Here is a 68,050-nt window from a genome sequence, read left to right on the forward strand (position 1 = left end):
AGGGGAGGGGCAAGATGAAGTGGAATATTTCTGAAACTGTTCTTATCTAGAAGTCAGAAGGTGATTCCACAAATACTTCCTGAGGATCTTTCCACATGTGCTGAGCTGGAGAAACACACACACACACACACACACACACACACACACACACACACACACTCTCTCTCTCTCTCTCTCGTTTCATTTTCATTTCTTTTAGCCTGGAGAATCCTGGGAGAGGCTTAAGATGTGGGGCCTGATCCCAAAACTTCACTCTCTTTTGGTGGGAGTTCAAGATTTCTCAGGGGTACGCCCTCTGGGGTCCAAGGGGGAAAAGGGAGTGGGTGGTGGTCCCTGCTTGGCAACCAGAGGTGGGAGGAACAATGGAGGGGTCTTGGCCCAGACGCCCTGACCCTTGTCAGGATTGGGGGGGTCCCCCTGAGGGGAGGGTTAGCAGCAGTGGGGAGCTGTGTGGAGTCACTCTATGTCAGCCCCCTGCCCGGGTGGAGGAGGGGCCCAGGGACCCTCTGAGACGAAACGGAGGGTGGACTCCGAGGTGAGGACTAAGTACGGGAGGGAGGGGGACAACCCTTTAGGGAAGTTGAGGGACTGCCCGGAACCCCCAGAAACAGCCCCTCAGCCCCCAGGGTCCAGGCACCCGAGGGCGCATGTGCTTTTGAAATTCCATCCTTCCTCCTCTCCCTGTTGATATTTTGCACAAACATCTAAGACTCAGGTTCCCTAGGGGGGACCTTTCAGCCCCACCCCACCCTAAGCGGGCTCCCAAGGGAGCCCCCCCCCCGTTATCGAGGGTGCTAACAGCTCCTTACTTGGCAATCGGTCCAGGGCCCCCCGGTTTGGGGACCTGTCTTATGGCTTTTCCAGGGCACAGGGGGCCGCCCTGCCCGACACCCAGCACCCCCCACTCCCAGCCCTCCGACGCTGGGGCTCGGCCTCGAGCTGGGAGGGCGCCGCCCGCTCTCCTCCGCCCGGGCGGGCGCGGCCCCCCGAGGGGGCGGGGCTTCGTCCATTCCGAGTTCCCGAGAGCGGGAGGCCTCGCGCAGGCGCCCTGAGCAGTTCGGAGGTGCTCCCAGCGCGCAGGCGCAGTGCTGCCCGCCCTACTGTGCAGGCGCCGCACCGCCCTCCTCGGCCGAGCGTGTGTCAGACTTGAGCTTGACGAACTCCTTGGCCACCTCGTCGTTACTGCGCTGCGACAGGATGCGCAATACCGTGAGGCCCGTGTCGTCCATGTGGATGCGGCGGCCGAGAGGCAGCCAACAGGCAGCACTGCCACGCTGGACCAGCTCGCGCAGCTGCAGCACGGCCAGCCCCACCGTGCGGTCCTCACGTGCGAAGCAGTAGTCCTTGACGCACACCTGCAGCTCGTAGCACTCGGGACCCACGTCGGTGCTCAGCGTGCTGCAGGAGGGCGAGGCGTGAAGGCAAGGCCCCTATGCTACCTCAGCTGCCTTCCCGCCCAGGGCCACGCCCACCAACCGCAACCCGCCCAGAACCACGCCCACCAGCTGCCAGTCCCGCCCACGGGGCCCACCCATTGCGAGCCTTATTCTGATCCCGCCCACCACACTACCCACCAGCTGCTCTGCCCCGCCCACCCCAGCCCTGACTCCTCCCATGTTCCCGCCCACCTATTGCTCTGCCCCATTCGGCCTGCAAGTTGCTATTCCCGGCCCCACCCCGACTCCACCCAGTGGACCCCCTCCACACACAACTCCATTCCTCCTTTCATTAGCCCCTTCTTCGACTCCTTCCACCCTTGACTCTGCCCCTTTCTTGGCCCCAGCCTCAACCTAACTGTCGCCTTTACCCCCATGACTTCATCTCTGTGACCGTGTGTTGCCTGAGACTCCACCAACATGGACCTGCCCCTCCTGTAACACGCCCCTTCATGGATGCCCCCCCATTGGCTCTACCCCTCGCGTGATTTCGCCCTCATGTGTCTCTACCCCTCCACGAACTGTGCCCAGCACCTCTACTCTGTCTACCTGGGCCGTGATCCGCCCATCTCTCTGCGGGCACCAACTCTCAGGCATCCACCCTGTCCGACCCGTCTGCCACTCTATGTCTTCGCTGGCCATGCCCACGTGCTCAAGACCCCTCTGCCTCCACCCCTCTGTGGACCTAATCAAACTTTTTCATGGCCCTCTGCCTTGCCTTGCTATCTGTTCCTTCTGGCCCATGTACCTGATGGAAGCCCACAGAACTTAATGTAGGCAGGCAGGCAGATAGGGAAGGCCCCCTGCCCAGGCAATGGCAGAAAATTTCTTGGGAAGTAATAGCTCTGAAGTTGCAAAAGGCCAACCTTGCAGAAAACAGGAACTAAAACCTGATAAGACCCTCACCTGGCACCAGCATCAGATCCCGAGAAGATTGGATCCCTCCCCATGAAGGAAATTCCTCGAACACCTCGAAATGTTAGTACTATAGTCCAGAGAAGACTTCACAACATTCCAGACCAAGATATCCCAAGAAGATACTCTATAAAAGCCACCTTGAACAAAGGAAGGGCGCACATATGCTGCCCGAGCCCATGTGCTGCTTGTGGCCGAGCACATGTGGTGGCCAAGCACATGTGTCGCCCATGCACATGTGTCGCCCGCATCTCTCCTCTTGAGATGTGTACTTTTTTTTTTTTGCTTTTTGGGTCACACCTGGCGATGTTCAGGGGTTACTCCCAGCTCATGCACTCAGGTGTTACTCCTGGCAGTGCTCAGGGGACCATATGGGATGCTGGGAATCGAACCCAGGTCGGCCATGTGCAAGGCAAATGCCCTACCTGCTGTGCTATCGCTTCAGCCCGGAGATGTGTACTTTCATGCTTTCATGTCTAATGCTGGTATGTGTGGGGGCTCTCTCCGCCCTTGGATACATCTGCATTCTCTCTTGAGTGCGTTACTCTCCCTCACACTCCCTCTCTCCCCCTCCACACTTTCAAAAACCCTCCAAATAAAATCTATTTACTTCACTGCTTGTCTCTTGAAATTCCTTTCTGTGAGGCAAAACAAGAACCCAGTAACTCTGGGCCCCAGATGGCAGAGGCAGAAGGGGAGAAAGTGACTTTCTCCTCCCCGCTTCACATAAGTCACCTATGCGGCCCACTGACATCAAACTGACTTCCCATCCCACCCTCACCCCCACCCTCTCCGGCCCCATCCCTATAGATGCTACACTGCCTTCAACTCCCAAGCCCCTGGCCCTTACCGCATAGCCATGGCATGACCCTTCACTCCCTTGACCAGAGATAGGAGTCCCCAGCCCGTGAATCTTGCATTCACTTGCGTTCACCCTAGATCCTGCTTGCCCATGGCGTCCCTTCCAGCCCAGGGCCCCCTCACTCCCGGCCTCACTCCTCCCTGCACCCAGGGACCTCATCATTGCTTACGTGTCCCTGAGATTCACTGGGCACAGACCCCATGATATGCTCCCAGAAGAACCCCAGACTCACAACTGAAAGCTCTCGTTGTACTTGGGAGCCCAGCTGTTGTTCTTGGATTTTGTTGCAAACTTGCGTTTCTTGTCACTGAGCTGGGGCCCAATGATATTGACCTCGATGAACGGCCGGAAAATGCCAGAAGTCTGCCACTTGAGGTCATTGGCAGCCACCACTGTTGGGAGAAGTGAGTGATTCCCCCACTGACCCCTGGTGGGGAAGATGGCGAAGCCTGATTTCCATCACCAAAGACTACATTTCCCAGCAGGCTCTTCGAGTTTGCTCCAGCCAATAAAATGCGAGGACTCCTACTAGGGGCAAAAAGGCTGAGAGCACTCTAACTTTCTCCTTTTCCAGCTCGTGGGTGGAAGCTGAGTTCATGGGGGACCCTCCAGAGAACGAAAATGCAGTGGGGATAAAAGCGGGACAATGGGCGGCAGGGGCCTAGATCCCCAGCACTGAGTGTCCCTAGTATCACCAGTTTGAATCAACGCAGAGACTGTGTGGCTAGCCACTGTCACAGCAGGTCTGCATTCACACGGCCTGCTCTGTGCTGCAGCGATCAGAGGATAGAGCAGCAGGGCTGCAAGTCACGAAAGGCCGATAGACCTCAACAATGCTGTTTCCACCCCTGGATCTAGCTAAGCCTGAAAGTGTAGCACTGTCTTCCCATTGTTCATCCTTTTGCTCCAGCAGGCCCAGTAACGTCTCCATTGTGAGACTTGTTGTTACTGTGTTTGGCATGTTGAATACATCACAGGTAGCTTGCCGTGAGGGCAAGATACTCTCAGTAGCTTGCCGAATCTCCGAGAGGGGCAGAGGAATCGAACTCGGGTCGTCGGCCACATGGGCCACGTGTAAGGAAAACGCCCTACCCGCTGCGCTATCTCTTCTATTTTCCCATTTTTGGGAGAAAAACGTCCCATGCATGCAAAGGCTGAGCTTCACTGAGCATTTGCCTTGCACATGGCCGACCTGGGTTTGATTCCTGGCTGAAACCTTTTGCTTGTTTTAATTTAGGGGTAACAAAAACACCCCAAGGGGTACTTGGAAGCTTACTCCTTGTTCTGGCTCAGGGGTGATCTTGCAGGCTCAGGAGACTACAAGGTGAGGACCTCCTACTGCAAATCCTGTGCTCGGGTTCATTAGGCTATCACCTACGCCCCTGGGGTGAAAATATTCATCTTGTTTTCTGGATCCATACCCAACGGAGCAGGGGCTAGCCCTGCTATGTGCTCGGGTGACAGTCCCAGTGAGGCTTGGGCTGTAGGCGGTGCTAGGGAGAGGACTTGGGGCCTCCAGCACACAAAGCCTGGGGACTCAGCCCGGTGAACTCAGCCCGGTGAACTCGCTCGCCTCCTCCCTCACTTGTTTTCTCTGTTTGGCGGAGCTAAGGGGCGACTCCGGCTCTGTGCTCAGGAGTGAGCCCTGGAGGTTCTCAGGGAAGTAAACCCGGTTCCAGGTGCCAAACCAGCCTCATCTGCACACAAGGTTAGCCCCTTCAGGTCTGCCCGCCACCCTGCACCCCGCTCCCATCCCAGCGCGTCTCACCTTTTACCGTGACCTTGTGCTCCCCGGTTCCTGGGTGCGTGAAGAGCTCCACGTGGACGGAGACCTCCCCCACGGTGTCTTCCACACCCGAGCCTGGGCGGGGCGGGGAGGGTGTCCGATGAGCTCCCTTCCCAGCCGCCCACCGGAGGGCCATGCCCATCCCTACGCCCCTCCCCCACGGTGCTGGCAGCACCAGGTCACCACCCCCACCAGGCTAGCAGCGAGGGCACTGGAATAGTGGCCGCTTCCTGGGCAATGGCTGTGTGACCCGGTCACAGCACTGCACCTCTCTGAATCTGGCTCACGGGCTTCCCTTCTCCCCATTCCACTAGCCACTATGGAGTCGGGACGCAGCCTGCATGGTCCCGTGCCTCAGCTTCCCCTCTAGTTACAACGACACTGTCCAGGTTCTCGTCCTAACAGTAGCTCCCCCACCCTGGATCCTTCTCCCTCTTCTTTCTGATCCTCACACTGCGTGGGGGGCCCCGCACGCCCCTGGCACACGCGGTTGGCTCAGCCTAGGGACCCATCAGGGACCTGCACGCTGACTTCCAGGCTGACCTTATCAGAACCGCCTCCTCGGCTCAGGGCTGCAGATGACTGGCTCCGGAGAGTCACATGACCACCACTGGGCCAATGGGAGCCAGTCTTGTCTCTCCATCCAATAAGGGGAGAGCCCGCCCCACAGAGGGCCAATAAGCAACGACACTCACTGCCAGATACGCTCCATCTAACTCATCCTGTTTTGTTTTTACCCTTTTTTTTTGGGACGGGGATGTGTTTGCACACCTGGCAGTGCTCAGGACTTACTCTTGACTCTGTGCTCAGGAATCACTCCTGGTGGTGCTGGGGAAATCATAGCCATGCCAGGGATCAAAAGGGGGTCGGCCGCATGAAGGCAAACGCAATACCCATTGCACTATCACTCGGGCCCCTGCTTTGTTTCTTAAACGGGGACACAGCAGGGGGCACCAGGGCTCTAGCCAAGGGTGCTGATGACAGCCGGGACTGCTCCATGGTTCCGAGTGTGCCAACCCTCAAGGCTGTCTCCTGGCGTCCCCAGCTGTGCCCCCAGAGCCCTTACATCCCGGCTGCCTGCGCTGAGACCCCTGCTCTCGGTCCCGCTGTGCTGAGGAGGGTACAAGGATCACAGCTCCTGCTCCCGCCCCACCCTTGGTGGCCCTGGGACTGACATCCTGAGGGGCTTGGGAACCTGTGGCTGCCAGCACCCCATGGCCTTCCCTACACCCAAAGCTCCCCGTATCTGGAGCACCCCATGCATGAAGGAGGGAGAGGAGAAAGAATCAGGAAGGGGAGGAGAAAGGTTCAGTCCAATAGCGAATCCGGTGACCTTGTGCAGGGTGGGAAGTGACTGCGGTGCCAGAGACCCCCGTGACCCCGCTTCTGGGGCGTGCAACTGGGCAGCCCTCCCCAGGCCAAGTTCCTTTTCAACCCACGCTCCCACCCGCCCCCAAACCTGTCACATGCTCAGCCCCCGCCCCGTCCCTCCCCAGGCTGATGCAAGCTCCATCCGGGCCAGATTGGGGGTGCCGGGGGTGGGTGGGGTGGGACAGTGATGGGGGTGAGACCAAGGCCAAAGCTAGTAAGAAGGGGGAGGGGGGCAGGGCTGAGCGCCCCCTCCCGTGGTTTGCTGGCTCCAAGGGGGCGTCTGCAGGGTCCTTCTGCTCCCCCACCCTCATCCCCCACACTGGGTGCCTCAACAGGGACAGTCACTGGGCTCAGCGGCCTCATCACCGGACTTAGTGTCCTGACCTCAAGGTGCAACAAGGAGGATTCTGCAAGAGTCCTGGGCTAGTGCTTGGCCCGGAAACACGGGGTCGTGCACTTTCTTTGACAGAGCAAATTTCATTTGATTTTGGTAGTGGAGTGGCCAGCAGTGTGTGGGGGCCTTTCCTGGCCCTGCTCTGGGGTCTTGCGGGGCCAGGAACCGAGCTGGGTCCACCTGCTGTGCTGTCTCCCGCGCCTGGGCCCAGAACAGCAGTAGTGGCCACTGCAAACCAGAGCCGGATGGTCCCGGGAGAAAGCAGCGGCCCCCAGAGGTCACCCTACTCAGCAGAGCTGCACCCAGCGGGGCCCCTGCCCAGGGCCTCTGGCATCGGCCCCAACGGATGCCCCTGGAACGTTTCCCTTCCTTGCCCGCGTGGAACCAGCAAGCCGTCCTTCCCCCTCGGCCAGCGGGCGCCCAGGCGGAAGGACAGACGGGCCCTTCACTAGCCGGCGGGAGGGCGCAGGTGCCGGGCGGGGTGTGGGCGGCGGGGTGGAGGCACGTACCCTTCTCAGGATAAATGTCTTCACTAAGAGTGAACCTAGTCCCCTGGCCACCGTGGACTGATCAGGGGAGCAGGGAGAGGAGGGGGCGAGTGGAAGGGGATGGAGGGCGAGTGTGCGTGGCGGGGAGCGGGGCAGCGAGTGAGCGGGAAGAGAGACAAGAGAGAGAGAAACGTCAGCGGCACGCACGCACGCACGGACACATGGACACGGACAGCCTCCCGCAGGGGCCCGGAGGGGCGGGGAGGGGTGCGGAGGGGCCGTGGGGCGGGTCTCCCCCCTCCCCCGGCCCCGACCACTCCTCTGGGGTCAGCTCCCCCCTCCCGGGGAGCGGGGCTGCGGGAGGTCCGGAGACAAAGGCAAGAAGAGAGAAAGAGACAGACAGAGAGTGTGAGAACTCACCCTCCAGGTCTGGGTCCCTCCCAGGCCGCCCCAGGACCCGGAATTACAGACACCACCCAGCCCAGAGCCGTCCACCAAAGCCCTGGCCCAAGACGTCCAGGCCCCGCCCCAGAGCTGTCAATCTTCTCCTGGTCCCATGACGTCATGGACTTGCTCCAGAGAGGAGCATTACCTTCAGTCCCTACGCCTGTCAGTGAACCCCTCACTGTCTCCGAGAAATCACGGGGCTCACGAGGGCCCGCCTATGACATCACAGAGGTGGGGAGCCAATGGGCAGGACTTGGCATGACGTCACAGTGACTGGAGCCAGTGGGCGGGGCTCGGATATGGCGTCACAGAGACAGACAGGGTGCCAACGGGCGGGCTTGACTACGACGTCAACAAGGCAGGGAGTCAGCGGGCAGGGCCCAGATACGATGTCACAGAGGTGGGCAGACAATGGGCGGGGCCCGGAGGCGACGTCACAGAGGCAGGGAGCCAATGGGCAGCCAGCAGCGGTCAAGGGTGGGGCCTTACCCTGGGCCGACTGTGTCTGCACGAAAGTCTTGATGAGTAGGTCGGTGGCTTGGGTGTAGAGCGACAGGGCATAGCGCAGAGACTGCAGGTCGGGGCTTTTCTCCAGGAAGGTCTTCTTGAGGCCTACGCCGCCAGCGTGGAAGTATTGCTATGGGGGGAGGGGAGAGACAGCTAAAGGGTCCCCTGGCTCTTGCATGCCAGGCTGTGCGCCACACCCACATCCCAGCCCTGTTTATTTTGCCCTGTGAACTCCTATGCATTCCTCAGAACCCACTGCCCACATGCGCAGCTGCTTCCAGAAAACTGCTCTGCTTCCTTCTCTCCTCATCCTTCCCACTGCACCCCCACCCCCACCCCTCAGGGCCGGGATGAAGGTTACCAGGCTGTGCCAAGCAGCCCGGGGAGTGGCAGGGCCGACCCATCAGGCAGTCTGGCTCTGGCACTGGGGAGGGGTGAGTGCTCATCAGAGAGCATAGGTGCGCCTGTGTTCTCGTCCACACCAGCCCCACCCAATGGATGGTGCTTCTGACCTTGATGGTGTCCAGGGCCAGCTCCACCACGGCACACTGCTTTGGGGTTAAGCTCTTGGCTTCCTCTCGCACCATGTGGTCCTGATGATGGAGGAAGAGGCGGCTGAGCACGGCAGGGCTGGTCGCGGGTCTCTACTCTGCAGAGCTGGAGGTGTCTCCACCCCACATGTAACTGGCACGGGGCCTTATTTGATTTGTCTACTTTTATTTAAGAAAAAATTTTTTTCTTCTTTTTGGGTAACACCCGGCGACTCACAGGGGATACTCCTGGCTCATGCACTCAGGAATTACTTCTGGTGGTGCTCAGGGGACCATATGGAATGCTGGGAATCGAACCCTGGTCGGTTGCGCGCAAGGCAAACGCCCTAACGGCTGTGCTATCGCTCCAGCCCCTATTTTTTAAATATTTTGTTCGTAAAAGAACAAGATGTTTTATTTTTAAAAATAGCCTGTCCCCTTGATCATGCCGTACCTGAACACGAACCATGCAGCTCTTTCCAGCACACTAGAACAGCTAAACTGAGTTCAAGTTATTCTATTTTTTTTTCCTTTTTGGGTCACACCCGGAGATGCTCAGGGTTTACTCCTGGTTCATGCACTCAGGAATCACTCCTGGTGGTGCTCGGGGGACCATATGGGATGCTGGGAATCGAACCCTGGTCGGTGCAAGGCAAATCGCATGCAAGGCAAATGCCCTAATGGCTGTGCTATCGCTCCAGCCCCTATTTTTTAAATGTTTTGTTCATAAAAGAACAAGATGCTTTATTTTTAAAAATAGCCTGTCCCCTTGATCATGCCGTAACCTGAACACGAACCATGCAGCTCTTTCCAGCACACTAGAACAGCTAAACTGAGTTTAAGTTGTTCTATTTTTTTTCTTTTTGGGTCACACCCGGAGATGCTCAGGGGTTACTCCTGGTTCATGCACTCAGGAATCACTCCTGGCGGTGCTCGGGGGACCATATGGGATGCAAGGGATTGAACCCAGGTTGGCCACGTGCAAGGCAAATGCCCTCTCCACTGTGCTATTGCTCCAGCCCCTTAAGTCATTCTAAATTGAGTTTGCAAAAGCACATGCCCGTGCAGGACCCATGCCGTTGGGAGCCCACCTTGAGCTTCGACAGCTGCCCCAGTTCCTTGGCTGCATTGAAGATCATCTGGGTTCCCTGCAAGGAACAACAGACCCGCCCGGGGTGAGGGAGGGACTCGAGCCCAGGCCCGCGACCCCTGGACACCATGTGAATGCTGGCCACAGGCCTGGGGCGGGGCAGAGCCCCTCAAAGGGGGTGGTGAGATCTCCCCAGAAATCCCAGTGAAAGGGGTGCTGCCCTCCCAAACCCACCCCTCTATGCTCTCCCACAGGAGAGCAGGCTGCAATGGCAGTGTGAATGTGACAGTGTGACAGTGTGTATCTGTGTGTAACAGTGTGTGAGACTGTGACAGTGTGTACAAGCGTAGAAGTTTGCATGAGTGGGAGTGGGAGTGTGTATGAGTTTGAGTTTTTGTGCATGAGTGAGTGGGAGAGTGCATGAGTGTGTATAAAAATGTTCATTCATGTGTGTGTATGAGTGCAGTGTTTATATGAGTGTGTACATGAATGTGAGTGCGTATGAGTGTGTGTGTGCATGAGTGTATTGCCAGGAATGTGTGTGACGGTATATATGAGTTTGGTGTATGAGTACATAAGTGAGTGTGCATGAGTGTATGTGTGTGAGTGCTGAGTGCACGTGAATGTGCATGAGTACATGTGTGCGAGTGTGCATGAGTATTTGTGTGAATGTGCATGAGTGTATGTGAGTGTGAGTGCACGTGTGTGTGCATGTGTGTGTGCATGAGTTCATGTGTGTGTGCATGAGTGTGTGTGACTGTGTGCATGAGCGTGTGTGTGCCCCACATTGTGGCATGGTTTGGAGGTGCTCAGGGTATCTGGAGAGGACCATGTGATGGCTCCAATGCCCCCGGAGGGCCCCGTTTTCCGGAGGACGGTGTTCTTCATTCAGAAGAGCTGTGACTTGACTTTTCCAAGGCAGCAGAGTCCTACCCACAAAACACACCCCCAGGCTCCCCGCTTCCCCCAAGAGAGGTGCCACCAAGAGGGTATCCTGGCTGCGGCTGTGTGGCCCTGGGAGAGTCCTGCGCCCTCTCTGAAACTTCCCTCTTGCTGCAAAGTCACAGGCGTGCACTAAGGCCCTCACATGATGACGGCTGGTGGACGCGAATCCAGCAGGCGCCCTCACCCCCACCGTCCCTGAGTCCCACCCCGCTAATGAGGACAGGCGGGGGAGTCTGGGGGTCCGGCAGCGCAGAAGCAGATGATTCTCCTGAGTCACCACCAGGGCTGTGAATGGGCTCCTGCTTACTCTCCTTCCACCCCCTGCTGCCTGTGCCTCAGTTTCCCCTGCCATACCCTCCTCCCACCTGCTGTACCCAACACCTCCCGACGAACAAGACAGACAGAGGAAGATCCCCCAGACGGACGGACGGACGAACGGACGGAGCACAGGACACCCCAGCCCACTGCACAACCCACAGAGGCAGGGGAAGGGGGACAGACGGGGAGGGGACCGGGCTTACATCCGAGTGGGTCTGCGGTCTCCCCCGGCCCTGTGAAGAGAACCAGCAGGGTCAGCGTGGGCTGCGGGGATGTGAGCAGTGGGACTTCCCTGCCCGCGGCCCAGGGGACCCCAACCCCACTTCTTCCTTGGGGGCCTCAAAAGGGGGCTCAGATCTCTCCTCCAGTTCCCAGGACCGACCCCCAACCCCTGAGTCTAAAAAGTACCCTGGGGGGGGTCACAGTCCCCTCAACACAGGCAGGCTCCGGGCTTATCCAGGGCGCGCCAGGAGTTCACACACACGCGCGCACACACACACACACACACACACACACACACGCCTGCACACACCGCTGCACAGGTGCACAACGGGCAGCTGTGCATGGGCTGCTGCAGCACCCGTCTCCTTAGAATGTGAGAACAAAACCAGCTGCAGAGAAAAGCATGTTTCGGTCCAGGCTCCCACGCGGGCTGCCACAGAACCTTAGCCCAGCTGTGGTGGCCTCCGGGCACCCACACCCTACCCCAGCCGGCCTGCACGCACGCGCACACGCACCAGGGCTCTGGCCTTGGGGGGCGAGACCCGTTTTACCTTTTCTAATCCCTTGCCATGTTTTCTCAAGAGGGTGCCCTGCAGAGACAAGGCCACAGGGTCACAGACTGACTTGGAGGGGAGTGCCCGGGGGGTGGGGGGTGGGTAAGGGAGGGGCAGGGCGGGGAGGGTAGGGATACAGAACGGAAGTCAGAAGAAGAGAGTGAGGAGAGAAATGTAGAGACAAAGAGACAGAGAGAGAAAAGGAGGGAGAGATGGAGGGCGGAGGCAGGGGAGGGAGGGGGAGGGGGAGGAGAGGGGGAGGAGAGGCTGGGAAATAGGAAATAGCACCACTGGCGTTTACTGTACACGTGGAGGGAGGGGCGTCGGAGTCCCCTCTTAGGACTTTGCAGGCAGCTCCCACCCCTCCTCAGTCCCGCTCTGCCCCTCTGCAGGACTCAGCGCCCAGCCAGGAGGAGCCTGGTCTGGGCATTCAGCAGGCAAGTGAAGGTCTGAGTCTGGCCACTGCCAAAGTTGATCAAGATGGTCACTGCCAAAAGAGTCAGTTGTCACGGAGGCCTGAGTGTGCGGCCCTGTCCTAGCCACCCGGGATGGCCCTGCCTCTGTGCTACCTCAATCCCCTTCCTGCAGACAGGACTGGGGCTTGGAGGAGCAAGGACACCTCAAAGTCACGAGGTGGGGACGGGGAGAGGCTGAGGAGGCTGTGTGCCTTAGGAGGTACTGGACTGTGTGTACTGGGAGGCGGGCTGGGGAGGGTTGGGAGGGGTTCTTGGAGCAGCTGAGCAGGAAACCCACCCCTGTCAGGTGAGTCTGTATTTTGGGGGTGACGTCAAGAATTCAGAGCAAGGGGTTGGAGCGATAGTACAGTGGGTAGGGTGTTCGCCGGTCCGCGGCATCCTTTAAGGTCCCCCGAGCACCGCCAGGAGTAATTCCTGAGTGCAGAGCCAGGAGTAACCCCTGTATGTCGCTGGGTATGACTCCCCTCCAAAAAAAAAGAAAAAAAATACAAAGCAAAAGGGAGGCTGGATGGCTCTGATCCTCCTCCTAGCTGGTGGTGGGGTGGCCGTGGCCCGAGGGGGCAGGGCTCCCCGTGTGGGTGTAGTTCCTGGTGGGCGTGTCCCCGTGGCTGTGGTTTCCCGGTGGGCGTGGCTTCCGTGTGGGTGTGGATCTAGTGGGCGTGGCTTCCCTGTGGTGTGGTTCTCAGTGGGTGTGGCTTTCAGTATGACTTTCCACGTGGGTGCGGTTCCCGTGGGCGTGGCTTCCACCCATGCCCCGCCCCATGCCCCACCCCACAGACACAGGCACATCTAGGCAGGAGGTGGGACAGACAGAGTTGGGGTCCGCGGGGTGCCGAGGGCAGGGCGTTGGGTGGGGGTGGGGTGCAGCCACAGGATGGGCCGAGTCCAGACACAGAGCGGACGACAGACAGACGGACAGACGGAACTCTACTTACGATCATCTGTCAGCCGAGGTGGGGGTGAGCGGCGGGGAGGGTGGGGAGGGGAGATAAGTTACCGTGAGTCGTGGGGGCCAAGCAGGTGGCCGAGACTGCACGGAGGGGCCCAGCCTGGGGCTTCCAGGTGCCCGTGCCCTCTCGCACACCCCTGTAACCTCCCAGAAGTGCTCTTTGGTTTGCTGTGCTTGCCCCCTTCAAAACAACTCCCTAGGCCGTCCGGACCTCAGTAGCCTGGCAGGCACCACGATCCCAAGGATCACTGCCCCATGTATGCTCAGAGGGATCCCAGATACCTCACTGACCTCTGCCTACCTAACCTCTGGCCTTGACCTGTCCAACATACCTGTGACCTCTAACCCCTATGGCCTTGACCTTCGCCACACCCCATACGACGATGACCTCTCTGACCTTGACACCTTGACATATGCCTGATCCCATATGACCTTGACTTCTGCATGACCTCATGACTGACCTTTGACCGTGACCTTTCCAGACACTTTAGTCTGAACCTCTGCCTGGCCCCCATGACCTTGACCCTTGCCATATTGTCTCACCTACATGACCTCAAACTCCGCCTGACCCATGCAAACTTGACTTCTGACCTTTGACCTTGATCCCCGAATTCTTTGTCCCTTCTGAACGTCAAGGTCGATGCTGCCTTCCCTCTTTGAATCTGTGTGGACCCAGAAGCTCAGGAAGTCTGGAGTTCAAGTGCCCTGCCCCCACAGCTGAGCCCTCCATGTCCTGTGGCCCCCAGGGGTGCCCAGGGGCCTCACCGTCTGGTCGCTGAGCGGCGGCAGCACCACCGTCTTCTCCATGGTGTTCATCACCAGCTTCCAGAGCTCCTTCAGCACCCGCTTCAGCACCGTCTTCTCACAGATTTTGGCGAAGAGAGTCAGGCTGGGGGCGAGGGGCAGGCCTGAGAGGGCGTGGCGGGCGCAGGGCACCTCGAGGCGCACGTGCACACATGGGAGGGGCCACACGGGGTGCAGGGAGGCTCTGGGTGACCTAGGGGTCTCCCCTGAGGGGAAGGGGGACAGCCCACCAGGTGCGGTGGGGCCAGACTGAGTGGGGGAGGGGAAAGGAGGAGGAGGGAGGAGGGGGTTGGAGGGGGAGATAAATGCACAGGAATCCAGCTGGGGAGGGGCTGCGGGGGGGGACAAGCAGCCCTCCTGCAGCGGTGGAGTCCAGTGCTCTCCCCCCTCCCTCCCTCCTTCCCAACTCCCTTCCATCCACCATTCCTCTGCGCCCATCCACGCACCCTCCGTCCAACAGTCAGCCAACTGCCCACACCGCTGACTAGCTGTCCGTGCCTCAGACCGTGCTCCATCCTGTGCCCAACCCCCCCTCTGCCAGCCCGTGGCTGAGTCCCCGCCTTCCCTCACTGCCCCCAGCCTGCCTGTCCCTCTGCGCTCGCTGCTGACCTCTCCTCGGCCCCGTCCCCACCCCCAGCCAGCCGCCCGCAGAGTCCCTCTCTGGACTCACTTGCTGTCCAGCAGGTCCATGATGGGCTGGAGCACGTTGTCTGCGTCCTGGGCCACACTGCTGCAGGCGCTGGCGGGCACGTTCCCGGTGCCCTTCACCTGGCTCAGGATGTCGCCCATCTGCTTTACACACTCCTCTATGTGCGGCTGGAAGCTGGCACGGGGGTGCGCGTCACACAGTGGGGGACTGCAGGCTCTGAAGCCTTAGAGCTGGATCCCACCACACCTACCACCCCAGGGCCCACCTTCTCCCCCTTCCCAGGGCCCCTCCCCTGAACACTCCCTCAGGGCCTCTCCCCTAGGCCCTCAGGCCCCTCCCCCAGAGCCCTGCCCCTAGGCCCCGCCCCTAGGTCTTCCCCAGGCCCCTCCCCTAGGTCCCGCCCCTAGGCCCTCTCCCAGAGCCCCTCCCCCAAGCTCCTCCCCCAGGCCCCCCTCTAGGCCCGCCCCAGGCCCCTCCCCCAAACTCCTCCCCTAAGCCCTCCCCAGGCCCCTCCCCTAGGTCCTCCCCAGGCCCCTCCCCTAGGCCCCTCTCCAGGCCCCCAGGTCCCTCCCCTAAGTCCCGCCCCTAGGCCCTCCCCCAGGCCTCTCCCCATCCTTCCCCCAGAACCCCTCCAGGTCCTTCCTCCAGGATCCTTCATGGCCCCCCTCCCCAGTCCCTCCTCCAGGGCCTCTCCCCGTCCCTTCCCCGGCTCCTCCCTCAGACCCCTCCCCTAGACCCTCCCCCGGCCCCTCCCCCAGGGCCTCCCTCCCTCCCAGATGTGCCCCGGACCCTACTGCTGGGGGGCACACCTGGTGGCGAACACGCGGCTGAGCTCGTCCAGGACGTTGTTCAGCTTCACCTGCAGCCCCTTCAGGGTGTCGCTGGCCTCCGCGTCCAGCTGCAAGAGAGGGGGTGGCTGCAGGGTCCACCTCCTCCATCCCACGGCTCCCCGAGGGTCCACTCTCCTCCCCCGCCTTACCTCCTTCCCGCCCATGGCTTCAAACATCTTCTCCAGCTGCACCCGGAGCTGCTGCGTGTTGTTCATGAGGATGCAGGGCTGAGGGGAGAGTGAGGAGGGCGGTTAGGGCACAGGGCCCCTTCCCCTTGCTCCCCGCCCCGCGCCACGGCCAGGGGTCCGAGTTGGGGGTCCGCGGAGTGAGCTGAGGAATCAGTCTGGGGGGCAGGGAGGGGCTTTCCTCTGGGAACAGGGAGGCAGAAGGAAGATCACCCCCCACTGGGTCGACATGCAGGGGCCCGGGACACTCCCACAATCTCCTACTCCCACATAGGGGCGGGAAAGGCAGTTCCCTCATCTGCAGACCCCCCACCCAACCTCCAACACTCGGAGTCACAGACACATGCAGACTGGGGCCAGCATGCACAGGCAGTGGGGCCTGGGGGGCCTGGGGGTGTGGGCAGGGAGGCAGGGGAGCAGGGCGAGGGAGGGGGACACGATCACGGGCAGGTGGGGTTTGGTATGGGGGCAGGGCTTGGGTCAGGACAGGGATGTGTGCATGGCCGGATGATGGGATGGGGGCAGGGGTGGGGCTGGAGGGGATGTGGGGGCCAGGGCTGGGTCAGGACAGGGATGTATGTCGGGCTGGATGATTCAGTTGGGGCAGGGGTGGGTCTGGAGGGGCTGTTGGGGGCAGGGGTGAGGCTGAAGGGGCTGTGGGGGGCGGGGCTGGTCAGAAGGGGGTGTGTGCAGGGCTGGATGATGGGGTCAGGGCAGGGGTGGGTCAGGAGGGGCTGTGGGGGGCAGGGCTAGGTGAGGGGGGGGTTGTGCAGGGCTGGATGATGTGGTCAGGAGGGGCGTGGGGTGGAGGGGCCGCCGCAGGTCACCACTTTCTCCTTATCCTTGGAGCAGTAGGAGGCGTAGTCCTTGGACACGATGCTCGCGTACTGCAGGAGGACGTTGCTGATGGTCTGGGGGGCACAGGGGACTGTGAGGGGCGGTTCAGAGGCTCGTCACCGCTCTGGAGCCTCACTAGTGCCCTGGGCCTGAACCCCGCTCTGCTCCCAAGGAGGGCGGGGGGCCGGGGTGGCATCACGGTGGGGAGACAATTGGTTTCCGCGGCTCAGGGCCACCATCAGCAGTGCTCGGGGCTGTCCCTGGCCCTGTGCTCGGAGTGACCAATGCCCCCTGGGCCCTCGCTGCCTCCCAGAAGGGCCCTGATGGCTCTAGAAGAGACCCACATGGTTCCTCTGTCCCAGCTCCAAGCCAGCCTGGGCCAGGCCAGGGACCCCAGGCACGCAGGTCAGCTCAGGATCTGGGGGTAGGCCAGCCTCAGCACTGCCCAGGAACCCTCCCCCCACTGAGCGCCCCCACAACCCAGCCCGTCCTGTCCTGACCCACAAGGCCCCACCTTGGCAAAGCGCCTCATGTAGTGGCCCACGATCTGCGGGTCCGGACACTCGAGCTTCTTGATGATCTCGAAGCTCTGGTTGAGCTGGGAGAAGACGTCCACCACGGAGCAGGAGAACAGTGCGTGCTCCGAGGTCTGCTGGAACTGTGGGCAGGGGGAGGAGGGAGTGAGTGTCTGGGAAAACTCTCCAGACCCAGAGCAAGACCCACGGCGGCCCCCGCGTGCCCAGGCCCTGCTCCATGCGTCCAGTTCTGAGCGGAACTGAAGGCGCGTATGGGTGAGCTGATAATCTCCTGGGCGTGCGCATGCCTGCTGGCCCGAGCTCAGGGTCCGTCGGACACGGGCGAGCCCGAGGCCTGGAGCAGAGCGGGACAGGACCGGGCAGCAGGGCAGCGGCTCACCCCGTCCTTCTTGTCCCGCTCCAGTGCCCCATGCAGGAAGTCACGAGACACCTCCTCGTTCTCGTCCAGCCACTGGATGACGAAGGGCTCGAACCACCTAGAAAGGGCCGGGGTCAGCACAGGGCCAGGTGCGGGGTTGGGCTGGCAGACAGCCAACCCTGCCAGGAGTGATCCCTGAGCACCACCGGGTATGGCTCCAGCCCCCCAAAACCAAACACCCAAACCACTGGGCGGCGATCTGGGCTGGGGCGCTGCTTCCTGGGCCCCCGCCCCCACAGGACGCCCCCTCTCAGGCCTCGCCTGCCTCTACCCCTGAAACAAACCTGGGACCAGGCCCAGGGCCAGCTTGGCAGGAGGGTCCAGGAGCCCCACACGCCCGACTCGGATTCTCTCCACTGCTGCTCTGGTTTGGGGCCACACCTGGGGGTGCCCAGGACTCAATCCTGGTGGGGTGCTGGGGACCCTGCGAGGTCACTCACGCGGGGTACTCGGGCACACGGTCCTTGAAGGCGGGCAGCTCAGCCACATACTCGTTGTACAGCCACTTGACCTTGAAGTGCAGGTTCATGTAGTCGGCACTCTTGCACAGTCGGTGCTTGTCGTGCTCTGCGGGGGGGGGGGGGGGTGGCGGGGGGGCAGGAACGTAGGGGAGAGAGTTCAGGGCTCTGTGCGTGCCCAGGACTGCGAAGGGGCTGAGGGGCCTGGCAGGCACTCACCCTCCATGGCGTACTTCATGTCCTGGGCAAACAGGCTCCACATAACCTCGGCGCTGATTTTGCCCACGTTCAGTTCCTGTGGAAACCTGGGCGGGGTAGGGGGGCACTGAGGATGGGGCTGGGCGCGTCCTCGCCATGGGCGGTGTGTGCAGGCGGGGGACTGCATGCAAGTGCCTGCATAGACGCTGACTGCCAGGTCCCATGGCACCCTGAGCCCCCACCCACTGTCCACCATTCCACCACCCCTCTACCCCCACCCCTCCGTCCTCCCTCCCTCCCCCTTCCATCCTTCCACCCTCCCATCCTCCCTCCCATCCTCCCTCTGCCCCTCCAAGCATTCGTCCACATCTCTGCCATGTCACCATCCATCCGTCCACCCCTCGGTTCACTCTTCATCCGTTCACTCACTCACGCATTCATCCTCCCATCCATCCATCCTTCCAGTCCACCCACCCACCTCTCATTCATCACCGACCATCGTCCTCCCCTCTCCTGCACCCACGCTTGATTTCACTGCCCAGAATTGGAAGCCCTTTAGCCTTCATCTCAGGAAGATAAAACACAACAGCTTATTGGCCAACACCGACAACTGCACAAATAATCCACAGACCAACACTGGACACAGCAGAGATGACTGCGAGACACACAACGCTCTTGATTGTCCTCAGTTACGTGGCTGAGCCTCAGACCATAGCGATACACAAAAGGACCCCCATCTACTAAGGGTATCTGGGCTGGAGGGACAGGACAGTGGGTGTTGTTTCAGATCCCCAACTGCGAACTCATCCAATGCAGTGGAATCTTGACAAGGACCCCGACTCCAACTCACAAGCAGTTTATATAGGGTTTAGTTGAGGAGCAGTTTATATACTGGTTTTGTTGTTGTTCTTGTTGTTTTGCGTTTTGGGTCACACCTGGCGATGCACAGGGGTCACTCCTGGCTCTGCACTCAGAAGTTACTCCTGGTGCTCAGGGGACCATATGGGGTGCTGGGAATCGAACCCGGGTCGGCTGCGTACAAGGCAAACACCCTACCCGCTATGCTATCTCTCCAGACCCTATACTGGTCTATTTTCAGCATTGCCCTATTACAATAGTGGTCAGCAATTAGACAGGAGGTACCAGTAATGGTCTGTGGTTCTTTTCAAGAAGGATGCAGTGACCCCTCATAACTGGTCAGATCTAACTGCCCAGTTTCTTATCTAGGTGAATTACTCAATTGGGAGTTTACCAGAAACTGCAGTTCCGCTCTGGGGAAACAGAAACTGAGGCCTAGGTGAGACTTAATGATAGCTGTAGCTTGTCATGGCTTCTGAGGAGCCTGCGTTTAGGCCTCACACAGAGAGGGCGCTGGCCTTGCACACACCTGACCCAGGTTTCATCCCTGGCACCCCTTATGGTTCCCTGAGCACCACCGGAAATTATCCCTGAGTACAGAGCCAGGAGTCAGCTCTGAGCACTGCTGCGTGTGGGCCCAAAACAAAAACAACAAAACCCTCCAACATACCTTGGGAATATAAGGCAATTTTCCTGTAAAACCACTCACATAGCACTGAGCACCAGTAAATACCTGCACACGATCTACTGTGACTCGTGGCTCTGAACATGTACAAAAGCACATGGCCACATACACAGCCACATGGGTCAACATGTATAAAATGCTCCAGTAACGGTGCACGTGTGCACTGTTTCATGCTTTTGGTTCTGTAGGGCAAATTCTCGACCCACTGGACTCTCTTGTCCCACATTTTCAAGTCTGCTTTTGCAAACGGTGCCTAGGTGACCCTATGAGACCACCTGTGGGACAGCTGCTCCACAGACCCAAAAGCTACAAAGCAACTGGACGCAGTCATCAAAGCACCAAATGATGTGAGTCTTCAGGCACATACACACAGTAACACACACATGCTCACACATGCGCACACACACATTCATACACATGCACACACACTCAAGCACACACATAGATACACAAATTCACACATACATACACTCACGCAGGCACACATGCATACACGCTCACACAGGCACAAGCATGCTTACACAGGCACACACATGCTCACACAGGAACGCATACGTACATACACATGAACATACGCATTCAGGCAGGCACAAACATGCATGTACTTACATATATACACACATCCACACATGCACACTCAAGCGGGCACACAAACATGCATACACACTCATGTAGGCACACACGAATGATCGCAGGCACACAAACATGCTCCCACAGGCACACATGCATGCACACACACACTCCTGCAGACATACACACATGCGGGCACACACATGCATGCTCCCGCAGGCACACACACACACAAGCACACTTGCACATGCACACACATGCTCCTGCAGGCACACACACACACACAAGCACACTCGCACAGGCACACACATGCTCCCGCAGGCACACACACATGCATGCACACACACGCATGCAATGCATGAGCATGCTCCCGCAGGCCTGGCCGCTGGCCCACTGGGGCGCCAGCGCAGACGCACTGGTTGAGGCACGGCGTGTACGAGTTCTTGTCCTCCTCAATGATGGACACGATGAGGGTGATGAGCTTGGACCAGAAGTCCAGGTTCTTGATGCTGGGGCCCTGCTCCTCCGGGGGAACCTCCCCCTTCTTCGCCTGCAAGGAGCAGGGGAGATGGGGCTCCTGGGGCTGGGGCAGGGGCGGTTCAGGGGGCGCGGCGGGGGGCTTGTGTGGAGGGACTGAACTCATGTGAGCCCACCCACAGAGGGCTTCCCGCACCCTGACAAAGCCCAAGGGAAGCGCAGAGCCTGAGCCCTCAGCCAAGGGATGGAGAGGACGGCAACGGGTCTCGGGACACACGGCCCCGACGAACTTGGCTCAGATGAGCCCCGGGAGCTTGAGATGAGGGGGCGCCTGACCCTGGTGGGCGGGTGGTGGGCTCTGCACCCCTGGGGTGAGGGTACCAGCCCACCCGCCGTGGGCAGCAGCGACCCCCATGTGGGCAGCTGGGAACTCAGACCCAGTTCAGCTCTGCTCTGCTCGTGGGAGGGCAGGATCGGGTGCTACTGAGTCGGGCCACAGGACTGAATGGGAGCCGGGTCTGGGCGGGGGTGGAGGGCCAAGCGGCTCTTTATTCACTCCTGAGCCCAAGTCAGCAGGGAGAGGGGATCTCAGCTCACTTGGCTCCAAGCCAGACTGACTCCACCCAAAGTGCTCCCACCTAGCAGAAGGGGGGCTAAGGGGACGGTCAGCCCTGGAGGTCAGATTGATGGGACAGCAGGGAGGGTGCTGGAGTCCCGCAGGGCCCCCTGAGCATCACTAGGAGTGATCCCCGAGTGCAAAGCCATGACTCAGCCCCAGCACCCGGGGGTGTGGCCCCAAAGCCAAACAAAACAGAAACCCAGGATCCCCCCGCCCCAGGACAGGGCTAATGACCCAGCTCAGGAGCATCCTGTGGACTTTCCGATCTGAAGCACGAATGGGGTGATCTCAGTAAACTGAGTCAGAGAAGCCGAGATCAGGAACGCCGCTGTCTCCCGCAGGCCCCCCCAGAGCCAAGCGAGGCCGCAGAGGGGCAGAGCAGTGTCCAGCACCGAGGGCCGGCGGCCTGTGGGTGCCTCAGCCGTGGCCCCCGCCTGCTCACCGGGTCAGCCTGGTACTCGCGGCTGTAGAGCTCATGGCAGTTGTTGAAGATGTACTCGTAGGTGGAGTTCAGGCACGCCTTCACGCAGTCCTTCACCACCTGGCTGGCACGCGGCGGGCTCTGCAGCTCCTGAACCTGGAGGGACGGAGGCATGGCCGGGCATCAGGGAGGGCGGGGCGGGGAGGGGTCACAGCTGGGCTGGGGTGGGGGTTGAGGCACAGCGGGGCGGGGCGGAGCGGGGCACAGCAAGTCGAGCGGGGGGGGGGGGGGGGCGCGGCACGTTGGGGTGGGGTGGACCGCGGCGAGGAGTGGGGGCTGGACCTTCATGCGGAAGAAGGTGATGCTGGTGAGCAGGTCCACGGTGGACTTCAGGTCCTGCAGCCGCTCCGGGCTGCTAGCAGGGAAGTTGTTCTGTTGGGTGATGGGGGGGTCAGTGTTTTAGGGGAGACGCGGGGCCCGGTCACTGCAGCTCGCAGGTCTCAGGGGTGGCCACACGTCTTACCCGGTACATGGACAGGTCGATGCGCAGGGAGTTGTGGAGCTGGTCCAGGAGTTTCACGAAGCGCTCTTTCTGGGGACGGCAGGGACATGGCCGCTGGCCAGCATGCCCCAAGCCACCAGCACAGTCCCCAGCATGGGCAAGGCCAGCAGAGGGCAAGGACTTAGCAGACACACAAGTCAGGGCCCCCATCCCTCACCCAGCCCCATCCCCACGGGAACTGATCCCAGGCCCCCATCCCCGGGACTGACCCCAAAGTTGGAGGCAGCGAAGCGGTCGGAGGCGGACACGTTGGTGGAGGCAGCCGTGTGCGCATAGTAGGCATTGATGTTGGCCAGCAGCGTGCTCATGACGGCCGGCACCCCCGGGCACATGTACTTGGAGGACAGGCAGGCGAAGTGCCTGGGGGAACAGGGGCGCTGGGCCTGACACCCCCGGGCAGACAGCCTGACCCCAGCAGCCCCTGCTCCTGCCTTTTTCTGCTTGGGGGAGATTTAGGGAGAGAAGCCACACCCAGCAATACTCAGGAGTCACTCCTGGCAGGCTGGGATCATCAGCTGGCAAGGTCAGCGCCCTTCCTGCTATGCTCTCACTCCAGCCTCCTCCCTAGGTCCCTCCTGTGCCCCCTGGCACACCTCTGCTCCTCACCCTGGCTCTCATCTGCCTGGACCGCCCTGGACCCCAGGGGGCCACCCACGCCCACCCGCGCCTCACGTCATGGCCTGGTAGATGGACTCAACACCGTAGCGCATGGCGAACTCGTCCACCACCTCCTGCGCCGTCTCGTCGTAATAAACCTTCCATGCGTCATCCCCCTTGGCGTCTGGGATCTTCACCACCCCATTGTTCTGCACATCCGTCACGAAGTGGAACAGGTTCTGTGGCCGCAGGAGGAGCCAGTGAGTGCTGGGAAGCACGGCAGGGCCAGGCCCAGGCGGAGGTGTGTCGAGTCTCCCTGCAGCCTCGCGGGTTCCCTCACCCACTCACGACCCACCCAGCGGCCAACGTCCAGCGTTTCAGGTCCCATCTGCCATCACCCATCCATCTGCCCACCCCCGATCCATCACCCATCCATCTTCCCACCCCCCCATCACCCATCCATCCTCCCACCCCCCGATCCATCACCCATCCATCCTCCCACCCCCCGATCCATCACCCATCCATCCTCCCACCCCTCAATCCATCACCCATCCATCCTCCCACTCCCCGATCCATCACCCATCCATCCGCCCACCCCCCCTGATCCATCACCCATCCATCCTCCCACTCCCCGATTCATCACCCATCCATCCGCCCACCCCCCCGATCCATCACCCATCCATCCTCCCACCCCTCGATCCATCACCCATCCATCCTCCCACTCCCCGATCCATCACCCATCCATCCGCCCACCCCCCCGATCCATCACCCATCCATCCTCCCACCCCCCGATCCATCACCCATCCATCCTCCCACCCCTCGATCCATCACCCATCCATCCTCCCACTCCCCGATCCATCACCCATCCATCCGCCCACCCCCCCCGATCCATCACCCATCCATCCGCCCACCCCCCCTGATCCATCACCCATCCATCCGCCCACCCCCCCTGATCCATCACCCATCCATCCGCCCACCCCCCCTGATCCATCACCCATCCATCCGCCCACCCCCCCGATCCATCACCCATCCATCCGCCCACCCCCCCTGATCCATCACCCATCCATCCTCCCACCCCCCGATCCATCACCCATCCATCTTCCCACCCAACTACCCTCAAACCCACCTTCCAACTCATCTGTTAATGGACCCACACGTCCACCCATCTATCTCCCTTACCCCCCATCTTTCCAAGCTCTACGGACCCATCGTCTAAGTACTCCCTAGTCCCCCTGACCCTGTCAACTCATTGGAACTCCAAGGGCCCAACCATACACCCACCTGACTGGCCCTCCATGTATCCCTCCCTCCTTTTGCCTAGTCACTCAGTATCATTTATTCATTCAATAAGGGGGTTCTGTCCAGGAGCACCCAGGTGAAGAGCTGAATAGCTCTCCCTTGTCGGGGTTGGGACAGATGGAGGCACCCAGTGCTGAGATCCTGGCAAGTTTCCCAGGGGAGGGGGCAGGGCACTGGGCCATGATGGGTGAGGAGGAATTTTGCTGTCAGGTGCTGGGAGGGCAAGCCTCACCTCGTGCAGGCAGGTGTACTGCACATGGTAGGGAGCCACCTTCTCCTCGCCTTTGATCTCCACACTGATGTGCAGCCGGATGGCGCCTGACACGGCTGACTTGTCTGTGCGCTTGTCTGCGGGAGCGAAAGGAGGGAGGTGGCATGCAGCACTGCTTGCTGACCCTGGCCCTGACCTCCGGAGAGGCCCCGGCTACTGCCTCGGGCCTGCTTTTCCATCCACCTCTGCTTCCTAGCAGAGTGCGCTGGGAAGTTCCAGGGTGCGCCTTCCTCTTCAGGTGAGAGGCCCTGGGCCCTGCCTTCCCCAGCAGACCAAGCGTCGCAGGATGGACTCTGAGCGCTACTGGGCAGTGCCTCTCTTCTCAGACTAGGAGCTCCAAGTCTTGCTTCCTGCCTCCCCCATCAGGAAGGAGCCTATATATTTTTTCTCAGCAAGCCACAGCTCCTGGGCCTTGCGGCGTCCCTCAGACTGTTTTTCTTTTTCTGTCCCCTCAGCTTAGACTCATTGGCCCCACCCCCTCTGTTAGGTAAGGATCCATACAGCCTACTCTGACATCAGATTGGGGCCCAGGCCTGACCTGGCCTCCTCCATCAGATTGGGACTCTCAGACCTTGCCTCCCTCATTAGATCGGAGTCCACAGATCCTGCCTCCCTCACTCATCAAATTTGGGTTCCATGGATCCTGCCTCCTGAGCTGACTGGACTTCCTCCAGCAGATTGGGAAAGGCAGACTCTGCTCCCTCATCAGATTGGGAATGACAGACCCTGCCTCCCTCAACAGATTGGGCTTCCCCATCAGGCTGGGAATGGTAGACCCTGCCTCTTTCATCAGATCGGCCCCTCTGCCCCCTCTTCCCCAAACTGTGCATCCCCGCGGGCTCACCCAGGTTGTACCACACGTCCATCTCGCCGCTCAGCGTCCGCACCTCGATGATGGTCTGCCCTAGGAAGTCATCAGACTCCCTCTTGAAGCGCTGCTTCACCCGGGACTTGATGTCATCATCCTCATCCCAGACACGCACCTTGATGCGGTCGGAGGAGTTGTGGCACTCGCTGTGGGCGAGAGGGGTCAGGGGCTGTAGGGGCTCTGCTGACCCCCTCTGCTGACTCCCCACTAGTGCGAGAGCCACTCACAAGTGGAAGTTCTCTTCCCACACGGGGTTCAGGTTCCCATAGATGGTCTTTGTTCGTTTCTTGGTCTTCCCAACCTGGACGGTGACGTATGGGTCACTGGATCCCGTCTTGTCCTTCGCCTGCAAGCCCTGGGCACAGACCACTGCAGACACACAGGACAGACACAGGCGGCTGAAGCGTCAGCAGAGTCCTGGGGAAGTCCGAGGCCAGCGTGGCTGCCTGGCCAGCATGAGACTCTGCTGAATCCCAGGAGTTGCCCACGTGCCACACGCTTATTCCTGCTGCCCCTGTGGTCTGGAAGCCTCCGGGTCACAACACTGTGGGGACCTGGATGGCACGAGCACCTGTGGCCAGTGAGTGGGGAGCACCAGCACCAGAGTAGGCACAAGCACCATGAAGCAAGTGCCCTAGCTTATCCTGCCCACCAAGCAGGTGTGGGCTTCCCTGGCAATCCTGGGGGGATGGGTGGATAAGGAAACCACAGACACCCACTGGCCACTTGGCAGAGGTGTCTCCTGGCCACCGCCGCCTCTGGGTACCCAAGCCGGCCAGTGGCCTCCCAGAGAGCCCTCAGCCAGTGAAGGATGGGAAGGGGCCAGGTTAGCCCTGGGTGGATACTGGCAGGTGTGTGCTCCATGCTGCCATCTGCAGGCCTACAGTGGAAACTGCAGGTGTCCTGTCCTTGAGACCATGTCCCTTGTGCCTGGTTCCCATCTCCCGGACAGACGGATCGCCCAGAACTTTCTCTGGGTCTGCACACCTCCACGTCCCCCATAGCATGATGGAGGGGCCTGGCCCGCCTCACCTGTGATGCTGATCTTAGCTGACCACTTGGACGTGCCGTCCAGCACGCTCTGCTTGACGGCCTTCATCTGCTGTGTGTGTGCTGACTTGGTCACGGCAAAGATCTCCTGGATGAGCTCGAAGATCTCGGGTTTGTTGCGCTCCCGGATCTTCATGCGGTCCTTGAGCACCATGATGATGTTCTGCGTGCGGTCCTCAGCGCCATGCTTGGAGCTCTTCTCCGCCGCCCCTGCAAGGGCACCGCTGAGTTGGGCTGGCACCCATCCCACGCCAGTGCCCGCTCCCCTGCATGGCACTGCTGTGCGTGGCTGACACCTGCCCCTCTGCACCGCACCACCATCGCAGGCCTGCACCCGCCCCGCACCAGCACCCTACCCCTCCACAGACTCTGAAAGTGAGGGCTGCAGCTCCCTGCCGGGCTAGAGGCCCCGCTGGCTCCCGATCCCTTCAAACCTCATCCCAGCTACTCCCTCACTGAGCTGGGCCACACCTGGTGACGCTCAAGATTTACTCCTGGCCCCGCCCTCAGGAATCACTCCTGGCAGGCTCACTGTGGGGTGCCGGGGATGGGACTTGGATTGACTGTTTGCAAAGCAAATGTCCTGCCCACTGTACTACCCCTATGGCCCCTATCTGAGCCCCCTGCCCCTCTCTGAGATAACCCTAACCCTCACCCCCAAGTTTTCTCCTGGGGAAACCACTGCCCCTCTTTAGGATCCCTCCTTTTTGCTTTTTGGGTCACACCAAGTGATGCTCAGGGGTTTCTCCTGGCTCGGCACTCAAGAATTACTCCTGGCACTGCTCAGGGGACCATATGGAACGCTGGAGATCGAACCCAGGTCGGCCGCGTGCAAGGCAAACGCCCTCCCTGCTGTACTATCGCTCCAGCCCTCTTTAGGGTCCCCTTGGCAATGACCTCAACCCTGTACCACACCTCATGCCTCCCCCGTCTGGCCCTCCTGTTCCTCTGTTCCACTTTTCCCACCCTCTAACTTTTGGTTTTGGTTTTGGGGCCACACCCAGGGATGCTCAGGGGTTCCTCTTCGTTCTGCGCTCAGGGATCACTCCCGGTGTGCTCAGGGGACCATATGGGATGTCAGAGACAGAACCTGGGTCAGCTGCGTACAACCTTCTCATGCCCTAATCTGACCCTCATACAGGAAGGGATTTGGGTCTGGCCGGACCGGCCCCCAGCCCTTGGCTCATGCCTGTTCCACCTCAGAGAGCTCCACTCATCCACTGACGAAGTGCAGCCACCCTGCCTCTGGCTCGGCCCTGTATCCCGGGAGACCAGACCTTTCTTGCTCAACCCCTTCTCTGGCCACACCCATTCTCACCATAGTTCTGCCTCTTCCCTAGAAGAGCACACCTGACCCCTTCCCCCGCCCCCCCTCCCGCGCTGACCCCGCCCCTCCCGCCCCTGCCTGCCTATTGGATCCCGCCCATTTAGGCTCAACCCCTTTAGCTGCCCATTGGGTCCCGCCCCCTCAGCCTTCCCATAGGTCCTGCCCTCTAGGCCCCGCCCCTTGACCTGCCCATTGAGTCCCGCCCTTTCTGACTCCGCCCCCTGCAGCTGTCCAAGGCCCTCTCCACTGTCCGGCAATCCCCACTCACGCTGCAGGCAGTCGGCGTTGAGAAGGTCCTGGCACTTCTCGTGGCACTTCACACCACACTCAGTGCAGCGCATGCCCTGGCGCGCGATGCCCCACAGCAACCCCTCGCACTCGTAGCAGTAGGTGGGCGTGGTGGCCGTCCACACCTCGAAGTTGTGGGGGGTCGTGCACGAGATGGGGTAGATTAAGGCTTGCAGGGTCTTCTTGTAAACGTGGTTTTTCTGCGGGGAAGGAGGGAGTAGGTCAGTGGATGCAGAACCCGTCCCTCCCCAACCCCCGTGCTGGAATCAGCGGCTCTGAGCACAGGAACTGCCTGGCACTGTGCTTTGGGGCTCTGGAAGCCAAGGGACCCTTAGCCCACTGCCTCCCCCATCTGCAAGTAGTGCCGCACATACCAGTTCCTCGTTGTTCAAAGTGCTGGAGGCCAAGGCAGAGGTGATGCCGGCTTTCCTGGACTGCACCAGAGACTGGGGGCCCCAGGGCGCCACCGCCACCGCATCCACAGCAGAACCCGCAAAGGATTGGAAAGCGACAGAGGGTCCGGATGAGAAGGAACCCCAGATTGTGAGCACCCATCCCACTGCCAGGCCCAAACTCAGTCACAAAACCAGCTCTCCCCCCCTGCCTGCCCACCAAGAACCATGGCGGTGTCACTTGTTCTTCCCCCACCTGTGAATCGTGCAATATGGCTCCCAAAAGCCACGGACCTTGGGGTAAGTGGAAGATCACATGTGGGGGAGAGTGCTGGGGAGGACTTGGGGACCCCCACCCTTACTCACCATGGCCTAAAGCGTCCACGCAGCATGCAGGGCAGAAACCAGACTGTTAGTTCTAGAGTGCCTCATCAGCCCCTCACCCAGGTCTGCCCGGGATAGCTGCACGAGTCAGGCACTGCCCCAGGTCTGCTGGGAAAGTTGCACAGGTGGGACATTACCGTGGACCTGCATGGGACAGTGGCCCAGGCCGCGGTGCGGAGGGGCAGCGCTCACCAGGTCGCTGACGAGGGGGATGGGTTTCCGCTTGCGGATGTCAGGCATGCTGTCGATGATGATAAGTCCGCCACCCGGCCTGCAGCCACAGGAGGAAGATGAGTCAGCTGGGCAGGGGCTCCTCTCCCCAGCCACTGAGGTGGTACTCCCCCCAAAGTGCTCTCCCTTAAGATCTCCAAAGGGGATCTCACTGGAAGACTGGGTATTGGCAGCTAGCGGGGTTAAAACAGGGCAGGGAGACCGGAGTGACCCACATCTCACTCGGTGGCTTCATTTAAGGGGGGAGGAACATGGCTGTGAGAAGGGACAGGAATCCTCAGGCCGACAGTGCCGGGACAGGTCGCGACTTCCAGTAACGAGCCAGGGCAGACAAAAGTTTTCCCTGCCGGTCCAGAGGAGCGTGAACCTGGCAGCGGGATCCGGGGTGCCCAGATGTGGGGTGTCTGGTGTTTTAGGTCAGAGAGCAGCTGACAGCACTCCTGACCCAGGCCTCACTGGGTGACTCAGCGGCTCAGAGAGCAGATGTGCAGGGAAATAAAGTTAAGCATCCAGGGAAACTGAGGCTTAAAGCTGGAAATGCAGACCGGGGAGGTGCTCAGCGTGCTGAGAGCAGAGGCCTGGGCTCCATCCCCAGCACTACACGGTCCCCTGAGCACTGAGTTAGGAGTAGCCCTTGAGTATCACTGAGTATGACCCCCAAACAATACCCAAACCCCTTTTTTTGTTTTTTGTTTGCTTTTGGTTTGGGGGCCACACCCAGCGATGCTCAGGGGTTATTCTTGGCTCTGTGCTTAGGAAATTACTCATGGCAGTGCTCGGGGACCATATGGGATGCCAGGGATGGAACCTGGGCCAGGCATGGTGAAGGCGAGTGCCATCTCCACTGTACTATCTCTCTGCCCCCCCTTTCTTTAAAGCCATACCGGTCAGTGCTCAGGGACTATTCCTGGCTCCGCACTCTGAGATCACTCTTTGGGGGGCTGGGAGTGTTGAACCCAGGTCAGTTGCATGCAAGGCAAGTGCCCTCCACACTGTATTACCTTTCTGAGACAAAACTTTGGCATCCTCAAACCTAACTATCTAAAAGTTGAACACAACCCATGAAAAATAGTCCTTAACATAAGAATTCAAGGCACAAAGCGCAGAGACAGGAGTAAGCCCTGAGCATGCGGCTGCAGGAGAGCGGATTCCTACAGGTTTTCTGTTCAAGGCCTCCCAGGAGCGCCCCTGAGTCGAGAGCCAAGCAGGGGTTTGAGGCAGCCGGGAGGGTTGGGAAACGGTCCCCCCCACCTCCTGTGGGCGCCCGGTGTGACCTCCTGCAGCTGCCTGAGGCTCGAGCTCTCCAGGGTCACCCCCGCACCTCTCGGCCGGACTCACCCGCCTTTGAACCAAAGGGACTTGGATATGTCTCCTTCCCCGCGGGCCTGTGGGACAGAGGGACAGATGCGGTTAGTGGGCAGGGCCCCCGTACACACCATGCTTCAGGCTGAGACTTGGGTGACCCTGTCCTAGTCCTTCCTGACTCCTTGACTAGTCACTGGCCTTCAATTCCTTGAGCCAGAGGGGGACAGAAAAGGACAGAGACCAGGGTCTGAGGAGTGGGGATTCTCGCATTATCAGTGGGTGTGACCACGTGATCTGTAGATGAGGCCAGAAAAGCACCAGAATATAGGGAAGCCAGGTCATTTCCGCAGGTGGGCGTGGCCAGGAAAGACTGGCATGGGCGTGCCATCCAGGAGCAGGTCAAGGAAGAAACGGGAGAGTGGACACATGGGCGTGCCGGTTTGGGGGGGGGGGGGGGCAGGGCAGTATGGGCGTGGCGTTCAGATGTGGGCGGGGCCCTGGAAGACCAGGGTGTGGGCGTGGCCGCAGAAGAGATGTGGTGGGCGTGGCCCTGGGCGTGGCCAGGCCCTGCCCTCGCTCACCTCCTGGAGCTGCATCCGCACCTTGTTGAAGGCTCGCAGCCAGTTGGCCTTGGCCCTGGACATGGAGTCCTGACCCTCATGGCCTTCCTCATCCTCTCTCGGCCTGAAACTGCAATAAGGCAAGTCCGTGAGGCCTGGACTGGCTCTCCATTCACCCTCGCTGTCCTCCCCCTCGACCTTAGAGCCTGTAGGTCCCCCTTTCCACCTGCCACCCTGTTCCCTCTGACCCCTTGGTCCCTGGCGCCCGCTGCCACCTCCTGGCCCCCGTCTCTTTGCAGCTTGCTGTCCTTCCTGCCACAGACAGACCTCTGGCCCTGGGCGCCCTCAGCCCTGGCTGGGTCCACTGAGGGCTCCAGACTGTCTGAGGACTCCTGACTGAGCTCCTCCCGTGAACCACCCCTTGCCACAGCCACTCCTGCTTCCAAGGGCAGCTGACTCCCGGCACACCCCCATGGCCACCCTCTTACCTCTCCTCATCCTTGGGGGGCTCACTGTCGGCCGGTCGCTCAGCTGCTGGCACTTCTTCTGGTACAGGGGGCCCAGGAACCACCTGGGCCACATCGGGGGTTTCAGGGGGCACAGCCGGGGCTTTGTCTTTCTCTGGGGAAGCTGGCGGAAGGCTGATGCGCTTGAAGTCCTTGGGCTCATCCACGGTCACCTCCTGGGCATAGGCCCTGATGTCATCTGGCACCTCCTCCTCCTCCTCCAGCTCCTCTTCCAACTCCTCCTCCTCCTCCTCTTCCAGTTCTTCCTCCTCCTCCAGTTCCTCCTCCTCCTCCAGCTCCTCCTCCAGCTCCTCCTCCAACTCCTCCAGCTCCTCCTCCAGGTAGTCATCCAGCTCCTCATCCAGCTCCTCGTCTTGGTCCCAGTGGGGTGAGTCCTTGTGGCAGCTCACGGAGCTGTGGCAGGAGTGGTAGGAGTCCCGGTCCCTCTCGTCGTCCAGCTCGGAGCCCTGCAGGCTCTGCTCGTCGGGGTCGAAGTCCTCACTCAGCTGGGAGCTGCCCTGGCTCAGCTCCCCTGAAGAGGCGTAGCGGCTGCTGCCTGTGGGGCTGTGGGACAGCGAGGACTCGGGTGAGGACACGGCCTACTCCACGTGCCCTCGGGCCCTCCCCAAATCCTGGACCTAAGAACTAGACTCGCACAGTGGGGAGGGTGTTCATCTTGCATGTGGCGACCCAGGTACGATCCCCAGCACCTCATAAAGTCCCCGGATCCCTACCAGGAATAATCCCAGAGCTTAAAGTCAAGACAGATCTTTTATGTTAAGCTCATGGCATTTTCTTGCGAGATGTTTCGTTTATTTTATCTCTTTTGGTTTGCAGGCCACCCACTGTGGTGCTCAGGGGTTACTCCTGGTTCTGCATCAGGAATTACTCATGGTGGTACTCAGGGGACACGATGGGATGCCAGAAACCGAACCTGCTGCACTATTGCGCCAGCTCCAAAGAGATGTTTTGTTTAAACAAACAAGATTTTTGGTTTTAAAAAAAGAAAAAAGAGGGGCTGGAGAGATAGCACAGCAGGTAGGGCGTTTGCCTTGCATGCGGCCGACCCGGGTTTGATTCCTAGCATCCCATATGGTCCCCTGAGCTCCGCCCGGAGTAACTCCTGAGTGCAGAGCCAGGTGTAACTCCTGTGCATCGCCGGGTGTAACCCAAAAAGCAAAAACAAACAAACAAAAAATAATAAAAAAAGAAAAAAGAAAGAAGGCCAGAAAGATAGTACAGTGGGAGGGCATTTGCCTTGCATGCAGCTGACCCGGATTCGATCGCTGGTACCTCACAGGGTCCCCCGATCACCACCAGGAGTAACTCCTGAGAGCAGAGCAGGAGTAAGCCCTGCGCATTGCTGGATGTGGTCCCAAAACAAAAAGGATGTGATTGTGATGCCTATGAGAAAAGCTGGGTGTCAATTCCCTAAATCTACCTTCCTCCCCCTACACCTACACACAAACACATGCACACACGCATGGACGCACATGCATACATGTGTGCACACACATGTGCATCCAGGTGTACACACATAAACACACACGTGCACAAACACACATGCACGAGCATGCACGAACATATACACGGGCATATGTGTGCACAGTGCACTCACATGTACAGACATACACACGTGTCCATGCACACACACAAACTCACACACATGCACACATGGTCCCTGTTCCACTGGCTACCTGAGGGCCCTTGGCTCAGAGAAGTCCTCGTAGCTGTGCATGGAGTCACTGTAGGACTCCCGGGAGCCCAGGGGTGGCGGCCGCACTGAGTACTGGTGCACGGAGGCGTTGGGCTGTGATGTGGTGTAGTAGGGTGGAGGGATGCTGTTGCTGGTCTCACTGCGGTAGTCACTGTCACGGTCATCCACAGCACTGTCTGGGTCGTCATCTGAGAGCGGGGAGGTGAGAGAGGACAGCCAAGGGGGAGGGGCCTCTCAGACCCCACCTGCGAACTCCTGGAGCCATGCTACAGAGATCCAGCTTTCAGGATTAGGGAGGGAAAAGCCAGACGCAGATCTCTTCCTGCTGGATTCAATCTCGTTTTCTGACTAATTATTTGTTCCCACTAAAGTCCACCACCTTCCATCACTCAGGGTCTGCTTTGGACATGTGTGTGCATGTGTGTATGTGCACTCACAGGTGTATGTACGTGTGTATGTGCGTGTACAGGTGTATGTATGTCCGTATGTGCATGCAAGGCATGTGTGTGCATGTGTGCATGCACAGTACACACATATGTATGTGTGTGCACAGGCATGTGTGCATGTGTATATGTGCATGCACAAACCTATGTATGTAGGTGTGCATGCACAGGTGTGTATGTGTAGCACAGGCATGTGTGCATGTGTGTATGTGCACACACGGGGGGGTGTGCATGCGTGTGTGTGTGTGTGTGTGTGTGTGTGTGTGTGTGTGTGTGGTAGGCTAGTCACTCTAGGGCCTTCTCAGCCACCCATTGCCTATTTGGGTCAAATCTGTTTCTGCCTCTTGTCTTTGACAAAGAGCTTTACATTGGGGTCTCAGGAAACTCCCCCCTGCACCATCTTCTTCCCCAGATGTGAGGACATGGAGGTCAAGGAGGGCGGGAGGCAGAAGTGAGAGGAGGAATAAGGGAAACAGCAGATTCCTTAGGCAGGAAAAGCGTTTGATTGGGGGCGCAGCTGTCTCCTTCCCAAGGGGCAAATCAGAGGAAAGCTATTGGTACTCAGGAAAGTTGAGGACCAGGGTGGGGGTCCTGCCTGGGGTCCCCCATTCCCTACCACAGGTCTCTGGCTTGGTTTCCAGGAAGGAAAGGAGGAAGGGGGAGACAAAAGTGAAAAGACGCAGGGGAGAGGGAATGAAGTTACAATGGGGCTGAGGCCGGGTAGGACCGATGGACACTCCCCAGGCGGGTCCCCTTGCGCATGCACCCCAGACACAGCAGGACCCCCCAAATACATCCATGTCGGGACAGGAGACCTTTCCCACCCTCTGGTCCCCACATGCCAACACAGACACTTGCAGGGTGTCTCGGGCTTCCTGGGCCCCCGCCCCCTCGGCCACCCCCAGTCAGTTTCACTTACTCTGCTGTTCACCCCAGCCAAAATAATTCCAGTTGCCTACGAAGAGAAGGGGCACAGGTGATGACAGGGTACAGAGATGATGATGGGGGGTGCAGGGGGGGGCTGGGGCAGGGTCCGCCTCCTCTTGCACCCCAGACCTGCTCCTCCTGTGGCCACCTGCCGCCCCCACAGGAATCCACCCTCCCTCTCCTCTTTATTGTTTGCTCGAGTCTCAGCTCACAAGCAGCAAAATGACCCAGGAGTTTTCCCACCCAAGGTCTGGGTCCTGCTGCCTGTGCATGGCCCCCCAGACCCTGCGGCTCATTCCTGGCCCACACAGACTTTCTTTTTTTTAAACTTTTTGGGTCACACCCAGCGATGCTCAGGTGTTACTCCTGGCTCTGCATTCAGGAATTACTCCTGGCTGGGGGGGACCATATGGGATGCCGGGTATCGAAGCCGGGTCAGCGGCGTGCAAGGCAAATGCCCTACCCATTGTGCTATTGCTCCGGCCGCTACACAGGCTTGGAATGTTTTTGCTGAAGCTGCACCAAGTCTGTGCTCAGAGTGGTGGAGCAGTCACACAGCCTGTGCCGATCAAGGAGGGCGAACCCCGAGTCTCCCCACTTGCCTGGCAGCTCAGGATGTAGCATCCTGAGAAAGGGGCCCTCACCTGACTCCAGATGTGTCACTGCAGTGAACGGTGAGGCCCTGAGCACACACATGCACACATACATGTGCATACATGCTCACATGTACACATGCACATACACACATACACAGATGCATGTGCACACACATGAAACAGGTGTGCCCATGCACACACACACAATAACTGAAAAAAGGGGGGGCTGAAATGTGGTTGAAGCAGCAGAGCACCTGTAGGCAAGCACAAAGCCCCAAGTCTGGCCCCTGAGCACCAGCAGGGCTAGCTCTGCTCAACCCGGAGCATGCTCCGCGTGTCTCCAAAAATACAAACTGGAGGGGCTGGAGAGATAGCACAGCGGGTAGGCCGTTTGCCTTGCATGCGGCCGACCCGGGTTCACTTCCCAGCATCCCATATGGTCCCCTGAGCACCGCCAGGCGTAATTCCTGAGTGCAGAGCCAGGAGGAACCGCTGTGCATCGCCAGGTATGACCCAAAAAGAAAAAAAAATACAAATTGGAAAAATAAGAGAACCTGGAATGGGGCAGAGACAAGTGCTCCAGGTAAAACCTGCTGGTGCTCCTGCGTCCACTGTGTTGTATGGGTGTGTGCATGTGTGGTGTATGCATGTGTGCATGCATCTGTGTGTGTATATGTGTATCCATGTGTGCACGTGCATATGTACACATCTTTGTGCATGAATGATGTGTGCATTGTATGTACATGCATAGTGTTTGTGTGCATGCATGTGAGCATGTATGTGAATGCGTGTTATGTGTGCTGGTGGGATGCTCACTGTGGGCCTGGCCTCTGCACTTCCTCTAGGGTCAGTGACAACCCTTGGTGTCTGCCCTGCATCTCCCAGGCCTCTGCCTGTCACTATGAGAGAAGCCCCCACTTCAAAGAGGGGCCTCCATGGGGCGTGTGGCCGGGAGCAAGGGGACTCGCACTCATACCCCAAAGATTCCTGTTTCTGTGGACACGGGTCTATAGGGGCAAGTGGGGGTACAGGGCAGTGGGGGTCTGTGAGGGGAGGGTGGGGTCACAAGGGCAGGCAGGTCCACGGACACCACACTGCAGGCAGATACTTACAGCACTGGTTGCTGGGGACGGGGAGGGGCTTGTCCGGCTCGTCATGGAACGAATACTGAGGGGAGGGGGAGAGGGTGTCAGAGTCTCTGTCCTGCCTCCTCCCCGCGGCCTCCCAGATCCTCTCTCAGCAGACACGGTGGGGGGAGGGGGGGCACGGCACGCCAGGAGAAAACAGACGGGGGGTGATGCATGCTGTGAGCGCTGTGCACCGGCCTGTGGCCACGAGGGCCCGGCTCACCTCGTCCTGGTCCCGCATGGCGTTCAGCTGCTCCAGCTTCTTGGCCCAGTAGCGTGCCTCCTCCTCAGGAATGTCTGCCAGGGACCCCTCCGTGAGTTTCCAGCCCCCGCCCTCACCCAGCACCCCACACCACAGAGGGGGCCCACTCCTGGCTGGGAGGCAGAGGGAGGTTGGGAGGGGCAGGGAGTCCACCGGGCCACAGGAGAGGCAGAGAGTTTCCAGGGAAGAGGCATGGACGTCTAGTGTGTCTGTCTCTTGGCTCTTCCTGTGTCTCTGTCTCGGTCTTTTCCCTTGCACCAGCCATCCCCTGTGGCCAGGGCTCCCCCAAACCACTCACACCCAGGTCTCTGAGTGGGGAAACCCACAGGCCCTGCCCACCTGTCTAACCACGCCCACTAGATGGACCACGCCCACCCAAGTCTTTGCCCAATTGCCAGCCCCCATTGTAAGTGCCTACCCACACACCAGGCCCCGCCCACCCTCCCAACAACGCCCACTACCCAGCCCCACCCATTCACCACCGGCCGCTCACCAGGCCCTGCTCAATCACCAGGCCTCATTCATAAGGCGACTCCCGTGGGACCCCCTCACCCAGTCCCTGCTCAAAGGGCACCCAGGAAACCCTAGCCAGGACACACTCACCCAGTGGCAGCTCAAAGCGTGTGTCCAGGAGGATGCGGTGGAAGGTGGGGCCCTTGGTGCCACAGATCTCACTGTCAGCCATGATGACCTGTGAGTCCAGGGTCAGCCACTCCCCTGGGCCCTCCTGAGGGGACAGACCAGAGCCCTCAGGCACCTCTGCACCTGGCCAGCAAAGGAAACCTATCCTGACACCCTCCTGCATCCCAGCTCTGGGAGGTGAGGGTGGTGAGGACCTGGAAGCTTCCTCACCTTTTTTTCACCAGCTGGAATGCAGATGGAATAGCAGTGCTCTGGCAGCCCTCCTGGGCCAGAGCAACCAGGTGGAGTCTGGCCTTACTGCTGCTGGCGGCACCCCAACAGCCCCCCAGATGTCTACATACCCACCGCTGTGAACGTCCCTCTTCTCCACACCCCGAGCCCAGCCCTCACCTCATTGGACTGGCGGATGGTCCGCAGCGGGATCCACACAATGCCCACCATCGTGTCCCAGATGAGGCCTTTGTTCCACACCTCCACCATCAGTCCCAAGTCCAGCCGGTTAATCTCGCTGTGTGGGGAGGAGAGGACGGTGACGGCGCCCTCACTGAGGCCCCAAGACATGCAACCAGATGGGGCTCAAACGCAGGCATGGCGGGTGAGGGGGAGCCCAGCGGGCCTGGGCAGGGAGGGCCGTGGGGGGCAGCGGGGTGTAACAGCCAGAGATGTGTTATTTTGTGATTCATAAGCCGCCCAGCCGGTTCCAAGCTCTCCCACACAGCACAGCAGGAAGGCTCTGCACCCAGACGGGCCTGGGGCCCAGGAGCACACAGGCACTGGGACCCGCTGTCCCATTTCTCCAGTCGTGCCCCCGCCCTGGCTTTCAAAACGCTTCCGGGGGGTGGGGTGGGGAAGAACCCCGTAGCTGCGTCGCCAGGCAGTGGGGCGAGCTGGCCTCCTGGCCAGTTCGAGAATGGCTTAATGGAGGAATGGAGATCCGGGCTAGGCGGGCAAGCTCCTGAGAAGGAGCCTCGGCCCGCTCGGAAGGTTTAAAAATACCCTGCGGCGGCCTGCGGGCAGATGGCGGTAGGGCGTGAAGATGGCGAGACTCACAACATGAAGTCCTGCTCCCAGCTGGGCTGGCTGCCGCGGACGGCCACGCTTGTGCTCTTCACATTCTGCACCTTTAGCGTCACGTACGTGTTGAATTTTTCTGCGTGGAGACTGGGGTTGGCCGGGGCTCGGGGACCCCCACGATCACGTCCCCTGGCCGGGGCTCGGGGACCCCCACGGTCACGTCCCCTGGTCTGGGCTCGGGGACCCCCACGGTCATGTCCCCTGGTCTGGGCTCGGGGACCCCCATGGTCATGTCCTCTGGCTGGGCCTCGGGGACTCCCACGGTCACATCCCCTGGCTGGGGCTCGGGTACCCCCACGGCCATGTCCCCTGGCCGGGTCTCGGGGACCCCCACGGTCACATCCCTAAACAGCACCCCACACCCCCCAAGTCCCTCTGAGCACTGTGGACACTGGGGCTGGGCTGAGGGCTCTGGTCCTGGCCCCTGAGGCTGGACTTCAGCCAAGGAGACGGAAGCCCAGACAAGAAGGCAGAGCCACTCTGAGGTGTCACTGGCATTTCCGGGGTCACAGCCACTCCCCAGGGTCCCATCCTGCCCTGTCAGTGGGAATTCGCCCCGCTGAGCGAGTCCCACCATCCCCAGCACAGGCCCCAGGGCTGGTTCAAAGAGCCCCGTCCCCACTGAGAGACAGACAGACAGACAGACAGGACAGACGGACAGAACAGACAGAGCCACTACTCACCTTGGGCACCATCAAACTTGGCTTTTTTGACTGTGGAGAGAGACAGAGAGAGGGAAAGGGGGGAGAGGCGGGGAGGGGACACGGACAGCAAAACGGGGAGCGGGGAGGAGAGAGGAGATAAAGACAGGTAGAAGAGACATAGGAGAGAGGCAGAGACAGAGATGGGGCAGGAGGAGGAGGAGGCAGGGAGAAGGGAGAGAGAGAGGCCATCAGACACAAAAGCACAGGCAAATCTCAGGCTGGAAGGAAATCTGGACAGGATTGGGAGCAGTTCTTACCCCCCTGCTCCCCATCAGACTCTCCCACAAACTCCCCAGCCTTTGCTCAAATCAAACAAGAGTCAAGATTCAACAGAAGGAGCTGGGGGGTAGAGACACCTCCTACAGGAAGCCCTCCAGGACTGCTGCAGAGGGCGGGGAGGAAAAGAAGGGAGGTTACAGGAGAAAGACCATCTCCAAAGCCTCTCAGGCCCTTCCTAGTTAGGCCAGTGAGACGCCTGCCCCACTTACCCAGCACATCTCTCCTGGGCGGGGTAGTGGGGGGTCCATATTTAAAGGGTCTGGGCCACCATGGAGCTTGGACGCATAGACCTGCAGCCCCAGAGCATGAGGCAGGTGTACCCCGATTCCACGGGGGGTTGCCATGTGGCCCCCACCAGCAGACCACCCTCTGGGCCACACGGGGGCAGGAGGGGGTCCTCAGGATTGTTGGTTTGTTTTTTGATTTGGGGCCACGGCCGGCAGTGGACAGGACGGCTCCTGGCTCTGCTCAGGGACACTCCCGTTGTGCGGGGCAGGGCCCTCCCCACGGTGCTGTCTCCCTGCCCCTCCATACTCCTGCCCGGGGCTGATGGAAAGCAGCCGAAACATCTCCACAGAGCCCGAATCTGCTCCCGGGCCTGGCCCTCTCCAACGCCGGTCTCTGTCCTGCACGGTGACGCGTGGGCGCCTCTGTCCTGCCTGCCCTGCCCTGAGCTCCGCACAGTCTGGGGGGAAACGCTGTTCCTTGGAGCAGCCGGCAGAGGCGAGGGGGGCACAGATGCCCTGAAGCACGGGGTAAAGTGCTCAGAGCTGTGGAAGCCGGGAATGCTCTCTCACGCCAACCTACCGGGTGTCAGGCCCACCATACCCACGGATGCCTCTGTGGGGGGCCCTCCGCTGGGAGGGGCTGTACCAAGTCCAGCTTACTGGGCTGTGTGACCCTGGGCCAGTGCGTCACCCTCTCTGAGCTCCTGCTGCTCTCTCAGTTCCACCCATGAGGTCTCAGTTCCTAGGTCCCGGGGCAGAGTGGGGCTGGGGCCACTGATGCCTGGGGCAGGGGTGTGCCTTAGCTTAAAAGGCCAAGGCTCCACCAGGCGAGGGGAAAAGAGAAGGCCAGTGAGACACTTTTGTACACGCCCACACACACGCACACGTGCACGCATGAACACACAACGTACACAGTCATGCATGCCCACACACACACGTACACAGGCATGCGTGCCCCCCACATGCACATGTGCACACACGAACACATGCACACAGGCATGCAAGCCCACATGCACAAATGCACACACATGCAAGCATGTACACACATGCACGTACGCAAGAGGTGGATGGAGAAAAGGAAGGGGACAGAGGCAGGGGGTGGAGCCAGTCCTGCGGGCAGCAGTATGGGAGGAATGGGGTGGGGTCCCTGGCCCTGGCCGGTGGGGAGGGGGGAGGTAGGGGGGCAGTTAGGGGGGGCCAGGTCTGAAGGGTTAGGGGGAGAAGGGGAGCCGAGCAGGGAAGCGGGGGTGGGGTTGCCAGGAGTCTCCCCCTCCCCTTCAGGCCAGCGCTCAGGCCACAGGGCTATTTATAAGGCTGCATCACGTGGTCGGCACCTCTGCACGGTGGGGGGCTCCCTGCGGCCAGCCTCGGGTCTGCGGCTGGAACTGGGGCGATTAGGAGAATTCTCCCTACCACCCCCCTCCTCTCCCTCCTTCTCTGCTTCATTCTGAGTGCTGGTTTCTTGTTATTTTTTGGTTTCGGGGCCACACCCAATGATGCTCAGGGCTGACTCCTGACACTGCACTCAGGGATCACTCCTGGCAGGGATCGGGGGACCCTATGGGGCGCCCGAGATCGAACCCCAGTTAGCCACGTGCAAGACAAGTGTGTCACGGCTATAGTGATTTCACCTCCACGCTGAATATTGGGGGTGGCCCCCCAGGTGGGTCCCGGGGGCTGGGGGCCGCTCTCCGCCACACTCAGCCAACCATTCCCGTAGTGGGTGGCAGTGGGGCCCCCCAACTCTGCTCAGGACACTAGGAGGTGTCCGTCCAGCACATCTCTGCTCTCCCAGCTCTCTGAGCTCACTCCCTGGGGGCTGCGGGAAGTGGACACTGGCCCTTCTGGTTTGGCATTTCAGGGAGTTTAGATGAAGTCCCCCAGGGGCCAGAAGGAAAGTCCAAGGTCCTTACGCCTGGCCTTGCCCAGAATTCCTGGGTCCCAGGACTGAGCCCTGAGCACAGAAACGGGAACCATCCCTGAGCACTGCCTTGGGAATCTGCCCCAAGCACAGCCTCATCTGGCTTCCTCACCTCCCCGAAAAAAATAACTAGGGGAGAGGTAGCACAGAGCGCCTTAAAAAGCATCTCACTGGCCCTGGGCGGCCAGCAGCCCCGGTTCTGGCGCTGCCCATGGTGCTAAAAAGCCGCCTGGCCCAGCGATCCTCTTGGCCGCTCTTGGCCCTCTCTGGGAACAGGGCGCTTCCCTGGCCTGCACCGGGGGCTCCTTCCAGAAAGCTTTTAGAGCCCATTAATAAAAACGCCACCATCGCCCCCTCCCCCATTGCTGGCGCAGGCTCACTGAGACTCATCCGCCCACTGGGCACACATGCCAAGGACAAGACGGCTCTGCTGCTGAGCCAAGGCGGCTGGCATGCCCAGCGCACCCATTCTACAGATGGGCACGTGGGGGACAGAAGACACACGGGGCTTGCCAGAAGGCTGCGTATGGGAGGTGTGTGGCACCCAGCTTGCGGGAGAATAGCTGAGCTCGGGGAGGGGCTTGCCCCCTGAATGTGGGGGGAGAGTGGGGACCTAGCTAGGCCACTGGCTGAGAGGGTGACCCTGCGGGCACCAGCCAGCTCCAGGGGCTCAGATGCCAATGAAGAGTGGAGAGTGCAGGGGTGAGGCGCACAGCTGGCCCAGGGTCATCCCAAGCTCAGGGCCTGGGGCTGGCCAGAGGGCATCAGGAAATGGGAAGGAACATCGCTATGGAGACGCTTGGTGGGAAATGGGGCTGTCCCGGGCATTTCACTATGTGTGAGAAGCAGGAGATGCCCCCCAGAGGGCGCTGGCGACCCTGGGGCTTAGGGTCTGAGGAGATGCACCCAGCCCTGGGCTGCAGACAGGCTCAGCAGGCACCTTGCTGAAGCTCCCAGCACCTCACGTTTTCTTGTCCAAGATGGGGTGGGTCAGAGCCGTAGCACCGCAGGGAGAACGTTTGCCTCGCATGCAGCCGACCCGGGTTCAATTCCCACATCTCACAGAATGTGAGCACTGCCAGGAGTAATTCCTGAGTGCAGAGCCAGGAGTAACCCCTGAACATCGCTGGGTGTGACCCTCCCCCCAAAAAAAGGGAACTGGTGGAAGCTATGGGCAGGAACCCCATCCTCGCCAGCCCCCCTCTGGGCTAAATGCAGGATTCCATCAGCCAGAATTTATGGAACTTTGAAAGCCACCAGGCCCTCTGCCTCTGGAGCGCCAGCTTCCTCCCGCTAAACACTAGGACCCCCTCGCCCCCACCTGCATGGGCTCTGCAGCCTAGGGACACGCGTGTGTGTCCCAGCACAGGCCAGAGCCAGGAGGGCTGTGCGGGGCTCACAGCAGCCTCGAGCGGGTGAAGGCTCACACACACGGACACACACATGGTCTCAAGCTGATGAGCAGGTGGCATGCAGGACATGCCTCCACACATGTGTGGCAGCACAAACCTGTTCATGTGTGTTCAGGGATAGCACTGCAAGCACAGGCATGCATGTCTGTGTGCAAGACAGTGAGGCCACAGGCACTGGAGTCCTGTGTGTGCAGACACAGACAGACATGCAAAGACCATATTTGCAGATATGCAGAGATCAGGTGTGGAGACACAGACACAGAGACCATGTGTGCAGACACAGACATGCAGAGACCAGGTGTGTGCAGACGGAGACATGCAGAGACTATGTGTGCAGACACAGACACACAGAGACCATGTGTGCTCATACGGAGACCACGTACTCCAGAGAAGGCAGTTGGGTTCCTATGTGTGTCCGTGGGCACAAGCGTGCGGCGGCCAGCTGTGTGCCGCGCCTCGACTGTGGGCATGCGTGTGATGCTAAGCCGGGTGAAGGAGCTCAGGGTCCGAGCACTTCCTGCCCGCATAGGTGTGCGCAGATGACCCCCGCAGGGCAGATATTTTCTTGCCAGTCCACTCCCGGCCCTGCCCGCACTCTCCGGGCTGGGCCCCTGTCCCCTGGTCGGCTTCACCCTTCTTTCTTGCTCCTCTCCCTGGACTCGTCAGAGCCTCCCCTCCCCCACGCACACGCTCAGCCGGCCCCGCGCGCAGGTGACTCCCGCCCCTCCCCCGCCCCCTCCAGGCCCCCCTCACACCGCCCCCGCACCAGCCTCCTGCTTGCGTCACAGCTGAGGGTGCAGTGACAACCCCCCCAGGCTGTGGGCAGGGCGGGCTGGGGTAGAGCTGGTGTCCCTCTCCCCGGCCTTCCCTCCCACTGCGTTGGGGGGCTGTCCTCACGGGCCAGGGGGTGGGTGGGCCGGCGAGGGGCTCCCGGGCGTGTCTCCCTCGCCCACCCGCGGCGCCCCGCGGGGTCGCGCTCCGGAAAGGAGGCGCCTGTCCCTTTAAGAGCGCCGCCCCCCACCCCCCCCCTGCGCCGGCCCCGCACAACGCGCTTCGCACCCGGGAGGGCGGCGCGGGCGGGGCGCGGGTTTGTGAATGGAGCGGCGGGCGGGGGAGGGGCGGCGGGGGCGGACCCGGGCCCGGGTCCAGCAGGCGGCCGGCCGGGGCTCGGAACACGCGCAGGGCCCCGCGGGGCGCGGGGGGCGCCCGCACCCAGCCTGCCCGCCCCGGCCCGGGCGTGGGCCCCGCGCAGATGGCGCCGCGCCCGAAATAGCTCGGGCCGGGGGGCTCGCGGGGACCCCGCCCGGACACCCGCGTCCCGGCTCGCCTCGAGGGGTCCGGCCGGGTTCCGAGCCAGGCGGGTCCGCGGCCCAGCTCGCAGCGCGGGGCTTCATCCCCACTACCCGGACCCTGCGAAAATAATCGGGGGCTGCCCCGGGCGGCGGTGTAGACGGACGCTGCAGCCCCGTAACCCCCGCGCCCCCCCAGCCGTGTCCGGCAGGACCCCCGCGGGCTCCGCGCCGCCTCCTACCTCCCACGCACAGCAGCGACATGTCTGCGGGCCTGGCCTGGCTGCCCGCTGCCCGCGCTCACGCCGCGGCCCGGCCCCTGGACATGCTTCAGCACCGGGGGGCGCGGACAGCTCCGGGCGCGGCGACGCGGCGGCGGCGGGCGGGGCCCAGGACGCCTGATGGGGCGGGGCGCCGCGGCCGAGGGGGGGGTGGGCCGTGAGGCCGGGGGCGGCCCGCAGCGCCCCGCACGCGCGCGCGCACGCACGGACGCTGGGCGCGGGGCCCGGACGCGCGCAGGCTCCTCTTCCCGGCGCTCCGGGGCAGTCTCGGGCTCCCGCACCCTGAGCCACTCGGGCTGGATCCCGCTTTTACACGTAGGCAGACACCCTTCAATGCCCAGTTTGAATGTCCCCATCTCCAGGAAGCCGACCTTGATCCCCCCCAATGCAAAAAACAAAAGCCCAAACCAACCGAAAAAACCGTAAGGGGCTGGATCTGCAGTCTAGCGGGGAGGGCGTTTGCCTTGCATACAGCTGACTCGGAGTCAATCCCCCGCCCACCACAGGGTCCCCAGAAATCGCCAGGAATACAGAGCCAGGAGTAAGCTCTAATCAAGCCAGGTGTGGTCCCCAAGCAAAACAAAAACATCTTTCTGGACACGTCTCACCCTCCTGCTCTGCTCCTGACCCCTACTCCTGCCTGCTCACCATCCCCCGCCCCCCACCATCTGCCTGTAGCTTCACAAAGAACATACAACACGGGCTTTTATTTGTCCAGTGTCCAACTCTGCCCCAGCTCTGACCTCCAGCACGGCCTTGGGTGAGCCATCTAACGGTCCCGTGCCTCAGTTTCTCTACCTCCAGAATGGAGACAGTACTAGGATTTGCCTCACGGTGTCCGTGAGGGGCATTGCAGAGATTAGTATCTAAAAGTGGCTGCCCGAGGACTAGGACAGCGGCTAACCTGGATTTGATCCCCGGCATCCCACAGGGTCCCCCAATTCTGCAAGGAGTGATCCCTGAGCATAGAGCCAGGAGTAAGCCCTGAGTATTGTTGGGTTTGGCCCAAAACAAAAACTAACCAAAAAGTGATGCCTAAGTGCAGAGTCAGGAGTAAGTCCTGAACACCAGCAGGTGTGGCCCCCCCCCCAAAAAAAAACCCCAAAATTCAGAAACAAGGCTATCAAAGCAGTGATGCAGGAATCCACCTGCGTCTGACCCTGCAGCTTGGATTCTGGCACTGCCTGTCAGAAGGAAGATGTGGCGGAGATGACATGCTTGGAGAGACTGTCACTCCAGGGTTGGACAGAGCGTAGGGTGGCCCCTGGCCGAGCAATGCTCTATCTGGCTCCCTGAGCACAGCCTCAAGGTGGGGGTCTGCTCTCACGGCTTCACTGTGGAAGAACGACCCCATTCCGTATTTCCCTTCCCAGGTCTTCTTCAGGGTTTCCACATCCATCCTGACAAACAATCCCAACTTGGTCTGTGCTCTTGGAACTTTGTGGAACTAGAACGAAAGGGTCTTGTTCTGCACTCAGTCGTCATGAGGAATACCTTTTTCATGGCAGTGTAGTATTTCCGGGAAGGAGCCTGCCATTAGCTGTCTGTTCTCTGGCCAGTGCACCTTAAGATTGTTCCCTCTTTGGGCTTACATCCAAGGAACTGACTAGGACCTTGCGCAGGCTGGTGTCTGAGGGAGGAATCCACCCATCATAGGACACACACACATGCTCAGCATCACGAGATCACGAATCCACAGTCATATGCCAGACATGCCCCCCTCTTTGTTCTCTCGCTCTTCTCTTGTGGGACTCTGAGGGGCGTGTTCAGTGCCATGATACGCGCTCTATCAGGGGATTCCACATCTATGGGAACCTGATCTGCAGAGCGAGGCCCCTCCTTTCCAGAGCCTCAGCCCTGCCCCACCACATGGGCAGGGGGCGTCACCTTACCACCAGCTCAACCCTGCTCAGGGACAGCAGCAACAGCCCTGCTCTGCCTGCTGGGAGGAAGCGAGACCGGGGCCAGGAAACCTTGTCAGAGATTTTGTTTTGGGGCTGTGCCCAGCAGTGCTCAGGGCTGATTCCTGGCTCTGTGCTCAGGGATCGCTCCTGGAAGGGCTCAGGGCATCATGCAGGCTGTTGAGATTAGGCCCTGTCAGCTGCTTCCCTTGAACGATCTCCTTGACGCCCTGAAGATCCCTCCCTTTTTTTCCCCCTTTTTTTTTTTTTTTTTTTTTGCTTTTTAGGTCACACCTGGCGATTCACAGGGGTTACTCCTGGCTCTGTACTCAGGAATTACCCCTGGCGGTATTCAGGGGACCATATGGGATGCTTGGAATCGAACCCGGGTTGGCCAAGTGCAAGGCAAACGCCCTACCCGCTGTGCTATTGCTCCAGCCCCCAAGATTCCTCCCTTTACACGGAGCAGAAGGCAGCTCCGACACAGGTTCCGACAAGTCCCCGTGCCCACAGAGAGACTGAGACGCCTTTCACCTTCACCTGGTGCCATCCTCTCGGCAGGCTCTGGACCCCGATTTGCTCTGTCCCCTCGTGGCATTGCATCTCCCTCCTTCCCCTCAAGACCCTTCTAGGATCCAGCTCATTTTGTTTTGTTTGGGAGCTCCGGCCTGACTTCAAGGCCCACCTGCAGCCCCTCCTCTGTTCCTTCCCTCCCTCCCTGACTCCCTTCCTCCCTCCCCACTCAAATGGGACCTCAGGGTGCCTGGGGGAGGTGTGATCTTGGCTCACTGAAAGGGGGGGAGGGGAGGTCTCCAGGAGGGGAGTCTTCTTCCCTGGCCCCCCAGGTGAGCATCCTACGTCTTGGATGGACTCACTGTCAGCCTGCTCCCTCCCCTTCTCTCCTTTGTGGCCTCCAAGCCCAGGGCATGTGAGTTCAGATCATGGGCACAGGGAGAGGACTCCATGGCCTAAAGCATTGCTTTGCATGTGAGGCCATGAGTCTGATCCCAAGTGCTACCTGCATGCATCAAACTTGGTCCAGCAGCTGCACACAGGCATGCCTCTCGAGGGCCTCAGATTTCCACCTGCAAAATGGGTTGGCTGAAGAGGGGCGTGCCACAGAGACAGTCCAGAGGAGAAGGCACTTGCCTTGCACATGGGGCCTACTGAGATTCTACCCCGAGCCCCAGCAGGAGTGATCCCTGAGCACAGTTGGGGAGAGCCCCCAAATAGAAACCAGTAACGACGATGACGATGGTGATGAAATAGGTTGGCTGCCCTGTGACGTGTGCTCACGCGGTAAAATGCCTGGAACTGGCTCATGGTGCTACGCCCATTTTTATTCACTCACTTGATTATCGGGGGGGCTCCCAAGCAGTGTTTGGAGAGTCCAGGGGCCCGTGTGGGCTATTTTCTGTCAGCTGGGCTGCTGGTTCAGCACGAGATTCCCTTTGTCTCCCAGAGTGCTCAGGGGACCACTCTGGCCTGCACTTGCCTGAGTGCTGCTCAGACCAGGTCTCGGGGCCTTGGGCCTGCAAAGCACTCGCCTCGGGACTTCTCTCTGCTCCCCAATATCAGCTGTTTCTTGTCTTTTCCTTTCTCTTCCTTTCTTCCTTTGTTTTTCTCTCTTGCTTTCTTCCTTTCTCTTCCTCTCTCTTCCTTTCTCTTTTCCTCTCTTCCTCTTGTTTTCGCTTTCTAGCATCCTTCCTCTCCCTGTTTCAGAATTAAAGCCAGACACTCACAGCACAAGGGGAGAGCCCAGGGCTGGGCCTGTTCTCGCCACACTCCTGTTCTTGGAAGGACCCATTTTCCACTTCGCTCTGCTCCTCCCCTGTGGGAACGCCTGGAGGGTCAGGGAGGCCTGGCCCCCTCCTGGACCCAGAGACCCTGCATGGCCGTCCCCGGCCCTTCCTGCTTTTCCCCTGTCCAGCTCCACTGTGGCCTTGTGGCCTTTCTGGCCCTGCTCACGAGGCTTCCCCCTCACCCTGCCTTGGGTCCTTCCTTCACCTGGGGAGGGGCCACTCCCGGCCACGCTCGGCCCAGAGCTGCAGGCCAGCTGGGAACTTGTAGGAGCTGCCAGGCTGTGTGGCGCTGAGTGTGTGCCGCACCCTTGAACATTTTCCCTGAACTCCTGCTGGGTTCTCCTGTGCGCTATCCTTCTTCTTCCTCAAGTCCTGCCTCAGGAGCTGCCTCCACCAGGAAGGTCTTCTAGGTCCCTCCAGCTCGCTGTCATTAACAAATTCCTGCTTGCCTCCAGTATGTGGGCTCCCACATGACAGTGGCAAATCGCAGCCTGACCCCTCGGTCCCAGGCCTGTGGAGGGGGCTGGTCGTCCTCCCCTCACCTCACCCAGGTTAGCGGCTGGAGCGCAGGCTAACCAGAGCAGTGAGTCCAGAGGCCAAAGCACTCAGCGGCAGTTTCATCTGCTCCGGGGGTGCCGCAGCCTCCCAGGAGGCCCTGACCGGCACCCCATATGCCCCCACATCCCGTGGTCAGCCTCCAGCCTTCCTTGAGCCTGTTTGTGACCCCTCGGGATGTCATGTCTGGCTCTGGCTCTCTGAGGCGATTGGGGACCAGCAAGGACCGGGTTTGCTGAGTTAAAGCCTGGCACTTCCCTGCACCCTTCAAAGCTCGGTGTCCCCCTCCCAGCTGCCTTCCCTGCCTCCCTCACGCCTGTCCCCACCGCACTAGGATGGGGGCATCTACGTCCACCTTCTCTTGGAGATGAGATGTCCTCCAGGGCCAGCGCTAAGACCCTTTGGAGGTGCTAGCAAGATACGAAGGGTGTGTATGTCTTGAACAGACAAACGTGCAGATGCAGGAGGGCCTGGAGGCCAGGGGCCTGCACCTGTCCCTGTCCCTTAAATCCCCCCTGACCTCACCCACCATACTTAATGTGTCTGTGGGGCCTGAGCGAGCGACAGGACAGTGGGGAGGCCACTGGCCTTGCATGCAGTGAACCTGGGTTCAGTCTCTGGCATCCCATAGGGTCCCTTGAGGACCGCCAAGAATAATTCCTGAGTGCAGAGCCAGGAGTGAGCCCTGAGCACCGCAGGGTGTGACCCAAAAACACACACACAGGGGCTGGAGCGATAGCTCAGCAGATAGGGCGTTTGCCTTGCACGCGGCCGACCTGGGTTCAATTCCCAGCATCCCATATGGTCCCCCGAGCACCGCCAGGAGTAATTCCTGAGTGAAGAGCCAGGAGTAACCCCTGTGCATTGCCGGGTGTGACCCAAAAAGAAAAAAAAAAAACAAAAACACACACACACACAGACAAATAAATGTGTTTGCTCAGAGCCTGTGCGTTCTGTGGCGCCAAGATGAGCTAACACACAGGACATGGGCGGGGCGGGGGTGGGGGCAGGAGCGGGGCGCACTTGTGCCACACCTATCCCAGATGGGTAAGGTTGCTCCAGAGGGCCTGCATCTGGGCAGAGACCACAGTCTGTGGTTACTGGGGCCCCTCAAGCATCTGCCTGAAGGTAAGTGAGCTGAGGGCTGGTCAGTCCCGTCCTGGGGGCAGGACACGGCCCAGACACACCCACCCCCTCAATGCTCACAGGCCTGGAGCAGGGGGAGGGGCTCAGGATGCAGGAAGGATACCCACTGGTAGAGGAAGTGAAGGTTGGATCGCTCAGAGGCAAGTGGGCAGCCACTGTTACACACCCGCAGGGGAGGAAGTCCTGCTCCACAGCCCAGGGTGGGGGGTGGGGCCTCCCGGACCTCTGCTCTGCTCAGTGGCCAGACCTCTGCATGACTCAGCGGCCGCTCCCTGTGGGCTTTTCATGCCCCCAAAGATGCGGAGCTAGCAGCCCACCCTTCTGGGGTCCCCTGTCAGGGACCTGGGGCTTGGCACCACCCTGGCTCGAGATGGCTGTGGAATCCTCCTGTGCTGAGCCTCTCCTTTGCCTCCTAGGGGCCCATTGACTTGGTTTCTCGGATCTTCTGAGCAGCTCAGCCATGTGTTGGCTAGTACATGTACCCCGTGCTTCATAGGCAGGTGCCCCCACGCACACCCTGCTCCAGGCCTGGGCTCGCCAGAGGATGCATCTCAAACACACTTGCATTTTCTTAGCTCCAAAAACCTGAATCTGTCACAAAAGCTCTTGCCCCACTGCACATACCTGGCAAACTCCTACCCACCTCTCAAAGCCCTCCCTGAAAGACACCTTTCTTTTGCTCTTCAGACTCTGCCCTCAGGAGCTGGGAAAGTCCAGTTCTGTTAGGATCCACCTGACTTTGAAGGGAGTTCCCACAGGGAGGGATTCAAATTGACGAGGGAGGCATAAGCACAAGGCTTGTTGAATGAATGAATGAGCAGACTGATGAGTGGATTAATGATTGGGTGAGTGAGTGAATTTGTGCATGAACAAATGAATGAGTGAGATTGATCCCACAAATGAAAGACCTAATGAAAACATAAATGTCTGGGTGAAGAAAGGCTGGATAAACAGGCGGGTGAGAGAATGATCACACCAGTGAATACATATGTGGGTGAATGAATGCACGAGTGTAGAAACGAATGTGCGAGAGGATGAGTGAACAAATGAACCAGTGGATGGATTAAGGATGGGTGCAGGCGTGAACTTGTGCATGGAGGAGTGAATGAAATAATGACTGAGTGAATTTGTGAATAAATGAATGCATGCGTGAACAAATGGAGAAGAAAGTGAGGGCTTCAGTGAGCGGACCAGTGAATGAGTGAACTGATGGATTAAGGATGGGTGCGGGAGCGAATTTGTGCTTGAGCAAATAAACAAGCGAATGAGAGGATGATGGACTCTGTGAACGAATGAATGCGTGAGGAAACCAATGAATGGGGAAGTGATTGGGTGCATCCCTGAGCAGACGAATGAATGAGTGGGCGGAGCACTGGATGGGAGAGCGCAAGGTCACTCGGGAGCGCCCCCGCCAGGCACCAGCAGCCCCTTCGCCTCCCCGCCGGGTGGGGGCCGGCGCGCCAAGGGCGGGGCTTCCGGGCGGGGTCTCGGCGCTTCCGGTGCGGCCCCTTTAAGGGGCGTGGCCTGCGGGCCGGTAGGGCGGGCGAAGATGGCGGCTGCGGGGCCGGCTCGGGCCGCGGCGCTGCTGCTGGTGGTGGGCGGCGAGTGTGGCTGCCCCGAGCTGCTGACCTACGTGCTGGAGGAGCTCGAGCGAGGTGGGCGGCGGGCCGGGGTCCCGGGCGCGTGCAGTGCAGGGTGGCCGGGCCGGCGGTGAGCGCGGCCGAGGCCCTGGGAGCCCCGGGGCGGGGTGCGGAGCCGCGGGCGGGCGGGGCGGGGCCGCGCGGGGTCCGGGCCGGGGCGAGGGGCGCCGCGGGGCCCCCTTTCTCCCCATTGCGGGTGCAGGCGCTAATTGGGGCGTGGGCGGCGCGGCCCGCCCGCGGGCTTTGGCAGCTCTCGAGGTGACTCACAGATGCACCTGTCAGCTCACCTGGCAGCGGCTGGGCATGGCGTGGGGGAGGCGGGGGGCGTGGTGCGCCTCGTGCGCGCGCGCGGCGGGGTTGGGGGCGCGCGGCCCGCGGCTGGCGCAGCGTCCTGGGGCGTGGGGGTGCCCCACCCCGTCTTGCAGGTGGGGAGGGTTGGCTGCGGTCCCCTGGAGGGGGGTGCCACAGGACCCATACCAAGTTGCGAGCTGCCCCGTGTCGGGACGTCCAGAGGGCCTGGCTGGAGAAGGGGCTGGCGGAGCGTCCCGAGTCTCTTCCCTGGCAGCACCACGAGGCCCAGACGCCGCGTTTGCGTGGGGAGCCTGCTGACCTCCTCACCCAGAACCACACCCCCCCCTCTCCCCCCACCCGCTGTCCCCAGGCATCCGGTCTTGGGAGCTAGACGCGGCTGTGTGCAGCCTGGACGAGCAGCTCCGAGCCTTCGCCGCGAGGCACTCAGCCACCTTCTCCAACATCGTCAGAGGTGAGCGCAGTGTCCTGGGCAGGGGGGTACTGGGTCTGGGGGTGATGAGAGGGGAGCCCGGAGCAGGGCCAGGCAGTCCCCAAGACCCCAACAGCTCTGAGTCATGTCCCGGCAGCCCAACCAGGGAAGGAAGCATCCGTCACCTCATTGTCCCCATGGCTCCCTCCGCTTCCTGCCTCCCTGCCTGTTGGGCTGGACGTCTCATCCACGTGACCCTAGTGACAGCTGAGCGGGGCGTCCACATCCCAGTCTGCGTCCAGCACCAGGGATGAGTGGCCAGAAGGGTGCTGGGTCCAGGTGCGGGCCCAGCTCAGCCCTGTGCTGTCCCCACCCCTGGCTTCATCCCACCCCTGTCCGTTATTCCCGGGACTCTAGCTGGGCTGGACACCCCTCACTCACCGTCCTCACATCCCCTAGGTCAGCGGAGTCTGCATCACCGCGGAGATACCCTAGAGACCCTGGTTCTCCTGAACCCGTCAGACAAGTCGCTGAGTGATGAGGTAGGGCACTGCTGCCCTCACTGTATCTGCTAGCATCTTAGCATGGCTCACCCCGACCTAGGATATTCGCATGAGGGGCACCAGTCTGAAATTCCCTCCCTGCCCTCTTGCATCTTGTGGCCTCAAGGTTGGGGTCCTGAGAGGTAGTTGCAGAGCCCAGAAAGGGCTCGGGGGGCTTCCAGGAGGAGGGGATACAGAGCTGGGTTTTGTAGGATGCACTGGAGTTTCCTGGAGGGATGTCCCAGGCTGCTCTCCCACTTCTAGGGATGGAGGGACAGGGAGGTGGGCTTAGATCCTCCTCCACGGGAGGATGCTGAGGATCTCTCCCTTCCCTGGCCGCAGCTCCGGACCCTGCTGCTGGACCCAGCTCCTCACAAGCTGCTGGTGCTGGCCGGGCCCTGCCTGGAGCAAACTGGGGAGCTGGTCCTGCAGTCGGGGTGCTTCTCGCCCCGCCACTTCCTGCAGGTCCTGGGAGACCAAGAGGTGAGCAGTGGTCCTCCATCCTGGCTGACTGCTGGGCACTCGGGAGGGTGTGGTAGAACCTTCCAGACCCTCCACGGGCCCCCTGCATGCATGGCCTTAGAGCATGTGCCCCGCCCTGCAGATCCAGGACCTCCTGACCTCCACCCCGCTGCCTGCCAAGCCGGCCCAGCTGACCATCGCATGCCCGGAGCTCGGAGACTGGGCCCAGCTGGCGACTGAGGTACCGGCGCTGCAGGGGCGACTGCAACTGCGGCTGAACCCGCCGGGGCGGCCGCCAGCAGGCGCGGGGCTGCGCGAGCTCCTGCAGGCAGTGGCTGAGTCGCTGGAGCCGCCGTCGCCCTTCGAGCTGCTGGAGCCACCGGCCTCCGTGGGCTTCCTGCGGCTGGCGCGGCCCTGCTGCTACGTGTTCCCGGGGGGCCTGGGCGACGCCGCCTTCTTCGCTGTCAACGGCTTCACCGTGCTGGTCAACGGCGGGTCCAACCCCAAGTCCAGCTTTTGGAAGCTGGTGCGCCACCTGGACCGCGTGGACGCCGTGCTGGTGACGCACGCGGGCGCCGACAGTCTGCCTGGCCTCAACAGCCTGCTGCGGCGCAAGCTGGCGGAGCGGGAGGAGGCGGCGGCGCCAGCGGGGGGACCCGGCGCGGCCCCCGACGAGCGTCTGCGCCGCCTCATCTCGCCCGCGCTCGGCGTGGTCTTCCTGAACGCGCGCGCGGCCGCCACGTCGCGCCTTCTGCGAGGCCCTGACGACGCGCGCCTGGCGCTCAGCCTGCTGGGCCGCCTGGGCTTGGCGCCGCTGCCGCTGAGCCGGGGAGCCGCCGAGCCCGCGCCCACCGTGCTCTTCCAGAAGCTGGGCGTGGGCCGCCTGGACATGTACGTGCTGCACCCGCCGAGCGCTGCCAGCACCGCCCGCGCGCCCGCGGGTCCCCCGGCCGCCGCGTCCGCCGTCTGCGCGCTGCTCGTGTGGCACCCGGCAGGCCCCGCCGACAAGGTGGTGCGGGTGCTGTTCCCCGGCTGCACCCCGCCCGCGCGCCTGCTGGACGGCCTGCTGGGCCTGCAGCACCTGGGATTCCTGCGGGAGCCCGTGGTCACCCCGCAGGACCTGGCGGCGCCCCGGCGCGCCGAGAGCCGGGAGAGCCTGGGCTCGCGGGACGGCGCCCTCCGGAGGGAGCCGCGCACCGCCCCCGCATCTGCCCGGCCGGCCCCGGAACGCGCAGGGCTGGCCCGCAAAGAAGCCCCGCGCGCGGAGCCTGCGCGCCGAGCGCCTGAGAGGGAGGCCCGGGCATCCCGGGAGGTGAAGAAGGACCCCAGGCCCGGCTCCCTGCGCACCCAACCCGCCTCCACAGAGCCGCGCCCCGCGAAGAAGCCGGGGCTTCCTGCAGCGTCCAAGCCCCGCCGAGCCGCAGGCGCCCCGCGCCCTGGGGTGCCCCCGGTGGAGAACGGCCCCCGCAGTCCCCCTCACGTGCCAGGGACAGGGACTGGCCCCATGATAGAGGAGGTTGGGGGTGCCGGGGAGCCCCCACGCACGGATGGACCCGATCCCCAGATGGCGCGTGAGCCCTCCCTGAACCTTCCTTTGGGCCCCTGCACCCCGCGGCCTCGCACCCCTTCGCCCGCCAGCGCCCCCCAGGGCCCGGCCGAGAGCAGTGGCCGCCTGTCACTCAGCCCCACAGTGACCACTCCCTCACTGCCCGCCGAGGTGGGCTCCCCTCACTCCACCGAGGTGGACGAGTCGCTGTCCGTTTCCTTCGAGCAGGCGCTGCCGCCCGCCGCCGCCGCCGATGCGGGGCTCAGCCTCCCGCTGCGCGTCGCCCGGGCGCAGCGCTCTGCGTCCCCCCATGATGTGGACCTGTGCTTGGTGTCCCCCTGCGAGTTCCAGCATCGTCGGGCCATTGCCCTGGCACCCGCCTCCCCCGGCAGCTCGGACGGCAGCAGCGCCCGCTCCCAGGAGCGTGCGCGCGCCCCCGGGCTGGAGGAAACACCCCCCAGCTCCGTGAGTGAGTCGCTCCCCACCTTGTCCGACTCGGACCCGCTGCCCGCCCCTGGCCCCGCGGACTCGGACGACGACACCGAGGGCTTCGCAGTGCCCCGCCACGACCCGCTGCCGGACCCCCTGAAGTTCCCCCCGCCGCTGCCCACCCCGCCCAGCATTTGCATGGTGGACCCAGAGATGTTGACCCTCCAGCCCGCCAGCGCGCCAGAGGGGCGCAGCCGCAAGTCCCAGGCGCGTCCTCACTTGGGCTTGGCCACCCCCAAAGCTGCTCCAACGACCACGGCCAAAACCAAGGGGCCAGCAGGCATTGAGCGAGGCAGCCGGCCCCCGAGCAGCCGGAGTGAGTCCAGCACCCAGGCTGGCCGGGCACCCCTGTCCAGGAAGGCCTCTGCCCCCAAGGCAACCCCCCGGGGCCCTGCTGGTGAGTATTGGTGGGCATGAGGTCCCCTGTGTGGTGGGGGTGTCTAGGCTAGAACTGCAGCGGGGCTGTGTTTCTTCTGCTCACGGCGGGGCCACAGGGGACAGGGCCGGCAATGCTGGTGGCCACTGCTTCAGGCCCCTTTGTCCAGCTACCAGGAGCCGCCCCCATCCTGAGGTGCAGAGGACAGCACAATCAGCCTCGGGACATGGTGGGGACAGGCAGCCACTGCCCCCTGGGAGTGGGGAGGGGGCTCCAGGGTTTTTAGGGTGCTGCTGCAGCACCTCCCTTCTGGAACTTTCCCTCTCCTGGGAAGTCCCCGCACCTGAGTCCTGCCTGGCCTCCTTTTGGGAACCCCTGGATATGTTGTTCCTGCCCAGTGTCACTCAGGCCCCTGCCCCAGGGACTGGTGTCCTCTGCATGTATCTGTCCTGGGACCCAGGCTGGCTCCTGGTGTCTCGGCCTGTTGTTAGGCGTGTTTTGGCTCCCAGGGCTAGAGGTCTGCTGACTTCAGAGTTGATTTTTGTTTGTTTTCGGGCTACGCTCAGCCATGCTCAGGGTTTACTCCTGACTCTGGGCTCAGGGATCAGATGGGGTAGGCCAGTCCCCTCCCCAATGTCCTGTCGCTCAGGCCCTCAAGGTTGAGTTCTTCATTGTCCTAGGGGTCCCCCGGGCGGCACTGGGACCCCTGGCCCTACAGGGACCTCGCACACGCAGTCAGTATCTTCTGGAGGCGGGAGCCCCAGAGGCTGCTGGGCTGAGGCCCAGGGCTGCATTTCCAGACAACTTGCCCTTCCACCTTGTGCCTTCTCTCACCTACTTGGGGACAACCCCCGCCTGCCCAGCCATGTCCCCGCGCCCCTCTGCGGGGTCATGAGCCTCCCCAGAGGTTACATGGGGCTCTTCCTGATTCCCTCCCGGCAGCAGTGTGCAGGGTCCCTAAGGTGGGTAGACTGGAGTGGCTCCTGCAGGGCCCCATGGGCCTCGGGTCAGCTCGGCTGCAGCTTCCCGGGAAGCTTGGCTTCCTCACCTCCTGGGTTTTGCTGGAGGGACCACAAATGGGGGCACCCATTGGTCCTCAGAGGGCCTTCCCGTCCCACACCTGCTCCCTGTGGTGGAGGCGGGGCGCCCCGCGGGTGTTCTTGGAGTTTTGCACCCCCAGGTTTCTGATTTTGACAGACTGTCTGCAGTGAACCCACAGGCATCACCCAGGGCTGCCCGGGGGGGCAGAGCCCTACACCCTGTCAACCTCTGGGGCACCCAGGTCCACCCCTTGGCTGAGCGCCTTCGTTCTCGGACGTCTGCCAGCTGCTGGACCTGGTGCCTGCCTGCAGCCATTGTGACCACGTAGCTTGGTTTGGGGGTCACTCCCTGCAGAGCTCGGGAGGCTGGCCCCAGGTCCTGCGTGCACAGTGCCCTCTGCTGTGAGACTTTTCTGCCCAGCACCTCTGCAGGCAGCCGCACCCTGTGCCAGCCTCCTGCCTCCCATGCCCCCCTGTGACCATTTCCCTGTCTCTATTCCCCCCACCCTCCCTGAATGACAGACCTCTACCGCCTCTCTCGAGAAGCCTACCTTTCCTCTGACCTCGCGGGGGTGTGGGCCCAGGTCTCCCGGCACTGAGCCAGTTGTCGCTCACCAAACTGATGGCCCCAGGCGGGGAGGGCCCGGCCCAGGGCAGAGAGCTGGGAGTCGGGTCTCGCCCTGCGTGTCCCAGGAGCTCCCCGCCCACCTGTCCCTTTTGCCCACAGGACCTGCCAGCAGCCGTTCCAGTGGGTCATCAGCCCCCGCGGGCTGCCCCATCTACCTGGACCTGGCCTATCTGCCCGGTGGGGGCAGCGCTCACCTGTTGGACGAGGAATTCTTCCGGCGTGTGCGTGCACTCTGCTACGTCATCAGCGGCCAGGACCAGCGGCGCGAAGAGGGGCTGCGGGCCGTGCTGGACGCCCTGCTGGCGGCCAAGCAGCAGTGGGAGCGAGACCTGAAGGTGAGCTTGGACCCCACAGGGGTCACCTCCCCACACACCAACCAGGGCCCCTCCTGCCACAGGCCTGCGACTCAAGGTGGCTGGGCATCAGGGTGGGGTCCCATGGTCTGACCTGGGGAGATGGGGGGGAGCCGGAACCCAGCGGGGGGCCTCAGTCGAGGTCCCCCTCACTCCCACTCTCGGCCGCTCCAGGTCACCTTGATCCCCACCTTCGACTCCGTGACCATGCACGAGTGGTACGAGGAGACGCACGCGCGGCACTCGGCGCTGGGCATCACGGTCCTGGGCAGCAACAGCACGGTGTCCATGCAGGACGAGGCCTTCCCTGCCTGCAAGGTGGAATTCTAGCCCCGCCTGGAATAAACCTGCTGAGTACCTCGTTTCTGCTGTGCATGCGAGTGATGGGGCTACTGGGACCCAGTGTGTCAGGATCCTGGGGCAGGACCACATGGAGACACAGACCGATATGGGGGGGTGCAGGCTGCGTCCCCAGGCCCCCACGTGGGGAGAGGCACCGGGACCCCCAGGACCTACCTGCAGGGGCTGGCTGCCCTCCCTGGACCCAGTGGTCCCTACTGCCCAACCCAGCAGAGGGGCAAGCGCAGAGAACAGAACCCTCCCGCCCCCTGAGCCGCTGGGTTGGAGGCAGCACCCAGCTGGCAGGAAGGGAAACAGCAGATGGGAGAAGGGGGGAAGTTCACGACCTGCACCCCAACACAGCACAGGGTGCCCCAAGCCCACTTTGTGATCCCTGAGTACCACTGGGCTCCAACACCAGGAAATAAATCACTGCAGTGGACACTGGAAATGCATCAGCCGCTGCGACCTGGCAGTATTGGACATTCACACCTACCGGACGCTGCTTCTCCAAGGAGCCCTGGGCCAGGCCTGCAAGTCCTGCCCACAGCGCCTGCCCCAACCCTGAGCCTCCCTTGTGGCCGGAGAGGGGGCTTCTTGTTGGCACCCCACACAGCCCAGCCACTTGGCATTTCCCATGCTTGCAACGCTGGGCTCCTCCAGGGGACTTCCATACCCTCTCTGGTGCACATGGAGCATGCCCATCCAATGGGCGCCCCACCTCTCCTGTCTCCCCTGTCTGACTCTTGTCTGTCTGTCTGTCCTGCTGTACCCCACACCAGGGAGAGGGTGGTGCAGGCAGCTGTGCTCTCAGCTTGCCTCACCCCCTCCTGGGAAGCCCCCAGCTCTGGGCACCAGCAGTCCTACCCCACATACTTGCGTGGGCCCTGGGGAGCCGGAAGCAGACTAGGTGGGCGGGCCCAGGAGGAGGAACTCAGGCGCTGCGGTCTGAACTGGGAGGGGGGGGGGCTGAGCTTCCCTGGATGGGACAGAGGGGCTGAGGGTCCGGGAGGCCCCCTGTCACCCCCTCTCCTTCCCGCCTACCAGCTCTGTGCTGTGTTCAGCCCACCAGTAGCCTCTGGGGTCCCTATGACAATGGGGGGGGCAGAGACGCCACACAGCTGCACTACGATAATGTGTCCCCTGGTGCCCAGCCCCCATTTCAGATCCCCCCAGGCGCCCTTGGGTGTTGTAGTCACCCTCAGCTTCCTTCCCACCTGCTGGGATCCACAGATGGGGAGGGGCAGAGAGGGTATGAGAGCATCCACAGGGGGCACCAGGGAGGGAGGAGGGAGGCAGGGCCTCCTGAGACTGAAACAGGGCAGTTGGGGCGTGTCCCCAGGCGGGCAGAGGGGGGAGGGGCAGGGTTGAGAGAGGACAGGCGATGGGTAAAGGTTCTGCCTTGCCCGTGGCTGGGCCGGTTCATCTCCCAGCACTGCATGTGCCCTCCCCATGCATCACGGCCCGGTGACCTCCCCCCCTCCAAAGAATGAAAGATTGCCAGGGACAGAGATGCTCCAGGCGGACCTTGGGGTCAGGTGAGGCAGGTGGAAGAGCAAACCTAAACAGTGAGGGGGGAGAGTAGTAAGGGGTGGCTGCGGGTTTGTGGCAAAGTGGCATCTCCCACAGGTTCTTTGTCCAGAGCTCCAGGGCCAGACCCTGAAGCCAAGGCCGAACCTCAGTCTCCCCATTTGTAAGATGAGTGCAAGGATGCCCCGCCCACAAGCTTGTCAGGGGACATCACAGGAGTTCCTGCTTTGTGCCCACCACACGTAGCGGGCATTCACACACAAATGTCCCCCTCTCTCAGACGCCCAAGTGTCAGGAGAGGCGCCTGTCGCTTTAAATTATGCAAATTAACTGCGGGTGTTGGACGGAGGGGTAGAGAGGTAGATGAAAGGAAATCGCACCTTCGGTTCGGCCAATCAGCGCGCTAGGCCGGAGTTGCTGGCGGCCTGAGTGGCCCATCAGCGGGTGGCGACGACTCCCAGAGCCCGCCCCCGGCCCGAGTAGCCGGCGCGAGGGCGGAGCCAGACTGAGCCACGCCCCGGGGCGGGGCCGGCCGCCGCGCCGCAGCCGCGCAGGGAGGGCGGGGCGGGCTCGGGTGTCCGCGGTGGAGCCGCAGGTGGCGGCGGGCGCGGGGTCGGCCGGGCCGGGAGGTGAGTGCTGTCCCCCGCGGCCGGCTGTCCCCCGCGGCGGCTGTACCCCCGCGGCCGGCTGTCGCTCGGGCCGCACCTGCGTGGAGTGCCCCGCACTCCGCCGGCCGCGGGGGGCTGCGCGGTGGGGCGGGGGCGCCCCGGGCTCCCCTCCCCCGCCGCAGCCTTGGGGTCCGCGCAGCCATCGCCCTCAGCCCAGACCCCGCGTCTGGTGGCCTGGACGCGGCGCACGCAAAGGGGTGGCCACGACGGAGGCCCCCTCCCCAAGCCCCTTTATTCTAAGCCTGGATGCTGCGGATCCCAGGGGTGCTGGCGCGGGGCTTGGTCCAGTCGGGGACCCAGGAGCACAGCCCTGCCCCGGGTGGGGCGAATCCACCCCCCAATGTCCCTCTGGCCAGCTCTGGCCTGCAGACCCCACCCCATCCGCACCGCGGGGCAGATGGACCTGCTCCTTTTTTCTAGGCCTGGGAGGGGCGTGGGGGGGGTGCGACCAACCCCCAGCCCCTTTGACCGGAAAGGGCAAGGGCCCTGCACTGGTTTCACTGGTGCCGCCGCTGTGCCCCAGGGTCGGGGTTCGGGAGGGTCCATGTGGGGACTGGCCAGGCTGGGCCTGACGGACCTGGAGTCTGGAGGTGGGCTGTGTGGAGGATCCTTGCTTGTGGGGGGCGGCAGCGAGCATCTGTCCTGGGATTAAAATAAACTGAGGTAAATCAGGCTCAGCTGTGAGTTGGGGTGCGGGGCTGGTGGGTTGGGTCGCCCCTCCATCTACCCCCATCCCCTCCTCCTCTGGGACCAGGCTCCAACCCACCTGCCACACTGTGACCTTGGCCAGGCAATGACCCACACCTGAGCTTCAGTTTCCTGCTTTGGAAATGAGGCTGGGGGTTCCCCGGTCTGTGTTTTAGATGGTCCCAAATCTGCACTTGCTTGTCTCACACCAGATTTCAGAGTCTGAAAGTCTGTTGTTTGGCCGAAGGGGCCCTGGGGGTCATGGGGGCGGCAGCTGGAGTCTGGGGCGAGTGGCCAGAGTCCAGGGGTGTGTGACCAGGGTCTGGGGGTGAGCGGCTGGGGTCGGGGGACGAGTGGCCGGAGTCCGGGGGGTGAGCGACGAGGGTCTGGGGCAAGCGGCCAGAGTCTGGGGGTGCGTGGCCGGGGCCTGGGGCTGAGTGACTAGAGTCTGGGAGTGAGCAGCCAGGATTGGGGATGAGCAGCCAGGTCTGGGGGTGAGTGGCTGGGGTCTGGGATCTGGGGGCAAGTGACTGGAGTCCAGGGGTTCACGGCCAGGGTCTGGGGGGCGTGTGACCGGGGTCTGGGGCGAGTGACCGGAGTGTGGGATCGAGCAGCCGGGATCTGGGGTGAGTGGCCAGGGTCTGGGGCAAGTGGCCAGAGTCTGGGGGTGCACGGCCAGGGTCTGGAGTGAGTGACTGAAGTCTAGGGGTGAGCGGCTGGAGTATGGGGTTGAGCAACCGGGGTCTGGGGATGAGTGGCTGGAGTCTGGGGGCGCGCGGCCGGAGTCCGGGGGTGTGCGGCTGGAGTCTGAGGGCACGCAGCCAGGGTCAGGGGGCACGCAGCCAGGGTCAGGGGTGAGCGTCCGGGGTAGGGGGTGGGCAGCTGGAGCTGGGAATGAGTGATTGAGTGATTGGTGACTGGAGGCGCCCCACACTCACGCTCCTGTAGCAGACACACTGTACAACTCAGGGTCTGAGTCTTGGTTTACATCCTTCGGAAGTGAGTTGATGGGCACCCCAGGCAGGGGCGTTGCCGGCAGGGGCAGATGGTAGAACCTGTTAGTGGATCAGGGGTGTTCAGAGGCGAGGCGGGGGTGCGCCCTGCCCTGACCCACATACCATCACCCACGCCGGGGGCAGGCTGGTTCCTGGGCCCGGCTGGGGCTGGAGCACGGGGCAAGCCCAGCCGGGCCCAGCCCCAGGCCTGGTTGCTCCAGCTGTCCAGGGGTCCAGGGCAGCTTGCCCCCAGCCCCTCACCTCCAGGAGCTCCCGATGATGACCCACAGATGGTGACCATTAGGGCCTCCTGGGAGATCAGAGGAGACCGTGGGAGGCCAGGTGGGCTGGAAATGCAGACGCCGTCTTTATGGGGCTAATGACTATTCGCTGTCATAAATGGGGTCACAGCTTACCCAGAGGGGTGCGTGGGGACTGGGGAGCCCCTGGGCCATCAGAGGGTTCGGGCACGAGACCCCGGGGTGGGGAGGATGCTATCTCTGCAGCGCCAGGACTGGGCCACAATTTCCCCACTGTGCTGAAGGCCAAAAGGGGTCTGGACAGCCCAGGGCCAAGCTGGCCCCTGAGCCCTGGGACTCCAGGACCGGTGAAGAGAAATGGACGTAAACCCACACCGTCATAGCCGGGGCACAGCTGGGGTCTGCAGAGCTGAATGCCTGATGGTCAGGACCCTGAGGGACTCCCAGAAGCTCAGAGGTGGACTGTGGTCGCCAGGGAGGGAGTCACTCCCCGCTGTGCTGCCCCAGCCTTATGCGCTGCTTCTCTGGGCCCCAGCAGTGGGGGCCCGTGCCCTGAAGGCTCCTCAATTCTGGCACTGAAGTAGGGGTGAGCAGCGGCATTCGTTCCCCTCTGGCTGGTCCCCCAGGGCCTCCCGGTCAGAGGCTATGACCCCGACAGTCATGCATGAGGCTTTTAGGGCCCATGAAGATGTGTGGACTCCCTTGTAGAGTCAGAAGCTAAAGAAACATAGTGGGGAGACATTTGAATATGTGAGATGGAATTTTCCGGTCTTTGCCCTGAGAAACTTAGCTGGATCCTGGGACCTTCAACTATCCAGGTGGGGACGCTGGCCCGGACCCCGGTTCCTCCAGATGGCTTCCGGTCACTGAGAAGGGGTGGCCGTGGGACTTGGCCTGACCTGCCGCCCTCCCCCCGACTGTGGTTCCTGTGGGGCCGGGTCCCCTGGGCGCTGCGTGGTGGGGGTGGGGGTGCTGTGGGCCAGGGAGGAGGCGGTGGCGGTTGGGGTGGGCGGGGCAGGCTCAGCTTCCGGCCCCCTCTCTGGGGCTCCGCCTGGCGCCACCGGAAATGGAGGGGTGCATGTGGCGGGTTCCTGACACCCACTGCCTGGCCAAGGGGCCCCAGCCCCTCTTTCTGGTGAGTCGTGGCCCCCCTGGGACGGCATACCCCAGTCCGCCTTGCTGGTTTAGGAAGAGCTGCAGGTGTGAGCCAGGCTGTGGCCTGCATGGTGGCTGAGGGCCCTTCTCTCTGCACCCCTTCCTTCTTTCTTTGGCAGTTGGGGTGTGGAGCCAATGACAGGACGGGGTGACCCAGGGGCAAGCCGGACAGACCCTCCCTGGTCCTCGGTCTCCCAGTCTGTAATCTTAGCCCCAAGCCCTGCTTTCTGGCCAGCGTGGGCGCCCGAGGATATGTCCACATGACAGCTCCGACCAACTGCTACCCCCTGTGCTGTCTAGCTGTCCAGGATGGCTCCCGGGTGCTCACTGACATTGGGATGGACTTGCCCTCTGGTGTCCGGAGCACTGAGGGGGTTAGAGAGTCTCTGGGTCCGGGGCGTAGCCAGATGGGGCGTGAGGGTGTCAGGGCCACTGCCCCGAGGGCTGTCAGGGCCAGTGGTCTCAGCACTGCCCGGCACTGGGCCATGTTGGTACCTGGAAAGTATTCATGCTTGAAAACCCTATATTCCTGCACCCCGCCCCCCACAGGGGCCCTCCCGACCCTGTTTCCTCCACGTGGTCTGTGTCTGACCCTGCGGGACTGGAGGTGTGTGTCTGTGTCCGGCTTGGTTAGACCCTGGGATGCTCGAGAGCTCTTCCGGGAAAAGGGAGGTGGGGTGTGACATCTGTCATTGTTTTGACCAGAGTGAGCACACAGGAGGCCGGAGCAACAGGACGGTGGGGCAGGCATTGGCCTTGCACGCAGCCAACCCAGGGTTAGTCCCCGGCACCCCATAGGGTCCCCCAAGCCCTGCCAGGGGAATCCCTGAGCACAGAGTCAGGAATTAGCCCGGAGCATGGCTGGGTGTGGCCCCCAAAAAACAAAACAAAATATTGGTGACTGCAGAGTGAGAGCGGGGGTGCCCGATACCCACCAAGGTTCAGAGGCTGGTCCCGCTGCAACTCACTGTGGGAATTAAGGAAACTGAGGCTGCCTGCTGGGCTCTGTCCTGTCGAGGTTTCAGGCATCCCGTCCCGTGATCGCCCACACTGGCCTGCTGCACTGCGTCTCCAGGCTCCCAGCTGCCCGCCTGCCCGCAGGCATGAATAATGGATGAGCCTGCAGGCTCCAGTGACCAGCAGGCTGAAGAAGGATGTGCCAAGGGCGCGGGTGTCCTGCCCTCCCCGTGGCCCGGCCCGGCCCCACTGCAGGGAGCCCTGGAGTTCCCAAGCTGGACCTCCCCCCTCCCCGTTTCAGGCATTCCTCTTATTTTACAGATGGGGAAACTGAGGCTCAGCTCTGGACAGTGACTCAGAAACCAGGTGAGCACTGGCTTCTGGGGGCGGGGTTGGGACCCCTGGAGCCCCAACTCCTAGGGCTGGTCATCACTCCCAGTGTCCACTGCTCACTGGACCCTTTTCCTGCAGAAGCTGTCCAGCGTGGGGCTGAGCGCTTGCATCCACTCAGCTGGCCCAGGATCTCATCATCCACTCACCTCCCGGCCGTGCTCCTAGTAAGTGGCTTACCCAAGGGGCAGGATACTCAACTTCGCATCTGTGAGATGGCCAGAACTTTCCACACGGGCTCGCCTCTTCCACCGAGCCGCGGAGTAACAGTGAACTCCTATTCATGCTTAAAAACCCCACCTCCTGTGCTCCTTCACATCATCCAGGCCCTTTGGGTCTCGTATCCCATTATCTAGTGTAGCTCCGACTCTTTCGGACTGGGGATGTGCGTCCCTGGGGGGGCTCTGGGGGGCCGGCTTGGGAGTGAACCTTCCCAGCAGCCCCTGGTGTGCGCCGGGCCCCGCAGCTTCCCCTCCTCAGCTCCCATCTGCCCTTGTCTCCACACAGGCCTGAGAGAGGAACCGGTGGGTGCTGCCAGGCCACCAGCATGTCGTACTTTGGGGAGTACTTTTGGGTAAGTGAAAGTGAAAGGCTTGGGGGTCCTTTTCTGCAGGTGCCGGGGTCCTGGCAGCCAGTGGACGTCTGTAGAAGTGGAGCCTGAAATGAAGTGGAAAGCTGGGAGGCTTGGGCTGCACCCGCCTCCCTTGTGGGCCACTGCATGGGGGTGAAGCTAGAAAACGGGAAACTGAGTCTCAGAGCTGGAGCCTTTGCCTGGGGCTGAGCAACCAGGGCCCACCACCACCTCCACGCGGCACCTGTCCTCCCATCCCTGACAGCGCGGGTTTCCGGCCCCGCACCCTGCACCTGGGCTGGCCACAGCGGCCTAGGACCCTGGGGGTTGTGAGACCATCTTCACTCATTCCTCTGTTCACCCACTCACTCTTTCACTCATTCACTATTTCATCTACTTGCTCATTCATCCATTCACTCACTCACCTGCTCATTTATTCACTCATTCATTTATTCACTGTCACTCATTCACCCATTCATTCACTCATCCACCCACTCATTCATTCATGCACTCATTCATTCATTCATCATTCATCCATTTACTTACTCAGTTTTTATTCACTCATTTCAATCACTCAGTAATCTACTCACTCACCCATTCACTCATTCACCTATTCGTTCATTCATTCATTCACCTGTTTATCCATTCATTCATGTACTCACCCATTCATTCGTTCACCTTTTCCTTCTTTTATTCTCTGTTCGCTGTGATCACACACGCCCTCCCCCCAGTCCACGCTGAGAGATGCTGAGGTCTCAGAGATACTTCACCATACCCTGCTGCAGAGGCGTCCCAGGCTGAGGGTCCAGAACAGCTGAGCCCTCTGCTGTCTGTTCTGTGGGCAGTGGAGGCCGAGGATATTCCTGGGGCAGCATGAGCGCAGAGTGCCCAGGAGCTGAGGAGAATGTGCTCGAAGGCACAAGGACCCCTTCCTTCATGCCGGCAGAATGGGGAGAAAGCCCCTTCCCCTCACTTTGCAGGCCCAGAGCTTTCTGTTGCTAGGCAACTGGTTGCCCCTGGCAACAAGCCGGTACCTCCCCAGCTGGGGTTCCTCTTACTGGCTCTTGCTTTCTTAAAGGGGCCGCACCCCTTGCCTCACCCTGGGCGTGGGGGGTAGGGCGGTGGGCTTCACATCATGTCCTCCCAGGGGTCCAATTCCCCAGACGGGCCTTCCTGGGCGGCTTTGCAGCCCCAGCGAGTGGCCGTTCCTCCAAGCGCTGTGGGAACCCACGCGGCGGGGGCCGACGTGCCGCTTTAAGCATCCGCCCGCCCGCCCACGTTCTGGAACGCTGACAGCCCGCACCTACATAGATTTAAAATTTCTTTTAATGGCACAAGGCACCGACATTTATGTAAAATGCTTTTTAATTGCACGAGGCATGCAGGCTGGGTGCAGAAAATCCAGATCAGCAAAGAGAAAATAGAAACCACCCCACCTGCCCCGCCCCCAAAGCCAGCCGCAGGAGAGCAGGGAAGGGCGGAGGCCTCCCACACGCCTCTCCAGTCCTCAGTTTCTCTGTGTGCTGAAACTGGGGCAGCAAAGTTCCATCTTCCCAGTGACGGGGAGTCCCACTTCCTTTCATCCCTTATGTGGCTGCCCGGCTCTGTGCTAGGGGACGCTGGGCCCTCCTGGGAGATGGAGCCAGACCTACAGCGGCAGGGACCACCCCTGGGGGCGCCGGGAGCAGGAGTGGGAGGCGCCCGGGTTATGTCAGAAGTTCCTTTGGCGCCAGGTGCAGCTGGGGGCCTGGGAGGAGACAGGGCCAGTACAGCCATCCCGGGACCCTCAGCCACCTGCCCTCAGCCTCTGTGATGCCCACAGTGCCAGGTCTGGGAAGCTGGCCAGACTGGCGGCACGTCCCCCGCGGTGCCTGGTGCAGCCTGCCCTGGGATCTCCTGGGTGGGCAGGCGGGGCTCGGGGCAGTGGAGTCTTGGCTGGACCCGCCTCCCTTGCCAGGACCTTGGAAGCCCATTTCCCAGAGACGCAGAGCCCGATGGCGCCCTCGTGTGGGAGCTCTGGAAATAGAGGGGCCGTGTTCTGAGGAGCTGGCCGGGGGCTGGGGTCCTTAGGAGGGGGCCCTTCCGGAGCGGGGAGGAGGTGTGGGCTGGTGAGCTAGGGGCAGAACAAACAAGATAATGGACACCAAAGCAAAGGGGCACCAGCGAAGCCACGAGGCAGTTGGGGGTAAGGCTGCTTGGGGAGGTCCAGGCTAAGCTGTACCTGAGCTGGTGGGTGGCAAGGGGTCACTGACGATCTGGAGGGAATGAGACACGGGGGCCCCAGAGCCCCCGTGGGCTTCAGGGTTCACCCCCAGCTGGCCTCTGTTTCACTGTGTCGCAAGGACCATCTGGCACAGCTTCTGGCCTATGTCTCAGCAGCCGCATGGGGAAGGTGAACCCACTATTCAGAAAGGACTGCTGAAGAATGGTTTGGGGGACAGTGCCGGGGCTGAGTGAAACTTGGCTCTCTGAGCCCCCCGGACTCATCACACAGCCCTGTCTGGTGCCGAGGGTCCCTGTAAGGGGCGGTCCAGGCTCAGACAGGCTCCCGGCCCGAACAGGGTCCAGCTCCCCGAGAGAGCCCCAGACACCGCCCCTCCCTTCCCATGGGGGTGACGGCAGCTCTCAGTGGTCCAGTTCGAAACTTGGTCAAAGTTGTGCTTTTCGAAAAATGATTTTGGAGAAGAAAACAGACACGAACTGTCTTGAAAATTTTCATGAGTTGCACAGGTTAGCAAAGATTGGGGAACCTGGAGAGACTTTGGTCTGAGCCATCCTGAGGCCTCAAGGACTGGCTCCTGTAGTCACAGAAGGCTCAGAGAGGGGCAGTGACTGACCTGACACTGCCCAGCATCCCTGTACATGGTAACCCAGAACTACAAAGAAGGTCACTGGTCTCTGAGAAAACTGTGACAGTACAC

General features: G+C 61.4%; 3 protein-coding genes across 8 annotated transcripts in view; 2 read left to right on the forward strand and 1 right to left on the reverse strand.

Moving 5' to 3' along the window:
* Positions 1 to 1,093: 1,093 nt before the first annotated feature.
* UNC13A (unc-13 homolog A) lies at positions 1,094 to 44,480 on the reverse strand. 4 transcript variants are annotated; one of them, XM_056119827.1, is made up of 44 exons: positions 44,338 to 44,480; positions 38,947 to 38,976; positions 38,240 to 38,339; positions 37,580 to 37,697; positions 37,151 to 37,274; positions 36,509 to 36,582; positions 36,271 to 36,325; positions 34,555 to 34,590; positions 33,173 to 33,380; positions 31,458 to 32,039; positions 30,991 to 31,099; positions 30,443 to 30,489; positions 29,066 to 29,144; positions 28,856 to 28,861; positions 28,472 to 28,543; positions 28,078 to 28,297; positions 26,465 to 26,692; positions 25,660 to 25,801; positions 25,409 to 25,578; positions 24,526 to 24,641; positions 23,070 to 23,233; positions 22,607 to 22,757; positions 22,359 to 22,427; positions 22,178 to 22,267; positions 21,857 to 21,991; positions 20,735 to 20,868; positions 18,227 to 18,312; positions 17,990 to 18,116; positions 17,511 to 17,607; positions 17,110 to 17,253; positions 16,586 to 16,669; positions 15,723 to 15,800; positions 15,553 to 15,641; positions 14,765 to 14,917; positions 14,056 to 14,179; positions 11,863 to 11,901; positions 11,293 to 11,322; positions 9,828 to 9,884; positions 8,719 to 8,799; positions 8,189 to 8,336; positions 7,274 to 7,330; positions 4,982 to 5,074; positions 3,446 to 3,605; positions 1,094 to 1,398 (listed from the first exon to the last, which is right to left on the reverse strand). In XM_056119827.1, exons 1-44 carry the CDS (start codon positions 44,357 to 44,359, stop codon positions 1,098 to 1,100), a joined length of 5,229 nt encoding a protein of 1,742 aa, XP_055975802.1. In that variant the 5' UTR covers positions 44,360 to 44,480; the 3' UTR covers positions 1,094 to 1,097. The 4 variants fall into 4 exon arrangements, with proteins under 4 accessions (XP_055975802.1, XP_055975804.1, XP_055975803.1 ...); XM_056119829.1 differs by lacking the exons at positions 7,274 to 7,330; positions 28,856 to 28,861 and having other exon boundaries at positions 16,589 to 16,669; XM_056119828.1 differs by lacking the exons at positions 7,274 to 7,330; positions 28,856 to 28,861.
* A 6,817-nt stretch (positions 44,481 to 51,297) lies between these two features.
* On the forward strand, positions 51,298 to 57,939 carry MAP1S (microtubule associated protein 1S). The gene is made up of 7 exons (XM_056119767.1): positions 51,298 to 51,435; positions 52,082 to 52,183; positions 52,601 to 52,683; positions 53,026 to 53,166; positions 53,288 to 55,577; positions 57,324 to 57,559; positions 57,752 to 57,939. The coding sequence occupies exons 1-7, from the start codon at positions 51,330 to 51,332 to the stop codon at positions 57,905 to 57,907; spliced, it is 3,114 nt and encodes a 1,037-aa protein (XP_055975742.1). The 5' UTR covers positions 51,298 to 51,329; the 3' UTR covers positions 57,908 to 57,939.
* A 2,106-nt stretch (positions 57,940 to 60,045) lies between these two features.
* Positions 60,046 to 68,050, forward strand: part of FCHO1 (FCH and mu domain containing endocytic adaptor 1) — a 19,397-nt gene continuing 11,392 nt past the window's right edge. For 2 of the 3 annotated variants that reach the window (XM_056119775.1, XM_056119777.1), the window contains exons 1-2: positions 64,710 to 64,725; positions 65,066 to 65,132. In XM_056119775.1, coding sequence (XP_055975750.1) covers positions 65,106 to 65,132 — 27 coding nt within the window. In that variant the 5' untranslated portion in view covers positions 64,710 to 64,725; positions 65,066 to 65,105. Of the gene's footprint in view, positions 60,076 to 64,709; positions 64,726 to 65,065; positions 65,133 to 68,050 lie in introns of those variants that run through there. The other variant, XM_056119776.1, reaches the window with a different exon arrangement.

Source organism: Sorex fumeus, unplaced genomic scaffold, assembly GCF_029834395.1.
Source record: "Sorex fumeus unplaced genomic scaffold, SorFum_2.1 ptg000041l, whole genome shotgun sequence".
NCBI classification, from domain to species: domain Eukaryota; kingdom Metazoa; phylum Chordata; class Mammalia; order Eulipotyphla; family Soricidae; genus Sorex; species Sorex fumeus.

Coding starts and splice junctions, on each gene's coding strand:
- UNC13A (XM_056119827.1), bottom strand. CDS start 44,359: ATGTCGCTGCTGTGCGTGGGAG. Junction 24,642..25,408: donor GGACGTGTGGTACAACCTGG/GTGAGCCCGCGG, acceptor TCGCTCCCGCAG/ACAAGCGCACAGACAAGTCA. Junction 14,918..15,552: donor AGCCGCGTGTTCGCCACCAG/GTGTGCCCCCCA, acceptor CCCCCGTGCCAG/CTTCCAGCCGCACATAGAGG.
- MAP1S (XM_056119767.1), top strand. CDS start 51,330: ATGGCGGCTGCGGGGCCGGCTCGGGCCGCGGCGCTGCTGCTGGTGGTG. Junction 52,184..52,600: donor CTTCTCCAACATCGTCAGAG/GTGAGCGCAGTG, acceptor CACATCCCCTAG/GTCAGCGGAGTCTGCATCAC. Junction 53,167..53,287: donor AGGTCCTGGGAGACCAAGAG/GTGAGCAGTGGT, acceptor CCCGCCCTGCAG/ATCCAGGACCTCCTGACCTC.